Source organism: Drosophila subpulchrella, unplaced genomic scaffold, assembly GCF_014743375.2.
Source record: "Drosophila subpulchrella strain 33 F10 #4 breed RU33 unplaced genomic scaffold, RU_Dsub_v1.1 Primary Assembly Seq358, whole genome shotgun sequence".
NCBI classification, from domain to species: domain Eukaryota; kingdom Metazoa; phylum Arthropoda; class Insecta; order Diptera; family Drosophilidae; genus Drosophila; species Drosophila subpulchrella.
The window spans coordinates 480,457-552,545 of NW_023665580.1; positions in this window are offsets into that span (position 1 = coordinate 480,457).

Genomic DNA, 72,089 nt, shown 5'->3' on the forward strand with positions numbered 1-72,089 from the left:
TAAATATGACAGACACCCGGCCAAGCCGGAATTGCAATTAACCCCTATCCCTAATTACCCATGCGAAATCCTGCACATTGACCTTTTTACGATTGAGAGTCTCAAATTCCTGAGTTGTATAGATAAATTTTCAAAATTTGCCAAACTTTTTCCGATCGAATCAAAGTCGGCAGTCCATCTCCGCGAGAAGCTGACCGAAGTCCTGCACTATTTCACGGCACCGAAAACGATAGTTTCGGACAATGAAAGGGGCCTACTCTGCCCAATCTCTCGATATAACCGTTTATTACACACCTTCTCAGAAGAGTGAAGTAAACGGCCAGGTTGAGAGATTCCACTCAACATTTCTCGAGATATACCGGTGTCTGAAAAACGACAACCGTAACATGAAGGTAATCGAATTGGTTTTTATTGCCGTGGACAGATATAACAACTCTATCCATTCGGTGACGAACCGCAAACCAGTCGATATCTTCCTAAATAGGACTTCCAGGATAAATTATCAGGGACTCAACAATTTTAAAGAGCAGACGCAGGAAGACATAAGGGGGTTACTCCTACACAAGCAAAAAATGTCAACCGATAGGCTTAATAAACACAGAAATAGGCCGACACAGTACAACCAGGGGGACACTGTTTATGTCTCCAACAGGCAGATTAAGAGCAAGGATAAAAATCGATTCAAACCAGAGGAGGTGGAAGTTGACGGTAGGGTCACGGTCAAGACAAAATCAGGAAAAGTCTTCCATAAATCACATATAAAAAGTTAAAGACCGCTTCGCTGAAAATGTTTCACAGACCCTTTATAAGAACAAATATAGAAAAAAAAAATAAAAAAAAATACAATAATCAAGAATAAATAACAAAATTAGTAAAATATTAAAACTAAATAACTAAATAAATTAAAAATTAAATAGAAAAAAAAAATATATTAAAGGCAAAAAACGCCAGCCAATCTGAAATATATTAAAGGCAAAAAACCCTATACTTAGATTGAAAACAAAAAAATATACAACTAAAAATAATTAATTAAGTAATAACAATTAACAAAAATATAAACACTACGTTAAGATTAAATACTAAAAAACAAAATTGAGTAACGTCTCTCCCCCAAGTATGGCGATTATTCAAGTCGCGACTGCTCTCCATATTTTCAAATATGATGCACCGGTTGTCCCCTTGCAACAAGGTACCGTCTGGAGGACCAATGGCGTCTTCAAGCTGGCTCACGTCATCAATCTAGGCCGCATGCAGCAACTCATCAACCAGGTAGCAAACGAGGCTATGATAATCACCGATCAACATATTGGCGCCTTGGTTGGCCACTACCTGCAACACGCTTCGGAGGGAATCTCGCGCATGGATAGCGCGCCAACACGGAGACAACGCTCAATCGATTGGCTAGGATCAGCCTGGAAGTGGGTCGCGGGATCACCGGACAAATCGGATTGGAATGCCATCTTGAAAGAGGAGGACAGCTTGGCAAGGAACAACAACCAGCAGCTTCGAATCAATACTAAGCTGTTTGACTCAACGCACGAATCGCTCCAGAAGCTGAACGATGTTATCGGGAGAGTCAACGCAATAGACGGGGACTTCCACGTGACGACGGCCGTTCTCCACAAGGCGATTATAATAGCGGACCAGGTCAACGAGATACTGAGAGCCTGCCAACTAGGAAAGACTGGAGTGGTCAACACGAATCTCTTGGATCACGACGAAATCAACACGATATTGGCAGAGGTGGACAGCCTTCCTTATCAAAACGTCGTGGAGGCAGTCGAATTTTCCAGACCCACAATCCTTACAAACGGGACTACCCTTTTGTACATCCTAGCGATGCCCAAGGTAGTGGACATGAAGTACCGATTGATGAGGATCTACCCAACGACATCCGACGGTAAACAAGTTGTGCTAAAATATACCACACTGGCAATGGACAGCCTGGAAACATACGCCCTTCTCGGAAATTGTGTATCCATTGGTAACACAACAGTCTGCCGAGAAAAGGACCTGCTTAAATTGGAGGAGGACAGTTGCATACCCAGACTGTTGAAAGGAGGCCAAGCCGAATGCGACTTCTTGAGGACCAACCAGGAAACAGTGGAGCTTGTCGATGACGGCACAATTTTTTTGACAAACTTCAATGGAACAGTATTCACTCCGGTCAAGAATCACCACTTAGAAGGCTCATACGTCGTGCAGTTTGACAACGAAACGATCACAATCGGCGACCGGAACTACAGCAGCTATTCGTCAACACACCTGATGGCAATGCCAGCCGTGCTAACCCAGATAAAAACTACGGGTTATGAGCTATCACTGAAGTATGTCCACGAATTCAGCATGGAGAACCTGAAAAAATTATCAGTCATGTCCAATGAGATTTTGATATCTTCTTCAGTGGAACTAGTTATAGCTCTCTCCATCATGACAGCGGTGTACCTCGTGTGGAAGAAGATAACCTCGACCAAAGGAATCCCTGAGCTGCGGGATCCGCTTGCGAACCTGGAAACGCAGGGCACCCTGGAGCCCGCAACAAAGGCCTAATAATCTGTGGGACACAGATCTTGTGGGGGGGAGGAGTTAACACCGGCCAAACGCCCCCTTCCCTTCACCCTCTCTCGGCCACCCAGCAACATCAAAACATTCGAGTGGCTGCAGCCGCTAAGTTATGGTACCAGCAGCGATGGAGCAGCAGCGGGCTGGCCGGCCGGCTTCACCTTCCCCCCGCCGCGATGCCGACGCAGCGCGGAAACATGCGCCGGCCGGGCGCTGACCTAACTGCACCCCGCACCCCGTGCCAAGTCAGCACAACGACATCCGCTGGCCTGGCTCGGGAACGCTGACCGTTCGCCGTGCAAGTGGAGCACGGTGAGAACTGCAAGGTCGGCAAAACTTCAGCCGGCCGCTGACGCTGACGCCGACGTCGACGCCGGGACCGGACTCACCGGGCTCTAGCAGGTGTCGACGCAGAAGACTGGCGGGAGAGCCAATTGGACCGGCAGACCAAGACGACGTATCAAATTAGGTTTATCAAATAAAGAATTATAACGAACTCTAAAGGCCGACGCTTATCATTGGGAGGAGCACTGGGACACACAAAGGGCAACTCCACCGATCGCGAAGAGCGAACTATCATTGCGAGCTGCACGAGTAACCGGAATGGCTAGGTATTGAGTCGGTCCTTCCCGGGGACATCCGAGGCCCCTCGGGAAGGACTTAACTTATATATCCGTGCGACATGATTACATCAGAAGCTTTAGCAAAAACAATAGATACCGATCCACAACTTAACGTAAGAATTTTATACTTGTTATCCAAAGCCAAACTGCCAATAACAGTGAGTGAATTAGAATACTTATATATTGAGACCTTCCGTCTAGATTTTTCACCACTTGTCCACTGCAATAAGACACAAAAGGCTATCATTATCTCTACCGTTCCAACGGTCATTGTCCTTTCCCGTCTGGATAAGAATTTGTTTTTGGGCAATGTTAATACTTTCCTAGTTAAGACAAAGAATTAATCTGTTAGGAATACATGTAATAATATATAATATCCACATATAATAATTGTTTCATATATATAATCATTTAGATATACTTTTCTTTTTATACCTTTTTTATACATAATAATTAAATGTTAATTTTTCAGCGGCAAGTATCAGCCTTGTAATTGTATGACAATTGCAAGAGCCCTCTGAGCGACGTTTGTAGTCGTGAATAGTCAGCATTTTGCTGATGTGTGCACCTTCACAGGTGGTCAAATCGATACTCTCCGCTAAAACAATAATTGTCAATTAATTTAACCCCCATATGAATTAGCCAAAACTATGTTACTCAACACCGGCACACGCCGACCTAAATATTATCCAATAAATTTGTAATGTGAAAAAGTATTCGAAATCATGGTGTGCTAAAGCTTTATTAAGGGGGGTGTGCTGACGCGAAAAGTGGAGTAGGTCAAGAACAATGACATAACTTTTGACGGACAACCTTGACAATAGGGGATCGTATTGCGCGGCCTGCGACGATCCATTGGCACACGAATGTGTGAAGGGGAGGGAATATGGCCAAAACACAGCCCGATCGTAATGCGATCAAGCGACAGCTAAGCTTGTGGGGCAGTGTGGACTGACGACCGACGAACTTTATGAAGTAATATTATTTTCCAGGCACTTTTAATATTTATTCTCGTTATGTTGGAGAGGAGAGAGGCTTACCAAGATCCCACGACCCGAATACGACGTAGCTTATGCCGGCAAATGGTGCCAGAATATCGGACGCCCTCCGTCGGCCCAAGTCCTTGTCAGGACTCGGGCACTAATATGCCCACGTAACAGAATTGGCGCCCAACGTTAGGATTTTTCATATTCCTTAAGGAATATTATTAGGGTCAACCATCTCGATGCCTGCGGTATCGGAGTGGATGCACCTAAGTATGGCAAAGCTTCCATCATTATTTGCCATGAGTAATTTGACTATTTTATAGAGCAGGGAACTTAAATAATTTTAAATATGCACCTACTTATTTGTTTTTGTCTTTAAATTAATAACTGTAAAGTCCCCAACTTCTGTGACTGTCAGTGTTGAGTGGCCACTCAATCAGAACTTTGTCGCAGAATAGAGGCCTGACTTTTAAATGATTTTTAACCTTAAAAATTCTCTGTTATGTTCATGGACAATTTACCAGAACTTCCTTAAATCAAGAACTATGAATTATCCTTTTTTATAATACTATACCTATAACTAAGTGTCGACGACTACTTGTTAAAATTAACGTAAATACAATTTATAGGTGCTTTCTGGCCGACGCCACACGACGTACTACGCATTTGCCCGGTCGTTTGAATTGGTTCGAGTCCAGAAAGAGCAGGAGCGCAAGCATTACGGTAACGCCTTTAGCAGTTGCGGTGCGGGTCTACTGTTCGTTTGTCGATCCAGGACAGAATGGGGGTGGGGGAACTGACAGGAAACGCAAAGACGACGCCCTACAACGTACTAGGCATTGGTCCGGTCGTTTGCTTGGTTCGAGTCTTTGCTGTTCCCCTTGACATATTTGGACGGTGGACGATTTTTAGTTTCTCTGGCCGACGCCCCACAACGTATTAGGCTAGTTGGTCAGGTCGTTTGCTTGGTTCGAGTCCAGAGAAATAGGAGACGGTTGTGGAGCCCGAGAATGATCGGTCAAACAACTCGTTTTCCGACGACTGGCGGGAAAGGGCTTTTGGACAGATTCCTTATCTAGACACAGTCATTCCGTTTGGAACATTTGGGATGTCTAGAAAACGGGAAAGTATGGGCATGTTAGCTTAGCGGAACCGCGTTGTGTAGAAGCGGCTAACACCCCTAGTTAGGGAAATTTATTTTGTTTTTTGTTTTGGGCTTAAATATCGGACGGTTCTTGACCGAAGAGAAACTTGAGAAGCAGAGAGAAGCACCCCCAGTTTATAAGCATTGTTATTGTCGACTTATTCAGCGTATACGTCGCTGACCGGGTGTTTTGAAAATAATCACGTAAAGCTTTTATACCAATCGAAATAAAGTGAAGACAAATTTTAGTGCGTGTATTAATCCGCACAAAGTGACAATCTATAAAAAGAAAGCGGAGGCCTTTAAAGAAGGTCCAATCATATAAATGAAGGGGGCCAAGAAGAAGTTCCTATTCCAACCCAGCACCGGAAGAGTGACCCGAGCAACAACGCGCGGAGACAATCACCAACCCCGGAGTGCGAGCGCGCCAAGGCTAGGAGACTCATCTGAAAGAGAGCCGTGGGAGCTCGCACAGAATCAGCCAGGACAGGTAGATACCCTGTCCGAAGAAAACAATTTGGACCAATACACTGAAATGGAAGGAGCCGCCGGAGGGGAGAATCTACCCCTAGGACCGCCGAAAGGAAGATCAAGTATGCTTCCCCAATTTCAGAGGCACGAGGAGGACAACTTAGAGGCTGCCGAGCGACGTGAACAAAGGTTGATGGAGCTTTTGAGACAGAGCAACGAAATGCAGCGTGGAATGAGTGCCCAGATAGAAGCGCTGAAGGCACAGATAGCAGAATTGCAGTCTCCGACATCCAGCAGACCCGAACATAAGGGACTGCCTACGCCGCCCCGAACTGTTCCGAATCCAACGGACAGCTTCTTGATATACCAAGAGACCCCGCCTCTGGAACCAGTAACGCAGGACATGCTTAGTAGCCAGATGCACCGGTTAAGAACACCCAGGCGGATGGACACCCCGTCCCACAGGCAGTCCAGAACAAACGAGAGGGAGACGAGTCACCAACTGTATCCAGAGACCGATCGGAGCTTATCATTTCAGGGACCAAGACCAAAAGACGTCAGATTAGACAGATGGAACCTAAAGTTCGATGGAAGCAGTCGCGGCATGACAGTTGAAAGTTTCCTGTTCCGCGTAGACCGATTGCAAGAATTGTACGACCTCAGTCGCCAACAAGTCTTTCGTGAGTTCCATCTTCTGTTGGCAGGTGCAGCCACGAAATGGTATTGGCAGTTAATGGAGGACAAGGCCCTACTCATTGACCCAAGAAATGAGACGGGCATTTTCCACTACCGGGAGTGACCTTATGAAAGTCAAGGAACTGATGGAAAGGAAGCAAGGGCCACACGAAACCTTTAGCGATTATGTCTCGGATATGCATAACTTGCATTTCAAGCTCAAGCACAAAATCGCTGAAGATGAATTCGTTGAGCTCTTAAAGGACAACATGAACTCCCAGATGGGGGGATTGCTGCTAACATCCCCAATAACCTCATTAGCGGAGCTCAAAAGAGAAGGTCTCAGAGTAGATCGCTGGTTGAGAAGTACTGGAAGAAACCTGCGCAGCCGAGCTGCAGTCAACGAAATAGAGGAATTCCAGACACTGGAGGACTTGCTGGACGCGGTCACGGTGGAGGAATTCAACCGGCAGCGGAAAGATACGCGAGGGCGTTACGAGGATGGACAAGGATGCCGAGGCCCATTACACGAGCTGGTGTGTTATAACTGTGGCAAAGGAGCAGACTTCTACAGGAAGCATCCTTCGAAGGAAGAATCCTGCCCGATCAAATTCCACGATGCCACTTGCAGGTTCTGCGAGAAAGTCGGGACGGATGCAGATGCTAACCCAGCGGCTTTTGCGCGGAGTCCGTCAGGCAAGACCGGGGTAGCCAGGCGGACCAGGACCAACCCTTTCCGGTAAAAACACCAAAGCCCAAACAAATCTTCCCTAATAAGAGCCAGAACAACGAGAGAGGGAGTACGAACTCACTCGCGAACGTATCTTCACTGGCTCGGACGATGCGGATTGCGAGACACGAACAACACGGAAAATACTTAAATTATATGATGCCCGAGCAGACTATCGGCGGCTCAAGCAAAAAGTGGTGGACACGGTGGTGAGCGTGCAAAATGACAACCGTTTCTTTGCTAAAACGAAGGTCGATGGAGAAGAGATACTCGCATTACTGGACACAGGCGCCAGTGCGAACTGTATTGGCAGAGGAGCACACGCTTTCTTGGAAAACCGGACGCGGCCGATAAGGAAGCTAAGCGAAGAATGCGTACGCACAGCAAGCGGTGGCGAGACCCAAGTAACCGGAGCCATAACGTTACCTGTGGAATGGGAAGGAGAAACCAAGGACCTAGAGTTTTTGATAGTGCCAGGTCTGACACAACGATTTTATTTCGGAATTAATTTCTGGGATACATTCGGCCTCACCTTCCTCGGTAAAGGTAGACGCGAGGTTGCCGCGACCTAGACATGAACAATACGCTCAAGCCCGAGACCGCCTATACCCCACATCAGCTTACCCCACAACAACATTGTAAGCTGCAGCAAGTGATAGACACATATCCCTCTTGTCTAGAAAAAGGATTAGGAAAGACGAGCTTAGAGCAACATGTAATTGAAGTGACCAACGAGGACCTACCAATCAAGCAGCGACATTACCCGATATCCCCAGCTAAACAGAAGCTGGTGTACGCCGAACTAGATCGCATGTTAGGTCTAGGCGTGATCGAGGAGAGCAATAGCAGCTGGAGTTCACCAGTAACTCTGGTGCAAAAAGGGCCAAAAAATCGCCTATGCCTCGATGCGCGTAAAGTAAATTCCCGCACAATCAAAGATGCGTATCCACTACCACATAATGAGGGTCTGTTGAGCCGACTACAGGAAACGTATTACATTTCCGCAATTGACTTAAAAGACGCCTTTTGGCAAATACCTCTCGAAACCAAAAGTAGAGAGAAAACCGCGTTTACAGTGCCCGGCAGGCCACTGTATCAGTTTACAGTCATGCCGTTCGGCTTGTGCAATGCCGCGCAGCGAATGTGCCGACTAATGGATAAAGTTATACCAGCGGCGCTACGCAAGAATGTATTTGTGTATCTGGATGACTTACTGGTCTGTTCAACTACATTTGAAGCCCACATGGATATGTTGAGCCAGGTCAGTGCCTGCTTACAGCGGGCAGAGCTAACGATAAATGTAGACAAGAGCAAGTTTTGCTACAGCCAGGCAAGATATTTAGGATATGTAGTTGGGGGAGGATGCATCCGAACGGATGACACGAAAATACGATCGATACAGGAATTTCCCCAGCCTAGCTCCGCCAAACAGATGCGGAGGTTCCTGGGAAATACAGGCTGGTACAGGAGGTTCATCCAAAACTACGCCCAGACAGCGGCACCGCTTCACGACTGTTTGAAGAAAGACCGCATAAAGAAATTTGAGTTGTCAGAAGAGGCAATCAAGGCGTTTGAACTTTTAAAAACCAGCATGGCAACTGCACCTGTACTCGTCACCCCGGATTTTAAGAGACCATTTACCATCCAATGTGATGCCTCGACCACTGGAGTGGGGGGAGTTTTGTTCCAAACAGATGACGAGGGCGGAGAACATCCAATCGCCTATATATCAGTCAAATTGAACAAAGCACAGCGGAATTATAGCATAACCGAGTTGGAGTGCTATGCCGCTATCCTCAGCATTACCAAATTCCGTGCCTACGTAGATGGGATGCCCTTCAAAGTGATCACTGACCACGCTAGTCTGAAATGGCTGATGAGCCAGAAAGACTTATCAGGCAGGCTTGCGCGATGGAGTTTGAAGCTGAACACAGGAAAGGGTCACTAAATGTAGTCCCAGATGCGCTCTCACGAGTTCATATGGACGAGCTACGGAAGGCTGGGGCGGAAGAACTGGACATACACATCAACCTCGATTCGACAGCGTTCCAGTCATCGGATTATGTCAACCTAGTGCAGGCGGTGGACGAAAATGTAGGTAAAAGTCCAGACCTTCAAACATCAGAAGGCTATGTATATAAACGGATGGGATTCTGCCTAAATGACGCTGTGGATGAAGCCCGAGCATGGAAGCTCTGGGTTCCCGCCGAGCTGCGTCCTGATTTAGTCTGGAGAGCACATCATGCCATAACCGCAGGGCATGGGGGGTTGCACAAATCGCTAGCCAAATTGAGACAATTTTACTATTGGCCAGGCATGGCTGTAGATGTCCAAAAGGTAGTGAAGGAATGCGAGGTCTGTAAGATCACCAAGACCGCCAACAAAAATGACCGACCACCCATGGGAGAACAGCGGGTTACGGAGCGGGCTGGCCAAAGGTCGTTCATCGACTTTATGGGACCATACCCGAGGACCAAAGCTGGGAACTCGGTGATTTTTGTATGCCTAGACCATTTCTCCAAATTTGTCTGGCTACAGCCGATGAGACATGCAGTAGCTGCAGAAGTCATCAAATTCCTTGAGACCAAAATTTTCCATCAATTTGGAGTCCCCGAGTTTGTACACTCAGACAACGGCAAACAGTTTGTGTCTCAAATTTTTGGCGAGCTAATGACCCGCTACGGTATTCGACACGTAAAGACTGGACTTTACTCCCCGCAAGCGAACGCGGCTGAGAGGGTAAACCGATCTGTACTCCAAATTTTGCGAGCGACAATTGCCACCGATCAGCGAAATTGGGATACCCAACTAAGTCAAATAGAGTGTGCCCTTAGGAATATTACGCAATGTTCGGCACGCGGATGGTTACCCATGGAACAGCCTACCCGATCCTACGGAAACTAGGGGGAATACAGGCAGGAGATCCACAGATAAGTCTCCCAGACAAAATGGAACTTATCCGACAAAAGGTGACCCAAGGATTAAACCGAACTCATGAACGCGCAGAAAAGGCATATAACACCCGTAGCAAGCTCGTAGAGTTTTCCGTAGAACAAGTTGTCTATAGGAAAAACTACAAGCAGAGTAACAAAGCTGACGGATATAATGCCAAGCTGGGCCCGAATCGAATTCGCTGTGTTGTACTCCAGCGTAAGGGCAAAGCGCTATATGAGCTGGGCAATGCAGTAGGGAAAAGTGTCGGGGTATTCCATGCTAAAGACCTGTATGTCGCCTGAACCTCTGAACGTAATCTGACGACTCCAGAAGGCGACAAACTTAGAACTGTGGGATAGCACGGGTTGATAGAAGGTCCCGATCACCTGATGAGGTGAACACGTAATCAGAACTACCCTGATTCCGCTATAAAAGCCATAGCCGGGGACAGAAAATTACCCAGACATGATGAACACTTTCAGCGTATACGAACACGCCATCCAAGCTGCTCACCAGCTTAACAAGCTTAAAAAGGAGTACGAGAGCAGGGCCTCGTATCTAACCGTCCTTACGGAATGGATGAACGGGCTCTGCCACAGTATCAACATCGATGAGGAGTGCACCCAGCAGCACTGGATACAACTCCTTTCGGCGCCTCAAAACCGGGAGATGATAGAACAGGAGATCGGGCAAAGGACCCGAAACCAGGAGAACGAGCGTAGACAGTTGCTCCAAGTGCAGGAGCAACTTGTAAGGACACAAAAACAAATAGTCAAGATACAGGAGAGCCAACAGAGGGTGGGGCGGCGCATGAACCGCCTCGCCAGAGGATTGGCAAGAAGGAGCCCGCGCCTGGGAGTCCTAGCGCGGGAAGATATCCTGCTTATAATAAGAAAACCTTAACTTAATAACGATATCGAGTACTAAGATAATTATATAGTTAATAAGTAAAACAAAATAAAAAAATAATAATAATAAAAATAAAAAAAATAAAAAAAAGAAAAAAAAAACAGAACAAAAAAAAACAATTCTTATACTTTTTAATATATTTTTCTTCGGGAAACGGGAAAACTTTTCACTTTTCAGCTGAGTAGCCCCCGGTCAAAAACCGTGGTTACGGCACACTCAGCAATTTTATTCTCAACTTTTTAGCTTTTACTCATTTCTGATTTTTTATATATTATTTTTCATTAAAACTATATTATATATTTGATTATGAGCCATATTTTTATTTACAGGTATAAATATGTATGTATGTATGTTTCCGTGCGAGGCCGGAAAGCTTTTCTTTTTCAGCATATATAATAATAAAATAAACAAGTACAATATTAAAACAATAAAGTAATAAGCCCGACTAGCTCATCTGAGACTGGGTTGATGTAGTGGGTCGAAGCCACACGTAAATGGGCGCCTAAGAAAAGAATAAAGGAGAAGAAGGAGATCTAAAGAGATGGCCGTACGAAGATTTCTTTTGCGAAGTCATTCCATGCGAAGCCGCATCGATCACTTCGAGCCTGTTACGTACGCCCTCCCCCATACCAAGATTAACCCCGGCAAAACAACTGCCATTAGTTGAGGGTAGGGGCCGTAATGACTAACCACACTGCGATTGATAAAGGCAAAACAGCAAAAACAATTCGACAACTCATGGGTGTCGCGTGGCCAGAACAACGACCACGATCGACCTGCTCGTAACCGTACTCCAGTAAGGTGGCAAAGTGCACCAGCCGGCCATTGACTCCTAAAATAGGGGAAATGGAGAAACAGTACCACTAGGTGGGAACACCTAGTTAATTCATCCAATATGGGGGCTAGCGAAAGCTCTAGTCCGGTATAAAAGACCCCAGCCAAATGGAGAAGGGACAGAAATTGTTCTGATCTCTCCCTGACGGTGGTCTAGAAGTACAACTCCCATCGACACAGACCACGACTGGAAGAAAGCTGGTGTCCAGAAGGATGTCTTGACGTTTCCCTAGGATCAACTTCACCCAGGAGAAAGTCCCGATAACCGGTCCTGCGATCGACCACAATCTGGAGGAAGTCAACCAGCAAAATCCCGAAGGACGAAAATAACTAGTAAACCAAGTGAATGGCCTAAAGACCCCAAGATGGGTAGCAAAACGTCCAAAGTGACTGGCAGCACCGCCAATGTGATTAACACCGTAGAGATCGTTGACCACCAAGATGATATTCAAGATGTCAACAAAACCATGAAGCTCATCGTTGGACTACTACTGGTTATAGTGAACCTTAAAGTGGTCAAGATGTACAAGCGCTCTGTTCAGAGACGCCGCGACCAACATCATGCCCTGGAGAAAGTGGTGACCCACATTGGAGCATAAGCCGAGCCGATACAGTGAAGTGAAACCACAAAAAGACAATAAAAGCAGCAAAAAGACAATAGAAACAATACAAATAATAATAAATAAATTGCACTCCAATATTATAAACAAAAAAGTGAATCGCCAAAACAATCAAAACAATTTGCGAGCACATGCATTTCTGAATGCAAGTGTAAACAGAATCCCCAATTACATACGCTGAACAAGAAATTGGAGCTGCACCGACCAGCCCAGCCCGAGCATTGGAACTGACGTGTGCCTCAGTGGAACTCTCATACATTGCATATGTTCGTACCCAAAGGTACTCAACATGACTACACCCAACAAATCAAGCAGTAGCCAAATTGGGAACAGTACCAGGTGCTCAGTAGCACTCACTGCAGATGAGAATTGCTGGTCAGCATATCATATGTCTCACTAACTCACCATCTCACCATCTCACCGTCACAACGATACGCTGACCCGCCAATGCAGTCAGCACATTTGCGGTGTCAGCCGAGCCAACTACGCAACTGCTACCGTAATCATAATTCCCTGACCTACTTTAGAATATAGCTTCTTTCACTAACCATTACACTAAGCGTCCGTGTTCTAAGTAGAATATAAGCAGGTATCAAATGAAGAATAAATCAGTTATCAACACACCTCATAACTCCGCGGTTCTACTTCCTACCTCTGGGAATAGGGCTCGTAATACACTATCTCAACTAGCAGCTAACCACGTTAGCTCACCCTCAGCGCAGTTCAGCATCGCCTGTGGTCCGGCATTGCAGTAACCATCGTTACCATTGCCGCGACGCGATCGTCCTGCAGGTGTCTACTTCGGTTAGGCACAAACATTGGTGACCCCGACGTGATCCTTTAACAACAAAGGATCACACTCAAGCAACCCCCTTCCCACTAAAGGAACTTCAGCTTCATCCAGCTTCACAGGATACGCTTCGTCTTCCAGCGTCACAGGAACTTCAGCTTAATCCAGCTTCACAGGATACGCTTCGTCTTCCAGCGTCACAGGAACTTCAGCTTCATCCAGCTTCACAGGATACGCTTCTTCTTCCAGCGTCACAGGAACTTCAGCTTAAGCCAGCTTCACAGGATTCGCTTCTTCTTCCAGCGTCACAGGAACTTCAGCTTCATCCAGCTTCACAGGATACGCTTCTTCTTCCAGCGTCACAGGAACTTCAGCTTCATCCAGCTTAACAGGATACTCAGCTTCATCCAGCTTCACAGGATACTCAGCTTCATCCAGCTTCACAAGATTCTTTGTTTCCAAGACACACAATATGTCTACTTCATTCATTGAGGAAACAAGTCACACAAGAATCGATTTACACAATCGATTACTAGACACCCAAAACGAGCTGCAAGGGAAAATCCAACAGCTCATTAAGAATTATGGCAAGGATTCTGCCGACCGACGCCACCGAGACGGCTATTATTCCGGTAAGCTAACTCAGTTAAACGATCTCTGGCAGCAGTTTTGCGACCTAGATGAAGAAGTCCAGCAAGCGGCACTACCCACTGGAAGTGAGTACTCTTCACGACTAGTAGCACTTAAAGAGCTGGTCGAAAAATATCAGAATATCTTTCTGGACAACATGCCGACTGGAAGCGAGCTTCCGAAGGCCCCCAGACGAACTTCGACCAACATCAAGCTCGCAACAAGAGATCAAGTCAAAGGAGATTCCACAATTGACACGGTGATCCGACAGTTGCAGAGAAGATGCAACGAATTGGAGTCATCATTAACATTAGCCTCGAACGCCCCAACTGTCACCCCAGCCCTACAAAGGCACCTGGATCTCCATTGGGCGTTACTAAGGCAAGCCCACGACGAATTGGATAGCACACCTGGGGCCGCAGCTCTGGCAGAAGCAGAGCTAGCCCAATTCCACACATTATACGAGGAATACGAAATGAACCTGCTACGAGAAAACGACGCGCCAATGAGCCTAAACTTGGCACTTCCGCCAATTAGCATTCCGGAGTTCAACGGCGAGTATCTAGACTGGCCACGGTTCCATGATCTCTTTGTGGAATTGGTACATAACAAACCATATTCGGCCAGTCAAAAACTACATATTCTACAGAGTTCGCTTCGTGGTGAAGCGAGAAACGTCTTGACAGACACAGCCTTCTCACAGGGTGGCTATGACGACACCTGGTTGCGTTTAAAGGCCAGGTACCAGAACGGAAAAATACTAGTATTCGCCGCCATTGCAAAAATTATTGACCATAAGCCTCCTCGCGCCAACTAAGGGCCTTGCATGACACTATAAAAAATTCAATGAGTACTCTTAAAAACCTTGATATCAGCACAAAATCCTGGGATCCAATCCTATGTTTTCTTATCAGAAGAAAACTAGACCAGCAGTCTCTAGCTGCTCTTGAAAATTCAGCGGATGCACCAACGGAAATTCCAACGTTATGGAGTGTACTGACGTTTATTGAGCGGCGCGCTTGCATGCTGGAGACGATAAGCGCTCAACCCACAGCAACACTCCGCTATCAGTCAGTTCACACCGAAGAGAGCTGTAAGATTTGTCATCTAGGACCACATCATATTAGAGCATGCAGCCGTTTCCAGGAAATGGACCCCAAAACACGGCGCCAAGCCATTATTCAAGTAGGAGCATGCACAAATTGTTTGTCTACAGCTCATAAGGTTGAAAACTGTGGATCACCGACCACTTGTCGAGTCTGCCAGCAACGGCATCATTCACTGTTACACCAAGGACCGACTAGCAATCCAGTGGCCGGCGCAGTAACCGTTGCAGGCTACGACCACGAAGGAGGATATACTTTGCTCGCGACCGCCAAGGTCTCATTACAAGGGCCAAACGGTCAATTACAAACATGTCGCGCTGTAATAGATGGTGGATCACAGGTGAATCTTATTTCAAGGAGAATGGCAGATCTGCTATCTCTTAAACAAAGGTCACCGATTGAAATATCTGGAATCGGAGGAAAGATATCAACAGCAATTAGATCAACACTAAAGCTCTCATCCTGTACATCAGGGTTTGAAAAACTATTAGAGGTATTTATTATGCCCACAGTCATTACAGACCAACCGTCAGTACCGATTACAACCGATCTTAATATTCCCGAGGGACTGCCGTTAGCAGATCCTGACTTTCGGCAACCAGGACCCATTGACCTAACTTTAGGGGCTGAAGTATTTTCTCGTGTAATTACCGGTGAATGTCTTGAAACCTTTGGCACAAGGCACAAGGCTTGGTTATGTAATCACAGGTTATCTCAATAAAGAAACCTCATCTGATACGGAAATCAACCCCAATCTAATAGAAAACAGAGATGATTTTGCAGGACCGAACGCTGCTTATGAGCCAACGAAAGATAAAAATCCGATGAATATAGAACCGACGTCTCATCAATTCAAAACCTACAAGAAGGCTGACTTTGGTTCAACATTTCTAAACTTAACCAAGAAAGATCTTAGTTTTGTTGCAGAACGTCCACATACCATAGACGTGCCAAATGATCAAATTCTACGAGGGCACAATTTCAGTCCCCACGGTAATGTAAATTTTATCGCAAAGGGGAGTGTTCAGCAGCATCAAGAAGATATGAAGGACCTGAATCACAAACAGGAACCGCCGCAATTGAAGATGGTCAATGATTTGTTAGGTGCTTTCTATACAATTCGGCCAAGGGCTGACCGACATCATGCCTTTAATTGAGGGTACCCCTCAATGGGGGGAGAATGTTCGTACCCAAAGGTACTCAACATGACCACACCCAACAAATCAAGCAGTAGCCAAATTGGGAACAGTACCAGGTGCTCAGTAGCACTCACTGCAGATGAGAATTGCTGGTCAGCATATCATATGTCTCACTAACTCACCATCTCACCATCTCACCGTCACAACGATACGCTGACCCGCCAATGCAGTCAGCACATTTGCGGTGTCAGCCGAGCCAACTACGCAACTGCTACCGTAATCATAATTCCCTGACCTACTTTAGAATATAGCTTCTTTCACTAACCATTACACTAAGCGTCCGTGTTCTAAGTAGAATATAAGCAGGTATCAAATGAAGAATAAATCAGTTATCAACACACCTCATAACTCCGCGGTTCTACTTCCTACCTCTGGGAATAGGGCTCGTAATACACTATCTCAACTAGCAGCTAACCACGTTAGCTCACCCTCAGCGCAGTTCAGCATCGCCTGTGGTCCGGCATTGCAGTAACCATCGTTACCATTGCCGCGACGCGATCGTCCTGCAGGTGTCTACTTCGGTTAGGCACAAACAGCATACATACATACATATCTATACAGCGATAGTGTTATTTTTTTTGTGTAACGTAATTTTTGTGTTTTGTTTTTGTAAGCCACCATCAAGTCTTGTACGTATATATATGTATAACCCAATTCTAAAATCTCCCAAAGCTAAATACAAAGATGTTAATTTTATTACTTTAAACGTCGACGACGTTCCCATTGCGATAAGAAAGGAACTTAATTTAATGATCACTAAGAGGGCTGGGGCATTCGCTGACTCTAACCAAGCCCTGCCATACAATATAAATACGATTGCGACTATCCGCTCCGACGGGGAGCCTGTATTTTCTAAACTTTACCCTTACCCAATGGGAGTATCTGATTTTGTCAATGCAGAGGTTAAACAACTTCTAGCAGACGGTATTATCAGAAAGTCACGATCACCATACAACAATCCCGTATGGGTTGTTGATAAAAAAGGCCATGATGAAAGTGGCAACAAGAAAAAACGTCTCGTTACCGATTTTAGGAAACTAAATCAGAAAACGATTGACGATAAATACCCTATTCCAAGTATTTCTACGATACTTGCAAATATGGGAAAGGCCCAGTATTTTACAACATTGGACCTCAAATCGGGTTTCCACCAAATCGAGTTAGCAGAAATAGATAGGGAAAAAACCGCTTTCTCTGTTAACAACGGTAAATATGAGTTCTGTAGATTACCGTTCGGACTGAAGAATGCACCCAGCATTTTTCAAAGGGCAATCGACGATGTCCTACGGGAGCAAATATCAAAGACATGCTATGTGTATGTCGATGATGTTATCATCTTCTCTAAAACTAAAGAGGATCATATTAAGGATATAAACTGGGTTCTTAAAAGTTCATATGAAGCCGGCATGAGGGTATCTCAGGAAAAATCTAAGTTCTTCAAAAAGAGCGTAGAGTACCTGGGATTTATTGTATCATGCGCAGGACTAACAACGTCCCCTGATAAAATAAGGGCAATCGAAGCCTTCCAGCCACCTACGTCACTTTATAGCCTTAGATCATTTTTGGGTCTCTGCAGCTATTATAGGTGTTTTATAAAAGGCTTTGCCACAATCGCAAGACCCCTAACGGAGATCTTAAAAGGCGAAAATGGTAAAGTCAGCGCTAACCAATCAAGAAAAATTAAAATTGAGCTATCACCCAAACAATTAGAGGCATTTGAAAAACTTAAAAAAATTCTAGCATCAGAAGACGTGGTTTTAGCGTACCCCGATTTTAACAAACCTTTTGATCTAACGACGGACGCTTCCGCGCATGGTCTAGGGGCCGTGTTGTCGCAGGAAAATCGCCCAATAACCTGGACCTTTAGAACAATCCGGGACAACGAAACGCATTTCACTACCAATGAGCGAGAACTTTTAGCTATTGTATGGGCACTTAAAAACTTAAGAAATTATTTGTACGGGGTAAGGAAATTAAACATTTATACTGACCATCAACCTTTGACGTACGCAGTATCCGAAAAAAATACAAATGCCCTAATAAAACGCTGGAAATCTTTTATTGATGAACACAACCGACCGCGGAACTCTTCTAACAACACTACTAGACGTAGTAAAAGCAGATGTTGTCAATGCCATCCATTGCGAACTGAAAATTCTTGCTTTTTTTCAGCATAAACTAATCGAGGCATTCCCCTCGACGACATTCAAGCATTGCAAATCGCTAGTAACGGATATTCCTGATCAAACAGAACAAAAGGAAATAGTAACGTTGGAACATAATAGAGCCCATCGAGCGGCTCAAGAAAACGTAAAACAAATTCTGCGAGACTATTTTTTCCCAAAAATGCTTCGGCTAGCAACAGAGGTAACACTAAATTGTAAAGTCTGCTCTATGGCAAAGTACACCCGTCACCCTACAAGTCAAACAGTTGGCCAAACGCCAATCCCCTGTTATTCAAGAGAAATCCTCCATATAGACATATTTTCAACAGATGGAAAACTCTTCCTCACATGTATTGATAAATTTTCTAAGTTCGCTATTGTACAGCCGATCGCATCAAGAGCTATCGTGGATGTAAAATCCCCGATTTAAAATGTTGTAAATTTTTTCTCTAACACACAAACAATTTACTGTGACAATGAGAGATCATTAAACTCCGAGACTATTAAATCAATATTATTAAATAATTTCAACATTAACATTTCGAATGCACCCCCCTTACACAGTACCTCGAACGGACAGGTCGAAAGATTTCACAGCACACTTGCTGAAATAGCGCGTTGCCTAAAAATTGAAAAACAAATGAACGACACTGCGGAGGTTATTTTATTAGCCACAACTGAATACAATAAAACCATCCATTCAGTGACTAACAAAACGCCTATAGAAATAATACACTCTAGATCTACAGAATTTGAAACGGAGATTAGCACAAAAATTCAACAGGCCCAGGAGAAAAGCTTAGACCAGATAAACAAAGACAGAATTTATAAAAGTTATCAGGTCGGCGACAAAGTTTTCTTGAAATCAAATAAACGCCTGGGGAATAAACTGTCTCCCCTATGCTCTGAAGAAATAATTGAGGCAGACCTTGGGACTACAGTTCTTATTAAAGGAAGGGTGGTCCATAAGGACAATTTAAAATAAAGCACAAAAAATGATTTTTCTAGAGTTAATTTTAAATTAAGATTTTTGTTTTCTTCTTTCTTGTTTTAGGTTAATGCTTTGGACTTTTATTCTGACTATGACCTTTTCGAAGGCCACTGCTTTAAAAATAAATGACTATTCACATTCGGACTACGTACCGGTGATGGATGGAGACGTCACAATCTGGGACGAATTTGGGTATCTTGGACACTCCACAAATATTACTTCATATGAATCTTACGCACTCGAAACAAAGACTACAATCGATACTTTTACGCAAGTCCACATGAGACGGATATTGACCGTGGACGTAGGACAAATAGATTCCTTAGTGGGTACTTTAAAAGTTCATCATAGAAATGCACGGAGTATTAATATGTTAGGATCAGCGTTAAAAGCAATTGCAGGTAACCCAGACTTCGACGACTGGGAACAGGTCAAAATTTAAACAGAACCAGTTAATTGAATCAGAGAGTAATCAGGTAGAAATAAATTCTAGAGTACAAACACGTTTAAACGAATTAACCAAATCAATAAACGCAATTTACAAGTCAGACGAAATGGACAAAAGTCGCCTATTTGAAATAATCTTGGCCAAAAATAGAATTATAATAAATGATCTTGAAAACTTAATATTCTCAATAACATTAGCGAAGGTTAACTTAATAAATCCTGTAATTCTGGACGAAATTGATATCAAAGAAATTAATCACGAAAAGCTCACAAACTTTAGTATTACTGATCTTTTAGAAGTATCCCAGATAAAAGCATTTCAGAATAATGACATAATACACTTCCTCATAAAATACCCCCAACCTAACTTAGTATGTAAGAAAATTTCTATCTATCCAATACAACATAATAATAGGATTCTAGACTTTGGGGAAAACAACTTGGTCGCTGATTGCGGCAAAAAGTCGTTTGCCATCCACCAGTGTGACGCTTCAATTGGAACCACCTTCTGCAGAAAATCTTACTCCTCAACATGCGCTCAAGAATTGGTTTCCGGAACTGTCGCCCAGTGCAGCACCATTCCAGGCCACCTCAGTCCAATAACAACAATCGACGAAAGCATTCTCATCATCAACGATGCGGCTGCAAAACTTCAACACGATGGCAGCCCTAAAAACCTTCCTAGGGGCACATATTTGGTAACCTTCGACGACTACGTTACGGTGAACGAGACCCTCTTCCAAAACCACTATGGCTTACTAAAGAAGAAACCTGCAGTATCAATGGTAGCCCTCGTAAACATCACGGGCCACAAGGAACTAAGCCCGAAAAATCTCCAACACATCGAGCGCCTTAAAGAAGAAATTGTAACGAAGCCACTTTTGTCCAGCGGTATTACTTTAGTAATCGTTTCGGTGTGCCTCTTCATCACCTACCAACTCCACCGACGTTGCGTTCGTAACCGCCAAAGTAAATTGACAGCTGTACTAAAATCTACGCTGAAGAAGTCCGAGGACGGCCTTCACTTAAAGGAGGGAGGAGTTAGCATGGAACCCAAAGGTGTTGCAAGACCGGATGCAATTCTTCAAATCGGCAGTCTGAAAGATTGAAATCCGATATCCGAGTCGCCGAGTGGTCGGGGAATGCACCGGGCACGAGGCGCTAACTCAGAGGTCCCACGCTAGGGCCGATAGCCAAAGCGGCCAAGTAATGCAGCGGATGGGAACTACAAGGTCAGCATTCTGCCCATAGCCCCGCCGTCGATTCTGACCGTCGCTGCCGACGTCGGGCCTTCTGCCTGGCTTTCTTATAGAATACTTAAGTTAGCTTTAATTAGTTCTTAACAGACTCGCAAAGAATCCAAACGGATTCAGGTATAAATTCCAACAATAATTTCTAAATAATAATATTAAATATTAAATATTAAATAAACAGAATTAAACTAAAGATATCCAAACGGATTCCTAAATAAAGATTATAATCAAACGGAATATAGTCTTGTCTTTACTTATATATGTCATACTATGTCGTAAGCACACACGCAAGTATAATGGCTAAATAGGAATCGTAAATTAAATTAGAAACTTGTCGTACAAATATTTAGAATAAGAAAATTAAACTACAATCGCTTTAGCAATACAAAAAACAATTTGGCAGTCCCGGCCAAAATTAACTGGAAACCAGAATTGTAACTCAAATTCCAATTGGGATGCGGCATCTGCTTCCGCGGTCTTGCCCGAATTACGCCGAATCGGCGCCGGTGCGTTTTTCGCCCGAACTGTAACGTGATCCGATTGTAGATCGTGGAGCGGACTTGGTAAGGTCAAAGCCTCACGCGGTTGACGGCGGCGATCCTTCAAGCCGCTTATGGTTTGGCGATGATGAAATTAGTCCAGGTGTGGCAAGGATGAAAGATTCCTTTCACGCGGTGTGCGGTATGAGAATCTCAAATGGCGATTCTGGACTGGCGCTAGGGAAACGTATGGTTCCGCTAATGAATCGCTGCACGCGGCACCTGCTCCTTGCTGTGCGCAGAGGGAGGACTGTAAAACTTCCGTCAATTCCGAGAATTTGCACGTGTCTCTGGTCGTCCCCAATTCTCTTACCACCAATATTGGGATTGATAACCGGTCGTACTGGTCAAAATTCTAAGAATTTCACACGCGGATGTATGGATGCGGACGGGTTTGAAAATTGTAACACTTTACGCAGGGAACGTACCGATCTCGGGAGAAGCTTGCGACAAAGAGGAGGAAATCATGGCGTCAAGAGTGGACGTAGGATGCGCAAAATCCCCAAAATCCATCAAAATGGTATTTTTTGTATTCGGGCGAGGATCGGATCCTTGCTAAACTGAAGGGTTGCATCTGGGCTACTTATGTTAATTACCATGGGTAATGTCCTAACTAGGAATGCCAACTTAGCCGAATATACTGACTCCCACATGCTATGTACGTGAGAAAGAACGCACAACCAAAATATCTGGAGATTGATATATAAGTCTTAGAGGTACATGTCCGATTATGTTGGGGAAAGACGTATCCTGTGATTGTAAAACTAATTAAGAAATAAGTTGTTCACAAGCTGTCTAAAAGCTGTTTAGAAGCTGTTTTGATAAACAATTTTTATTCATAATGACAGATATTAAGAATATATATTAATATCATCCACTTTAACTAGTACATTGTAAAAAGAAAACATTTCCATTTTTCATAATCTTTCATCTTATGTAGGTATAATAAATGTATTCTTAACTACGATAGCTAGCCTTACATCCCATAACTTAGTTATAATTAGGAAAGTATTTTTTATTTGAGAACAATTGATAACTGTTACCAACAACACAAATAGTTGACTTACAAAGGATTGCTAAAATGCCTCGAAGCAGGCGCAAAGGTCAAGGTAATGGAAAAATTCATGGAATATTATCCCTTAACCATAGACGAAAATTTTATTTACCAAAAACAGTATTAGTCTTCTCTCATAAAATTGATATTTTGGATCCCTCTAATTCCCCACCGGTGAAATATATGTTGCTCATATTTAATAATGATAGTTTGTCAGCCCCGACCCACCTCCGCAACATAGATGGGTACTTGTAATTCATATTTAAGATATTTCCATCCTTCTCTAACTATTATCCCTTTATCAATTATGTAAATAGGTTTAGAATTGTATTGCATGCTTCAACCCCTGGCCACACCCACCACTGTAACAGATTTGACTTTTCCAATGGCTGCCCCAGCTACCTAAACTGTACATTTCTTTTGATTATCTTTTTTCCTTTCTAAGCAATGTACACAATTTTTAAACTGGTTCTGACCTCTCTCTTTAATGGCATCCTCTACTTTATTTTCGTTATATTTCTGATCTTTTCCTAACAGTAGGTTTATGGCATTGTTGAGCGACCGAAATCTCAGATATTAACTCATATCATGTAACTAACAGAATATAGTCAAAGATATCAGACTCTAAAAAGACAAGATTTACCTACAATTCAATTTACCATCTACAATCCCTGAAGAACAGTTTAGTATTTGCATTTAAATTTTCTAATTTATTGATTTCACAGATTTCCGCTGGTGAATACCAATTTTTAACAGTTGTCTGCCAACTCCATACCATTCAGAAACTGGTTTACAACCTCATAGAACTGACTCTCAAGGTATCTGTAATGCACAATATATTTCCGTCTCTTTCCTTCTAATCAATATTACAAAATTTCCAAACTTGGATTTGGAGTTCATTTTATTTATTAATTATTAAAAATTATTAAGCCAACAGAGATAATAATTTTTTTGTGATAATATCCCATGAATAATAGATAATTCTTATTTGCATATTTTAAAAATTAATCGCATTCAAATAGTTTTCATAATATATCTTAAAATTTTTTTGACTTATCAATAGAGTTTCCCAATTATTAATATTTAATGATATTGCATCATTATTCAATATTAAAAATAGATATGCTGCAATATCATTTAATATTAATAATTGGGAAACTCTATTGATTAATCTAAAAAATTTTAAGATATATTATGAAAATTATTCTTCTTACGCAGCGCAAGTTTGTTTCAGTAGAGAGCCACTCCCACTTTTACGCCCACAAACCGCCCAAAACTGTGGCTCCTACAGTTTTGATGCTAGAATAAAAATTTTAACTGAAATGTATTGTTCTTATCAATACCTATCGATTGACCCAAAAAAAAGTTTGCTACGCCCACTTTATCGCCCACAAACCGCCCCCAAACTTCAAAAAATCGTAAATATGAACGTGGATATCTCGGAAACTATCAAAGATAGAGAATCGGGATCTCAGATTTAGATTCCGTAGCCTTGTACGCAGTCCAATTTTGTTACGCGAATATGCCACGCCCACTCTAACGCCCACAAGCCGCCCAAACCTGTGGCGCCCACAATTTTCATGCTAGATACAAAATTTTAACTGAACTGTATTGGTCTCGTCAATACCTATAGATTGACCCAAAAAAAAATTTGCCACGCCCACCCTAACGCCCATAACGCTTAAATCTGTCTACCGCCGGTAGGTGGCGCATTTCAGTCTTGCTTTGCTGCTTGCTTATCTCCATTTCCCTTTGGTCCCTTTAGCTGAGTAACGGGTATCTGATAGTCGAGGCACTCGACTATAGCGTTCTTCCTTGTTTTATTATCCAAATAGAAGAAATTTTCGTTTTTGGTCAAGGGATAACATTCCACGAATTTTTCCAAAACCTTGACTATTGCCTGCGTCGAGGCATTTTAGCAATCCATTGTGTTGTTGGTAACAGTTATAAATGGTTGTGTGTTTATTGTAGGTAACTAACTTGACTCTGGGGTTATGGTACGGTTAGCAATGGGTGGTTTGCTTAATGGGATTTAAATTATCGGTGACAAATTTATAAGTGAAAGTCACAGACATTTTGGACAAATATACAATTGGTCATTTAGGTTTAGGTATACACATTTGTTATGGTGATAGAAAATGGGATAATCACAGTGTTTTTGTTTTTACTGTATTACGCCGGAGCGATTTCAATTACTTTCCCAGTTATAGTTAGTTTTAAATCGTTTTTTGACATTCATATATTTTGTTCTTTCTAGACATTTTATTGTAGCTAATAACTATAGTTATGGTATGTAAGTCTAGCTATCGTAGTTAAGAATACATTTATTATACCTACATAAGATGAAGGAATATGAAAAATGGAAATGTTTTATTTTTACAATGTACTAGTTAAAGTGGATGATATTATTATATATTCTAAATATCTGTCATTATGAATCAAAATTGTTTATCAAAACAGCTTCTAAACAGCTTTTAGACAGCTTGTGAACAACTTATTTCTTAATTAGTTTTACAATCACAGGATACATCTTTCCCCAACATAATCGGACATGTTCCTCTAAGATTTATATATCAACCTTCAGATATTTTGGTTGTGCGATCTTTCTCACGTATATAGCAAACACATTGAAAATCAGAGTGTAAGTTTTTACTTCACATCGAAAGCCGCATGGTTGCACACAGGTGTTCTAATGACCTAATTAGCATAATTAAGTCAAAAGGGGGGTGTTGCTGACCCTAGTTAGATGAGCATGGTTGCACACAGGTCACTTAATGAGGTTAGAAAGTGATGTGTAGGAGTAGGAGTTTTCTCACGCTAAAGGTGCGTGTGTGATAGGAGGTATTTTGTCATGCGTAGGATTTTGTGGAGTGCAATGGTTGCACACAGGTCACTATGTTGCTTCTAACTTGGGTTAGAACGCGTTATGCGTGGGCGTTTTGTTGATTCAATTAGGGTTGTAGGTGACACCTGTTAGTGTAACCTGCCTACGGTCTTGTGGTCAAAATGGTGACTGTGGTGGTGGTTCCTAACAGAACAAAACCAAATGAGATCAGTAGATAGGTAATACGGGAGCTGGCTCACTAGGTAATAAATCATGTCAAAAAAGGGGGCGGGGGTGACCCTAATTAGTCACGCATGGTTGCACGCAGGTGTTTTAATGACCTAATTAGCATAATTAAGTCAAAAAGGGGGGTGTTGGTGACCCTAGTTAGATGAGCATGGTTGCACACAGGTCACTTAATGAGGTTAGAAAGTGGTGTGTAGGAGTGTGAGAGAGGGGTGTTTTGATATGTCTTGTTTTGTCTTGTCTTTTTCTCACGCTAAAGGTGCGTGTGTGATAGGCGTGTTTTGTCATGCGTAGGATTTTGTGGTTGTTTAGAGTGATCTTTACCCGAATAGGGTGTGTAGGAGTGCAATGGTTGCACACAGGTCATTGCACACAGGTCACTATGTTGCTTCTAACTTGGGTTAGAATGCGTTATGCGTGGGCGTTTTGTTGATTCAATTAGGGTTGTAGATGACACCTGGCTTGCGTGTGTGATAGGAGGTGTCTTGTCATGCGTGGGATTTTGTGGAGTGCAATGGTTGCACACAGGTCACTATGTTGCTTCTAACTTTGGTTAGAACGCGTTATGCGTGGGCGATTTGTTGAGTCAATTAGGGTTGTAGGTGAGACCTGGCTACGGTCTTGTGGTCAAAAGGTGTTGGTTTGAGGGATATTAGAGCGCATACTTTTGTGGTGTGAAACAAGCGTGAGTTCGGTAACCTCCCCCTCTTTAGCGAGCATTAGATGGGAAAGTGAGCGTGGGAGTGTAACAAAAACGTTGTTTTGTTATGCGTGGGCGTTTTGTTGATTCAATTAGGGTTGTAGGTGACACCTGTTAGTGTAACCTGCCTACGGTCTTGTGGTCAAAATGGTAACGGTGGTGGTGGTTCCTAACAGAACAAAACCAAATGAGATCGTTTATTTAGTCAAATACGTTTTTCTTTAATCATATTTGAAAATTTTTTCTCATGCGCTTACATGAGAGAGAAAACGGTTACCTTCTATGTTTTGAAAAAATGTATGTGTTAAGGAAAAATGTGGAAAGTAGTTCAGTTTTAGAAAACTATTCGTTTTACAAGGGGTGTTTTGTCATGCGTGAGATTTTGTGGAGTGCAATGGTTGCACACAGGTCACTATGTTGCTTCTAACTTGGGTTAGAACGCGTTATGCGTGGGCGTTTTGTTGAATCAATTAGGGTTGTAGGTGACACCTGGCTACGGTCTTGTGGTCAAAAGGTGTTGGTTTGAGAGATATTAGACCGCATACTTTTGTTGTTGTGTGAAACAAGCGTGAGTTCGGTAACCTCTCCCCTCTTTAGCGAGCATTAGATGGGAAAGTAAGCGTAGGAGTGTAAGAGGGATGGTGGTGGTGGCGGTGTTTGTGGTGGTGGTTCCTAACAGAAAATACACAAAAACAAATGAGATCGTTTGTTTGGTCAAATACGTTTTTATTTCTATATATTCGTCTTAAATTAGTTTACATTGAGTCTTTTAAATAAATGAATGTATCTTTCCATCAATTTTAAGGCGTCTTCTTCTCTCTTTTCAACATGCATACACCTGCAAGTGTCAGGTCCAACTTTACAATCATCATATGCCCATGCACAGGATGATAGGTGTTCTCCATACTTTGAATGAATTAGTGGGGTGGCTTCTACATCTTTAAAAAATGTATGAAATGATTTCAATTTCGTAGCATGTTCCTTGAAGATCTCACTTCCATGCTCCCTTAAGAACTCTTCAATTTTTGAGGAAATCATTTTTTCTTTCAACGTAATAGTCTGAATGTTTATCTTAAACTAAAGTTTGGTAGAGATAACTCGTTGTATTATACTTAGAAAACAGATGTTAAAAAATGCAACAGCTGATGATAGACCCACCCTCGAAAACAAATTCAAAACAATAGAAATTTTTTTTTTGGTTTTCTCTTTATTTAAAATTTTCAATATATGATGAAATTAATTTTCTAACTCTATATTGTTGAATTACAAAATGAAAACAAGCACAAGTTTCTATATTATCATTAGAAAATGTACATAAATTTAAATGTTCTCCAAATGTTGTTTTTATAAACTCCTTTACGTCAGTACCCATGAACATGTTCCTTGTCTCCAGTAGTAATTTCAAGTCCTCTTTTGAAATCATATTTCCAAATGTATTAATAAAAAAATTAATTTTATTTATTAAAGATGAATAAGTCGGTATATTAAGATTGTTATTAGAATCAGTCATTTCGTAAACTTATTTTCCCGACTCTCAAAATGTGAATGAATGGTTAAAAGGTGTTTAGGAGTTTTCGTTTGTGTAAAAGTTTAAGATTTTATGAGCATTGTTCAGAGAGCAGACACCATCCCGAGCATGTAATGAACAATATGGAAAGTGATTTCCATCCATTATTTTTAGAGAGGGACAACCAATTTCATCAATGTTAATTACATTATCAATTTTTAAAAATTTTTGTAGGAATAACCTTTTTTGATATCCCTTACAAATTATTTCCTGTTTTCTAATTATTTCTCTTAAATACATTTGTGTTTCTTTGAAAAAGTATACTCCATCATTCCAATAAATTTTGTGATGTTTTTTTGTTAGCCAAGTAGCTGTTTTTCTACATTTCTTATTCAATTCAATAAAATCATGTGGAGAGTGTATGATAAAATTAGAATTCAAGATTGTCTCGTTTTTGAATACGACTCCAATTTCCTTTAGAATAAATTTATTGTTGTTCCCAAGAAATCCTTGAACATCAATTGCAACAATATCTTCACTCATGATTGATTGATTAATTGTTAGACAATCCGCTGAACTAGACCATTCAACGGGTTATATTCAACTAAACGATCATGTATGAGCACGCAATATACTTTAACATTTTCGATAGTGGGCTTGGTAAGTTCAATTGAAATCCTAACATCAATGGGTCCCGATTTAACCATTTCATTTTGATATGATAAGTCAATTACGATAATAGGAGCTTTAGTTTTAAACTCTGTAGGTGATAGTAAAGGAGATTCACTTCGGTTATAGTAGCTAGATTGAAACTTGCAATACATTTCATATAGGTGTGCAAATCGATCTTTTTCAAAGTCCAAGTTTAAGTCATCGTAGGGATATGTTTCAGAGTTTAAGTAGACCTTTAGATTTCTTAAATTGTTTGTAATCAGATGGTGGTTATCTTTAAATCCAATTAAAGCAAATCGTGGACGTTCTCGGTTAGCAGCTAATTTAACATTCCAAACATGATTTGTTCCATTACTTAGTTTAGGATTAATGTATGTATCCCAACTACGGAATGCAATCGGTAGATTGGTTCCACTTTTTATAATATCATACATTTTAATTTTCGTTGAATCGCTGGGTGTTATATGAGGAATTTTCCATGTAATATTAGTCATATTGAGATGATACTTTCCGACTAATTGTGCACTCTCAAATTTATCTTGCTCAAGTACATCATTAAAATTTTTTGATATTAATAGTACTAGTTCATGTTTACAATTTAATAATACTTTTTTGAAATCTTCAGCAAATCCAAGTAGATTTTTAAGGGGTATTGAAAAGTTGAAGTGGGGGGTTAAATTGAAATCGGGTCCTCCGCTCCATCCAGAATTGTAAAGTCTCTTGCTTTCAAATTGATTTAAAGAAACAAAGTTTTTTATTGTAGAAGTAATACCACTAAATCTTGTTCTATCTATTTCAACACCATTGATTTCATAGCGTATTTCATCTAAAAAGTATGCCATACAATTATTTCTCATTCTCGCAATTACATTTTGAGTTTCTACCGCTCCCCCTTCCTTAATTAGGGTAATATCTCCTTGAAAATTTAGAAGACTCTCATGGGGGAGTACATATAAATCTTGATTTTGGATTGTAATTCTTATCTCATCATTTGGTTTAAATGATTGTTGATAGGGTTGATAGCTGTGATATTCCTTCTTTGATATACTTTCATCAGAGAAAGGTTTTTCCCGTACTGCCAATATTTCATTCAACCCCATGACTTTAGTTAAACTCGCACTTTGAAGCCCAATGATTTAAGAATTAACTTATTTTTTAATGTAAGTGTGTGTTTTTTTGGTTTCGATCCTCTTCCTATAACTTTATGTTTTAAAGTGTGCTGATGATGGTAGGTATCACCTCTTTTATTGTATATAATCATTGTATTAATCTTAAGTGTAAACGAATTGTATAGTTTTCACCGCGTAAATTTATTAATTCACCGTTCTGATCAGTTATGTGTATAGAGAGTGTACTTATTTCTCTAGTGTTGACTGGTAAGTAAATAAGATTGTGTGGTGTGATATTCATTTTATAGCCTGGTGGAACATTAATTCCAAATTCGTATAATGAATGATCTTGTCTACTATCAATATATGACCCGCTTACAATATTACATACTAAGCGTATTGTGTTTATTTTTAAAATGTTGACAGGTTGATCAGATATATATGTTTTTTTCAAGTCGGGGTAAATTATTTTTTTATTGAAACCAAGCAATTGTCCAATGGAGTTGTTTCTATCAAAATAAATAGGTTCCTTGGTAGTTGTAATATGAACTTGAAGTGTGTTATTATTACTCTCCATTTGAAATGTTTTCTCAAGATCATAATCTTTTAGTTTATTTTTTAGAAAATCATAAATATCATTGAGTTCATATGACCCGATTGGAAGTTGAATTACTTTATCACCAATATGAAATAGATTATTATTTATATCAACATTGGGTATAGAGTTGTACATATGAAAGTCAATGAGTGCACACTCATATTCACCATTTGTCAGTTCAATGGGTGGGAAATAAGAAATGTTTGTAATGGGTTCATTGCCATTTAATGTAAGAGTGAATGATCTACTCATTTTGGGGTCTAATAATGTACTGTGAAAATATAGCTTACAGAATGAAACTTATATTCTCAAATAATTATAAATTCATTAAAACCCTTCCTGTATCTTCCCTTTTCCATATCGTTATCTTTACTTATTATGAGGAATCCGTATTTATCACTCCAACACTTTTGACAAATTTTCATAAATGAATCATAGGACATATCAGTATTTACATGATCACGATATATATGACGCATATTTAAATCATCTTGTTTAAACATTATAATCATATTCGCGTTATCACGTATTAGATGTTTTGGAATATGAGTATATGTTTGGCATAGGTAAAAAGAATCTATATTTTTATGACGCCCCATACAGAAATATGAACGAATGTTGTTTTGTTTTTCACAAGCAACATCATCAAAAATCATAATAGAGTTTTCTTTAGCCTTAGCGGGTGGTAAAACTTCATCATTTTGTGAGAACGTATAATATCCCATTCCCTTTATCGGTTTAATTAGTTTCTCTAAATACTCATACTTTGGTTGATATAAACTCTTTGAGAATACATATATATTCTCAAATTTAAGCCCGTTTGGACTTTCAATAAGGCTGAGCATAACATTTGTTTTTCCACAGTTTGAGGGACCGACAACCAATGCTCTTATTGTATTGGGTAATAAAGAACTATGTCGTGGAACTGAATTTGTTAATGAATGATCACCACCCTCGATATTTCTAACACAGATTTCTTGTTTTTGACGTATTAAACGCATATTCACGTGTGTAATGTACTTCATTCGATGAGAAATGCTCCTTGATTAAACATTATATAAAATGGGTAAAAGTTTTTATAATTGTTGCAGTCAGAGTTCAAACTTGAAACGAGGTAGTGGTATTATCAACAAAATAATTAACACACTTCCATTTGAAGTACATATTCCTGGTTATAATTTTTGTGGACCTGGAACAAAGCTAAAACAAAGGTTGGAGCGCGGTGATCGTGGGATAAATCAATTGGATGAAGCTTGTAGAGTACATGATATTGCATATTCACAATATAAGGATCTAGCTGATCGACATAAGGCTGACGCAGTACTAATAAATAAAGCGTGGGAACGTGTTGGTTCAAAAGATAGTAGTATTGCAGAGAAAACAGCAGCATACTTGATTACTAATATTATGAAAACAAAAAAGAAATTCGGAATGGGTGTGAAAAAGGGGGCAAAGAGAAAGTGTAAGAAAAGGAAATCAAAGGTAAAGAGTTTTTCAAATGTTATCCAAACAGGAATGCGGGCATTGAAAACTCAGAAGCCACTAGATCTAATGAGTGCGATTAAGGTTGCACGTAAAGCAGTCAATAAATCAATTGGTAGAAATAAAAAAAAAATTAAGATTCCTCGTATTATTAATGTGCCGAAAATTGGTGGTTTTTTACCTATTGTACCCATTTTGACTGCACTAAGTGCATTAGGTAGTCTCGCCTCTGGTAGTGCAGCTATTGCTAAAACTATTAATAATGCAAATATGGGGAAAAAACAATTAGAAGAGAGTAAGCAACATAATAAGAAAATGGAAAGTATTAAGGTGGGTGAAGGTATGTTTCTTAAACCTTATAGAAAAGGTTATGGATTATATCTTAATCCATTTAGAGGAAATCCAAAAAACTAATTACTAAGCTACCTAAAAAACCTCTGTCAAATTTCGAAATTTTGAACTTTGCTCAAAAGTACATTCCACATTTCCGAGGTGTGTTTATGAGAGACTCACTCCCCAAATCTCCTTGGAGAGAAGAGTCAGGAATTATAAACCTAGATGATAGTTCATCAAATGGTACACATTGGGTAGCTTATAACAAAAATAAAAAAAGTATACATTACTTTGATAGTTTTGGGAATTTACAACCCCCAAAAGAAATTGTGAAATACTTGGGGAATAACATTAACTATAACTATGAGAGAAAACAAGACTTTAATAGTACCAACTGTGGACACCTGTCCCTCCAATTCTTACTCTCTCTATCCCACCCTAACTTTTACACTATGATCAAGTAATTTCTCTATGATTCTTGAAACCCACCCTATTTACATGCTATTCACTGTTGTGATTGGTCGATGCTAAATCAAGAATGAGAGAGAACAGGGAGGGTTAGTTTACCTCAAGGTATAAAAACTCGATCAAAAGTTATTCTAACACACATTTAAAAACCACCTGCAAACAGTCTCAACCTAAAAGTTTCAAGCTAAAACGTTCTCAGCCTAAAGTTTCAACCTAAAAAATCTTGCAATCATCAAAATCAACAACAACAATAAGAACAACATAAAAAAACAGTTAAAACAGTAAGACAACAACAACAACAATTAAAACAGCTGAAAACAACAACAAAACAGCTACATCTGCTAAAAAACAACTAAAATTAACAACAAAAACAGGTAAATTCAACAACAAAAACAGCTACAACTGCTAAAATAACAACTAAAATCAACAACAAAAACAGGTAAAAGCAACAAAAACAACGAAAACAACTACAAGAAGAAACAACTACAAATGGTCAATCCGGGAATAATGAAAGTACTCAAGGAGTTTAATGGTAACGCACCAAAACCTCTCTTAACAAAGACGAAGATGGAATCGGAGGTGTGTTACCCTATCCGACGTGCTCAACGTAAGAAAACCAGCTTTGGGATGGCCCTCACTCTTGAACTTGAAGAGTATATGCTGTACTTGCCGGAACGATACTCAACTTTAGAGGATTCAACAATTGATTATATAAAAGATAATCTTTTTTGTATTATTAAAAAGAATGATAACAATATCTATTTAGAATTAAATAAAGCTTAAAATGTTTTCATTTTTAATATTATTAATGTATCTATTTTGATAAATAAAAATAAAAATAAAGTTTTATAAAACTCAAACTCAAACCCTTTGTTATAAATATTTAAATTATACTACATTTTTCCCAGTATCACATGAGTATCAGAGAAAACGACAACAATGAAGCGTAAACTTTTAGAACAGTTGACGAAAAGTAGAAATTCATTAAAAAGAAAATTTGATGAATTGAAACAAATAAAAAATGAGAACGTATCAAATTTGGAGGAAACTTTTAAACCTATTACAGAACCTTTACATGAATTACTCACTGAAAATAAAAAATTGAATAAAAAAGAATATATTAATGATACACATGATATTAAGACTAAGTTCAAGAAAGAAAAAATAAAAGTACCTAAAAGTAAAAAAGAAAAAAGGGTACACGAGAGAGTAATCGAAAGTGATAGTGAGAGTGATGCTTATGTTGATGCTTTTTCACGACAGTCTCTTATAGATGAATCTGATGTTTCACAACAGTCTCTTATAGATGAATCCGATGTTTCACAACAGCCTCACACAGATGATTTAAATGAAAGTGTGTATGAAGAAACCGGGGTGAAGTACAATCTCAACATTAATCAGTTAAAGCAAGAAAAGATTTTAGACAATAGTTATGGGCCAAGAGAAGAAAATAATATTTTAATGTTGGGTAATACAACACTTAAAATTAAAAAAAATTTAATGAAATTAGGAAGTGGAAATTTATGGACTCTATCACCAGGTCTATACTCTTTAATTTTTCATAATAGTCCTAAGGATTATACTAAGAATGATTTAGAATCATATAAAAACATTTTAATTGAAACAAGTGCTCACAAAAGAAACTATCAACCAGATGGTCAAGTTAAGGGGAATCGTTCTAAAAAATATTCTTCAATTATTAAACCATTAATATCATCTTCAGTAAATGAAGAATTTACTGGTTCTGGGTATATGAGACTACAAAAAATACCACCAAACTATGTATATTGGGATAATGTTAATGAACTTGTTGAAAGATTGCAACTCTTAATGGCATCGAGAGCTGCTGGTAATAATAACCATACTAATGAAATTCTTTCAATAATAGAAGAATTGCGGGAAGCAAAAATAATATATTAATAAAATAGAAAACATTTTCTCATTTTGTTTAATAGTAAAATGTCTATTGACAAGTTTGGTCACTTTTCAAATGATAGAGATTTTTCCTCGCTTTTCAAAAGGGAAGTTGAGAGTCTTACAGGTATATATCTAGACACTGATGGTCACATAAATGTTCAGAAAAAAAGAATTAAAAACTCTTCAAAACCAATAAATGGAAATGATTTGGCTATTAAATTTTATGTTGATGATAAAATTAATGAAGCGAAATCACATCAAATGGAAACTATAACTAAATCATTTCAACTACGAAATAAAAGAGTATCAGAGCTGGAAAGTAAAGTAATAAAAATGATAACTCAAATGGAGTATATACATAATTCAATAAAAGAGCTTCTAGATAAATTGGAAAATCTTAACAAATTCATAAACCAACATTTAAAAAAACCTCCACCAATCATTCGTTCTGATCAGACACAAATAGATGGAATAATACTTCGGAAAAGTCCATTTGCACATCGTGTAAACGAAGAAGAAGAAGTTTTAACAATTAATGTGGATCATACATAAATATACCACTCTTTCATTATTTATTTTATAATTAAAATGTCAGTTGATAAGTTTGGTTGTTTTTTAAATGAGAAAGAGTACTCAAGAGATATAACAAAAGGTCTAGAAAAATTTCAAAGTATACTTAATGATTATGATGGACATTTAAATGTTCAGAGGAAACGATTTAAAAATTCCCTACCCCCCATTCATGAAAATGATATTGCAACAAAGATTTATATTGATGATGAAATAAGTAAAGTAGTACAGAATACATCTAATGAAATTTCTAAGCAACCGCAGAAACAACAAATCTTTAGATTAAGACCTCGAATCAATAATATTGAGGGAAAAGTGAGTGAAATTTCTAAAAAATTGGAATTTCTCATGAAAACTTTTAATAAGGTAGTGGAGGATATAAATGAAATAGAAAGTAACATTTTCAATTATATAATTGCACCAACCTCAGTTTTAAAAGGTCAAACTGAATCTTTAGAGAAGAAACCATTTATACCAGATAAAATAAAGCTATGAGTAAACGAGATATTGTAAATGAGTTACATCGCCCATCATTCAAGAATTTCCCAAGACGTAGAGTTATAGTAAAGGGTATTAATGATTTATGGCAGGCTGATTTGGTTGAAATGGGGGCATATGCATCATCAAATAAGGGGTATAGGTATTTGTTAACAGTAATAGATACATTTTCTAAATATGGATGGGGTGAAGCAATAAAATCAAAAAATGCAGATGAAGTTACAAAAGCAATGGAAAAAATAATGAAATCTGGTCGTGGAGTACCAAAGAATTTACAAACAGATAATGGAAATGAATTCTATAATAAACAATTTAGAGAATTGATGAAAAGATATGAAATTAATCATTACTCAACATTTAGTACTCTTAAAGCATCTATTGTGGAACGTTTTAATAGAACAATAAAAGAACTTATGTGGCGTGAGTTTAGTTTTAATGGAAAATATACTTGGCTTCAAATATACAAAGAGTTGATTAATAATTATAATAACAGGAAGCATAGAACGATTAAAATGAAGCCTATTGACGTCAGTGCTAAAAATGAAAAACAGATTTTGATGAGATCATACAATCATCTAAAAATATTTACAAATGGGGACTTTAAAGAGGGGGATCATGTACGAATAAGTAAATATAAACATGTCTTTGAAAAAGGCTATACCCCAAACTGGACAACGGAAATTTTTCGAATTCGGAAAGTACAAAATACATCCCCCACCACATATTTACTTGAGGACTTGAAGGGTGATCCAGTACAAGGTGGTTTCTATAAACAAGAAATTAAAAAAACAAAATTCCCTAATACTTATCTTGTTGAAAAGATTGTGAAACAAAAAGGTGATTATGTGCTTGTGCGTTGGCTAGGCTTTTCAAAATCAGAAGATAGTTGGATTCATAAAAACGAAATTCTATAAAGAACAAGTGGAAGCATAGAACAATTAAAATGTAGGCATTGACGTCAATGCGTGAAAATAAATTATGTTTCTTCTTCACAAGCACGCAATTCCTATTTATAAACGGAATGGAACTTGATTATGAGCTTGTGCGTTGGCTAGACTAAAAGAGTATATACAGATAAGAATTTTGGGTGGAACTTGATTATGAGCTTGTGCGTTGGGTAGGCCTTTCAAAATCAGAAGATAGTTGGATTCATAAAAACAAAATTCTATAAAGAACAATAAAAATGTAGACATTGACGTCAATGCGTGAAATAAATTATGTTTCTTCACAATCACGCAATTCCTATTTATAAAGTGTGAAGAAAAGTATGTACAGATAAGAATTTGAACAGAACGTTACATATTTATATATACAAATCTGGAGGGTATAAAGGCGGAAGAATTTCAAAAAGTGTTCAGTTTCCATCTATTCGTTCACGCAACTCAATTTCGAATCGTTTGCTTATTCATTCGTTCGTTCGTTTGTTCGATTGTTAAAAAAAAAAAACAAAATCAAAATTAAAATGACGGTTTTTATAATATTTTTTGTGATACTTTCCCTCTTTAATCCGATGGTGAAAATGGTACCACTCCCCAATGAAATGACTTTAATTGAAAACCGATCGACTTCCAATAATTCGATTGGGTTATTTATCAATGTTCCAAAACTAAAAAAAATCATTAAAATTGACTTAAAATTTGAGATCCTAGAGGACAGTCATATTTTTATGGATCTCATAAACAAGACAAGTGATGAAAGTGAGAAACCAATCTTAAAAAGTGAACTCGATACAAAAATATTTAATGCTATTAATGGTAGCATTAATGAAAAAGACTTAACAACAAGTACAAGTGCAAGTACAGTTGAAGAAGAAGAAATATCTACATCAACATCTAGTACAACTACATCTACCTCAACTACAACAAGTGCCACTACACCTACAATGAGAAGGGGAATTCTGGAGGAGGAGGAGGAGAAGGAAGAAACAACAACTACAACAGCAGCAACTACATTAAAAAAAGAACTCCTGGAAGAAGATACAACAAAAACAGCTACATCAACAACTACAACCCCAACCAATCTTTTTGATTTTAATAGCGAAAATGAAAGTGTTGATCACATAGAAAATAAAACCATAGGAGAAGAAAAATCAGAAAAAATTGATATGGGTATAATTGATAGTGAGAGAGAATTTGAAAACGTAAGTCGAGCACCAACATTTAGTAATACGTCACAAGAATTAGTGTTGGGGATCAGTGATAGTGATACAGAATTTGAAAGTGTAAGTCGGGTCCCAATAAAAAGGAACACTACTCATAAACTAAAAAGCACTGAAAACATACACAACTCTCAAATCGAATTCACAAAGAGAGGTATAATTGAGAATTTTAAGCAAAAATTAGTTGAAAATGAAAGGAGAATAGGAGGGCATATGGATTTGGGAAGAAGGGGTCTAAACAGATTCTTTACCATCCAATACAAAACTGCTACAGTAGGAGTTAAATGTCATTACAATAATATATATAGAAGAGCACATTCTAGGCGAAGTCTAAGTAAATCTAAGCGTATGAATTTAAAATATTTATCTAATCGCCACCGCCACCAAAAATCTAAACGCAATACTAATACCCCCTTAGCAACTTTAAGAATAAATTGTTTTGAATTTGCAGAAGTTTTATCCCAAACAGTAATTAATGCGGAGAGACGAAAAGATAGGATTGTCTATGAAAAAATATCAAAGGATGCTGATCTTCTATCCAAACAAGAGAGTAAAAGAGAAGAGATAGAAGAAGAAGAAACAGGTTATCTTAGTGATGGTCCGCAAATCCATGAAATTGAAATAGATGAAGCAGAAAGAATTAATGGGTTATATTTAAGAAAGAGAAATTTAGCAGCTCAAATGATGGTTGAATATTTAAATAAAAAAGAAAGTCAGATAAGCACAGATAAAATACCAATTAACGATATTAACGATTTCAAAATAACTAATAGTGATATTATATCATAATCTGATTGAGTAGGGAAATATGTTTGTTTTTACAGAATATAAAAATAGAAGATGAAAATAATAATTCGAGTAAATTAAAAAAAGGTGAGTTTAATATATATATATATATATATATAATTTTATTTATATACTAATATATATATATATATATTTTCAGAACTCCAAAACATAAATAAAAAAGTTGAAAATAATATTTCGGATGGAGCTCAAAAAGGTTGGTTAAATACATATAAAATAATATTTGTATATATATATAGTAAAATATTTATATTTTCAGAACTCCAAAACATTAATAAAAAAGAGGATGGTAAATTTTCTCATAATTTGTATGGTGATGATGATGATGATGATGATGACCATGATACAATCCTTTATGATGATGAAAATCCGGAACCATGTATTCCAAGATCATCTAGTGAGGATGAAACTATTCTTGTTGAGGGTGGTATAGATAACTATATTCAAACTATACCGTTTAATTTAGATGAAGATAATGATAAATACATTAAATCAATTCCTTTAAGTAATGATGAGAATAAAGTATATAGATTACAGGGTGGTATAGATAACTATAAACAAACTGTACCACTAAATATAGAAGAAAGTAAGCAAATTGAATGTAATTCAAAGAAAATATTGTAATTCTTCTGTTAAATTCAAATTTTCATGTTCTGTTAATTCTCATAAATTTTTTAACATTACCCTGTAAGTAAAAGCGATGTTTGTTCTGTTCAATAAAAAATTTTATAATAATAATAATATTGTGAATTGTAATATTTGGTTTATACATTACCTTACATTTTACCCTTTAAATAAAAAAGCGTTGTTTGTTCTGTCTTATTTACAATTATAGAGTACATTTATTCATTTTTTTTATCATTTAGTAAACTTAATTCTAATTCTGTACAAAACATTTCAAATTCACATTCATATATATTTTTGTGATATTTTTCTATTTCATTCTCTTGATAATTATTTCTATTAGGACAATTCTCTATTTCTTTTATTCTTTGTTCATAAACATAAATATTTGAATCCATTTCATTAAGTTTATTTTCTAATCTTTTTTCATCTATTTTATAATGGCCATATTGTAGTGTATTAATTTTATTGTCTTGTATAAGAACCTTTGTGTCTTTATGACTGAGAACTACTTTTTTACATTTAATTGTTGATAAAAGATGATTTTTAGATCTAATCATTGACATAGAGCCTACCACTTCCTCTTCCGAAAACAAACATTTTTTAAAACTATTAAAAGTTAATTGATCTATTGCACTTCTTTTAACACCCTTTGATTTTTTCACTGTTTTTTCAGAGCTGTCATTACTATTAGATGTTTTAAAGGCATACATTTTTGATCTCAAACCAACAAATTCAGTCATAGGTCTTCCATTGAGTTCATCTTTAAAAAAACCCAACCTTTTTTTATTAGCTTTAGGAAAATTATAGAGATTAAGTAATTCATCAGAATAATCTGATGTATCAAACTTCATCTCAACATCATTCTGAATATCTTTATAAAAATCTTCAGTGTTAATGGTATATATAAAAGAATCTGTATCCATATAATTTAATTGAACATTTTCATTGTATTTAGGTTTGATATAATTATAATGAAAATCATACATTTTCCATTTCGATAAATCTAATACAGCAAAACCTAAATATAAAGGTTTGTTGTACAACACATTTAATTTTTTCATTTGAAAGGCAAAGAAGTTTTCTGAAAACTGTTTGACACTATGGAAGTTTGACTTTGAAATAAGAGATCTACCACAATGCCTTTTTGGACCAGCAGAATCGGATGATGAAGCACTTTCCCATTCAGTAATTAATTTAATATTAACGCGCTTATCGACATTTTCCATCGTTTTACCGTAGACAGCATTATTTAAAAGTTTAAAAAAATCTTTTTCAAATGTATTTTTTGCATTAGTTCTATGGAATGTATTCAAATCAATATATGTTTTTAACCAAGGCTTCTGAAAGAAGCGAAGACCTCTATGAATTTTTGTTAGAATTAACCCATTTTCTATACACTGTTGAAGATTTTTATAATGAATTATATATTTTTCTTTATCCCTTAAATCAGCAATTAATTTTTTTATTTTGTCTGACTTTGTTGGTAACTGATTATTACAACAAAATGGAAGGTCATTATGTTTATCGTGCAATTTTAAAGGATATTTTAAATCTACCTCAAAAATGTATCCATATTCACTATCATCTGCAATCTCAGCAATGTTTATACTATCAAGTTCCCCCCTTGAAATCCATTCAAAACCTCCATATGGTAAAGATTGTGACATAGCCCAACCATATAAATTATTTGCATCCAAATAAATCAAATATGATGATTTTTGAGTACTATCAAAATTCTCAACATATTTATTATTTGCTTTAGCATATCTACATGTACATTGAACTAAGCCACCACGAATACCACTTTGAATAAATTTATACTGATCTATGTCAGTTAATAAATCTAATTCAATTTTAGTACATTTTAACATAGCTTCCCATGATAATCCTGGTGTAGTGAAAAAATGTGCTGGATCAAGTGAATAAATTTTAGTACAAAGTCTTCGAAAGTTTTCAAAGACATCAGACATTAATAAAACATCTGTTTTCAAATATAATTCTAAATAATCTTTAAGATTATTACAAGAAAACTCATTCCATACATTTTGTGCGTGAGTATAATTTTCAACTGAACATTCATTTTCGGTTAAGGAACTATAGAAAGCTTCTCTAGGAGGTAATTTAGTTTCTTTTAATTTCTCAACTGAATCTAAATATTCATATGGAAATACACCCTTTCGTCGCATTAAGTTGAAATGATTTTCATTAGGGAAAAATGATCTTGTTATACACATTTGTTCACTATCTAGATTTGAAGCTAATGTATCTAAAGCAGAAGGCATAAATCGAAACGAGTCTAGAAAACGGATTTCAAAGTTATCACCATTACTTAAAGTTATAATTTTTGAAATTGATATATATTGTTCCTTATTTAACGGAATTACCTTTATTTCACCAGGTATGACTGCCAAATCTTTAATAAATAGATGGCAATCATACCTGGTGAAATTGTGGAAGAAAACAGGAATAAATTTTGGAACTGTATATTTTAAATTACACTCATTATGTGCTGCCCCCCTAAATTTTCCTGTGAAGTGACAGTGATCCCTAACTCTGTCTAATAAAAGAGGAGTGTTGCATATATGACAATTCTTAGATTTTTGGAAATCATCTTCTTCAACATCTGACATTATTAAAGAAACAGATTTTGAAATATAGTTTTCATAGATAAAAGTTAAATTTTCTATTAGTGATAACAGGAAATTCATTCCCGAGTTAAGTACAGTTTCTAAAACAAACTTATCTAAACTGTTATCATGTGCACACTTTATATAGTATGCATATGAAACAGGTCTATGTATATTTATAATACTTAAATTTAATGTTTCGTTTTTATTAATTGGTTGAAGGATGCATTCAAAGTCAGCGTAAACTGTGAATGGGACCATCACTTCCTTTTGAACATTTGTATACCGTAAAGTGGCATCCTTCATGTTGGGTAAACGTGAGACTTTCTTCCCACAGACTTCTGAATGCCGGTTGGCAGCATCTTCACTTAATGAATAATTTAAGCAAATTTGGCAGAACCATTTTTTAGATTTGTCTCTCGAAACTTGAGAGGAAACCAAACTAAAAAAAGATAAACACAAGAAAAAAAAAAATTTTTTTTAAGTATGAAAGCTAATAAATATTATGAAATTTAAAAACAAAAACAGGTAAAAGATATAATAATGATAAAATGATAAAACAACTTACTTTGAGAGATTTTTTATCCAAGTATAGTGTGCTTTGCATCCTTCCTCCAGTATCAACATATTTATATGATTTCTCCTCACTTCAGGAGAGTAAAATATGGGCCCGAATATAACTCCATCATCGAATCCAAAAAGTGTAATATTTATGTCTTTATTTATTTCCATAAATTTCGATATATCCGCAGGCTTTAGTGGAAATTGTAATCCAGTAAAATTTAGTGTGATCCCATTGACTTGAATTACTTCATCATTTATATTGACTTTATAGGTTGTGCATCTGTTTGCATTCTTATTTAGATTACTTAATGCTGCGATTAAGCTCCATTTAAAACAATATTCATCATTTGTGTTTTTCACATTTATAATTGCTTTTTTTCCTTCTAAACACGAGGGTAGTTTTATGTAAGATGATCCTCTTAAGGGTGAATATTGATTAATATTCATCTCCAATCGAGTGAGATGAAGCAAAGTCCATCCACTATCCCTTTCTTGGAATTCTTCCATCCTCGCCAAAATTTTTTCCATGTGCTCCTTATATTCATTTTCAATATTCGAATATGCACTAATTATTGTCATCTTACTTTGAAATGACTTTATTTCAATACATTCCTTTTCTTCCTTCAAAAGTCCGTACTCTCCAAAAAGTTCAAAATTTATTTTCACCGATGCATAACTCTCCAACAATGGATACAAGTGAGGTAGAAAAGCTTCTCCTGCTTCCTCCATAAATTGTGTTGGATAAATTACATCATTGTTGGTGTTTTCATATAAGTAGTGAACAATCCTTCCTTGAAATCCAGAACTGATTTTTTTTATCCTTGAATCCACTGGTTCAACAACATTCTTCTTGTGTTGCTCCGTTCGCAGATGATGAGCCCACGAAATGTTACCCGATAGGGTAATGTTGCACTTTCCACAATACTTATTCATTTTTTTTTGTTTTGATTTTTTTCTTTTTTTGGAAGTATTGTATTGTTACTTGTACTTTTCACTTTGTTATACTTTACTTTTACTGTAAAGTATTTTATGTTTTATCAATTTGATAAGTTTAAACAACACAAATCTGGGTAGTTCACAGTTCACACAACTTTACTTTACACTTGGTAAAGTATTTTAATTATTATCAATTTGATAATCTCGCACAAATCGAATTCGGATGAAACGTAAGTTAACACAACTTTACTTTAGCTTTGAATTACCGGAGGGTTCACACGACGATTCTAGATGGTTCGCTCAACTCAAATAGTTTTCTAAAACTGAACTACTTTCCACATTTCTCCTTAACACATACATTTTTTGAAAACTTAGAAGGTAACCGTTTTCTCTTTCTATAAGCGCATGAGAATAAATTTTCAAATATGATTAAAGAAAAACGTATTTGACCAAACAAACGATCTCATTTGTTTTTGTGTATTTTCTGTTAGGAACCACCACCACAAACACCGCCACCACCACCATCCCTCTTACACTCCTACGCTTACTTTCCCATCTAATGCTCGCTAAAGAGGGGAGAGGTTACCGAACTCACGCTTGTTTCACACAACAACAAAAGTATGCGGTCTAATATCTCTCAAACCAACACCTTTTGACCACAAGACCGTAGCCAGGTGTCACCTACAACCCTAATTGATTCAACAAAACGCCCACGCATAACGCGTTCTAACCCAAGTTAGAAGCAACATAGTGACCTGTGTGCAACCATTGCACTCCACAAAATCTCACGCATGACAAAACACCCCTTGTAAAACGAATTGTTTTCTAAAACTGAACTACTTTCCACATTTCTCCTTAACACATACATTTTTTCAAAACATAGAAGGTAACCGTTTTCTCTCTCATGTAAGCGCATGAGAAAAAATTTTCAAATATGATTAAAGAAAAACGTATTTGACTAAATAAACGATCTCATTTGGTTTTGTTCTGTTAGGAACCACCACCACCACCGTTACCATTTTGACCACAAGACCGTAGGCAGGTTACACTAACAGGTGTCACCTACAACCCTAATTGAATCAACAAAACGCCCACGCATAACAAAACAACGTTTTTGTTACACTCCCACGCTCACTTTCCCATCTAATGCTCACTAAAGAGGGGGAGGTTACCGAACTCACGCTCTAATATCCCTCAAACCAACACCTTTTGACCACAAGACCGTAGCCAGGTCTCACCTACAACCCTAATTGACTCAACAAATCGCCCACGCATAACGCGTTCTAACCAAAGTTAGAAGCAACATAGTGACCTGTGTGCAACCATTGCACTCCACAAAATCCCACGCATGACAAGACACCTCCTATCACACACGCAAGCCAGGTGTCATCTACAACCCTAATTGAATCAACAAAACGCCCACGCATAACGCATTCTAACCCAAGTTAGAAGCAACATAGTGACCTGTGTGCAACCACTGCACTCCACAAAATCCCACGCATGACAAAACACCCCTATCACACACGCACCTTTAACGTGAGAAAAAGACAAGACAAAACAAGACATATCAAAACACCACTCTCCCACACTCCTACACACCACTTTCTAACCCCATTAAGTGACCTGTGTGCAGCCATGCTCATCTGACTAGGGTCAGCAACACCCCCCCTTTTTGACTTAATTATGCTAATTAGGTCATTGGAACACCTGTGTGCAACCATGCGTGACTAATTAGGGTCACCCCCACCTCCTTTTTTGACATGATTTATTACCTAGTGAGCCAGCTCCCGTATTACCTATCTACTGAGATCGTTTATTTAGTCAAATACGTTTTTCTTTAATCATATTTGAACATTTTTTCTCACGCGCTTATAGAAAGAGAAAACGGTTACCTTCTAAGTTTTGAAAAAATGTATGTGTTAAGGAGAAATGTGGAAAGTAGTTCAGTTTTAGAAAACAATTCGTTTTACAAGGGGTGTTTTGTCATGCGTATGAATTTGTAAAACTATATTTCCGCGGAGGAGGAGGAGGAAGGGAAGTTGTTTTGTTATGCGTGGGCGTTTTGTTGATTCAATTAGGGTTGTAGGTGACACCTGGCTACGGTCTTGTGGTCAAAAGGTGTTGGTTTGAGAGATATTAGACCGCATACTTTTGTTGTGTGAAACAAGCGTGAGTTCGGTAACCTCTCCCCTCTTTAGCGAGCACTAGATGGGAAAGTAAGCGTAGGAGTGTAAGAGGGATGTTGGTGGTGGCGGTGCTTGTGGTGGTGGTTCCTAACAGAAAATACACAAAAACAAATGAGATCGTTTGTTTAGTCAAATACGTTTTTATTTCTATATATTCGTCTTAAATTAGTTTACATTGAGTCTTTTAAATAAATGAATGTATCTTTCCATCAATTTTAAGGCGTCTTCTTCTCTCTTTTCAACATGCATACACCTGCAAGTGTCAGGTCCAACTTTACAATCATCATATGCCCATGCACAGGATGATAGGTGTTCTCCATACTTTGAATGAATTAGTGGGGTGGCTTCTACATCTTTAAAAAATGTATGAAATGATTTCAATTTCGAAGCATGTTCCTTGAAGATCTCACTTCCATGCTTCCTTAAGAACTCTTTAATTTTTGAGGAAATCATTTTTTCTTTCAACGTAATAGTCTGAATGTTTATCTTAAACTAAAGTTTAATAGAGATAACTCGTTGTATTATACTTAGAAAACAGATGTTAAAAAATGCAACAGCTGATGATAGACCCACCATCGAAAACAAATTCAAAACAATAGAAAATTTTTTTTGGTTTTCTCTTTATTTTAAAATTTCAATATATGATGAAATTAATTTTCTAACTCTATATTGTTGAATTACAAAATGAAAACAAGCACAAGTTTCTATATTATCATTAGAAAATGTACATAAATTTAAATTTTCTCCAAATGTTGTTTTTATAAACTCCTTTACGTCAGTACCCATGAACATGTTCCTTGTCTCCAGTAGTAATTTCAAGTCCTCTTTTGAAATCATATTTCCAAATGTATTAATAAAAAAATTAATTTTAAAGATGAATAACTCGGTATATTAAGATTGTTATTAGAATCAGTCATTTCGTAAACTTATTTTCCCGACTCTCAAAATGTGAATGAATGGTAAAAAGGTGTTTTGGAGTTTTCGTTTGTGTAAAAGTTTAAGATTTTATGAGCATTGTTCAGAGAGCAGACACCATCCCGAGCATGTAATGAACAATATGGAAAGTGGTTTCCATCCATTATTTTTAGAGAGGGACAACCAATTTCATCAATGTTAATTACATTATCAATTTTTAAAAATTTTTGTAGGAATAACCTTTTTTGATATCCCTTACAAATTATTTCCTGTTTTCTAATTATTTCTCTTAAATACATTTGTGTTTCTTTGAAAAAGTATACTCCATCATTCCAATAAATTTTGTGATGTTCTTTTTTGTTAGCCAAATAGCTGTTTTTCTACATTTCTTATTCAATTCAATAAAATCATGTGGAGAGTGTATGATAAAACAAGGGAGAACGCTATAGTCGAGTACCTCGACTATCAGATACCCGTTACTCAGCTTAAGCGACCAAAGGGAAATGGAGATATGCAAGCAGCAAAGCGAGATTTAAATGCGCCACCTACCGGCGGAAGACAGATTTAAGCGTTGTGTGCGTTAGGGTAGGCGTGACAAATTTATTGTTCAATAGAATAAGTTAGCCGCGCACTTTGCTCTCTCTGAGCGCCGGCAGTAATTTTCTCTTTGCCGCTAAGTTCGGCCGGCAACTATTTACATACACACACATACACGCGTAAAAACATTTCGCACTGTCTGGCTCTGACGTCATAGCTTTTTTTCTTGGGAGGTTTGTGGGCGTTAGAGTGGGCGTAGAAAAATTTTTTTTGGGTCAATCGATAGGTATGGACAAGACTAATACATTTCAGTTAAAATTTTCTATCTAACATCAAAACTGTAGGAGCCACAGTTTTGGGCGGTTTGTGGGCGTTAGAGTGGGCGTGGCACTCTACTGAAACAAACTTGCGCTGCGTAAGAAGCTCAGGAATCTGCTCGCCAAATCTCAATAGCCTAGCTCTCATAGTTTCCGAGATCTCAGCGTTCATCCGGACAGACGGACAGACGGACAGACGGACAGACGGACAGACGGACAGACGGACATGGCTAGATCGACTCGGCTAGTGATCCTGATCAAGAATATATATACTTTATGGGGTCGGAAACGCTTCCTTCTGCCTGTTACATACTTTCCGACGAATCTAGTATACCCTTTTACTCTACGAGTAACGGGTATAATTAGAATTCAAGATTGTCTTGTTTTTGAATACGACTCCAATTTCTTTTAGAATAAATTTATTGTTGTTCCCAAGAAATCCTTGAACATCAATTGCAACAATATCTTCACTCATGATTGATTAATTGTTAGACAATCCGCTGAACTAGACCATTCAACGGGTTATATTCAACTAAACGATCATGTATAAGCACGCAATATACTTGAACATTTTCGATAGTGGGCTTGGTAAGTTCAATTGAAATCCTAACATCAATGGGTCCCGATTTAACCATTTCATTTTGATATGATAAGTCAATTACGATAATAGGAGCTTTAGTTTTAAACTCTGTAGGTGATAGTAAAGGAGATTCACTTCGGTTATAGTACTTGGTTTAAACTTGCAATACATTTCATATAGGTGTGCAAATCGATCTTTTTCAAAGTCCAAGTTTAAGTCATCGTAGGGATATGTTTCAGAGTTTAAGTAGACCTTTAGATTTCTTAAATTGTTTGTAATCAGATGGTGGTTATCTTTAAATCCAATTAAAGCAAATCGTGGACGTTCTCGGTTAGCAGCTAATTTAACATTCCAAACATGATTTGTTCCATTACTTAGTTTAGGATTAATGTATGTATCCCAACTACGAAATGCAATCGGTAGATTGGTTCCACTTTTTATGATATCATACATTTTAATTTTCGTTGAATCGCTGGGTGTTATATGAGGAATTTTCCATGTAATATTAATCATATTGAGATGATACTTTCCGACTAATTGTGCACTCTCAAATTTATCTTGCTCAAGTACATCATTAACATTTTTTGATATTAATAGTACTAGTTCATGTTTACAATTTAATAATACTTTTTTGAAATCTTCAGCAAATCCAAGTAGATTTTTAAGGGGTATTGAAAAGTTGAAGTGGGGGATTAAATTGAAATCGGGTCCTCCGCTCCATCCAGAATTGTAAAGTCTCTTGCTTTCAAATTGATTTAAAGAAACAAAGTTTTTTATTGTAGAAGTAATACCACTAAATCTTGTTCTATCTATTTCAACACCATTGATTTCATAGCGTATTTCATCTAAAAAGTATGCCATACAATTATTTCTCATTCTCGCAATAACATTTTGAGTTTCTACCGCTCCCCCTTCCTTAATTAGGGTAATATCTCCTTGAAAATTTAGAAGACTCTCATGGGGGAGAGCATATAAGTCTTGATTTTGGATTGTAATTCTTATCTCATCATTTGGTTTAAATGCTTGTTGATAGGGTTGATAGCTGTGATATTCCTTCTTTGATATACTTTCATCAGAGAAAGGTTTTTCCCGTACTGCCAATATTTCATTCAACCCCATGACTTTAGTTAAACTCGCACTTTGAAGCCCAATGATTTAAGAATTAACTTATTTTTTAATGTAAGTGTGTGTCTTTTTGGTTTCGATCCTCTTCCTATAACTTTATGTTTTAAAGTGTGCTGATGATGGTAAGTATCACCTCTTTTATTGTATATAATCATTGTATTAATCTTAAGTGTAAACGAATTGTATAGTTTTCACCGCGTAAATTTATTAATTCACCGTTCTGATCAGTTATGTGTATAGAGAGTGTACTTATTTCTCTAGTGTTGACTGGTAAGTAAATAAGATTGTGTGGTGTGATATTCATTTTATACCCTGGTGGAACATTAATTCCAAATTCGTATAATGAATGATCTTGTTTACTATCAATATATGACCCGCTTACAATATTACATACTAAGCGTATTGTGTTTATTTTTAAAATGTTGACAGGTTGATCAGATATATATATTTTTTTCAAGTCGGGGTAAATTATTTTTTTATTGAAACCAAGCAATTGTCCAATGGAGTTGTTTCTATTAAAATAAATAGGTTCCTTGGTAGTTGTAATATGAACTTGAAGTGTGTTATTATTACTCTCCATTTGAAATGTTTTCTCAAGATCATAATATTTTAGTTTATTTTTTAGAAAATCATAAATATCATTGAGTTCATATGATCCAATTGGAAGTTGAATTACTTTATCACCAATATGAAATAGATTATAATTTATATCAACATTGGGTATAGAGTTGTACATATGAAAGTCAATGAGTGCACACTCATATTCACCATTTGTCAGTTCAATGGGTGGGAAATTAAAATGTTTGTAATGGGTTCATTGCCATTTAATGTAAGAGTGAATGATCTACTCATTTTGGGGTCTAATAATGTACTGTGAAAATATAGCTTACAGAATGAAACTTATATTCTCAAATAATTATAAATTCATTAAAACCCTTCCTGTATCTTCCCTTTTCCATATCGTTATCTTTACTTATTATGAGGAATCCGTATTTATCACTCCAACACTTTTGACAAATTTTCATAAGTGAATCATAGGACATATCAGTATTTACATGATCACGATATATATGACGCATATTTAAATCATCTTGTTTAAACATTATAATCATATTCGCGTTATCACGTATTAGATGTTTTGGAATATGAGTATATGTTTGGCATAGGTAAAAAGAATCTATATTTTTATGACGCCCCATATAGAAATATGAACGAATGTTGTTTTGTTTTTCACAAGCAACATCATCAAAAATCATAATAGAGTTTTCTTTAGCCTTAGCGGGTGGTAAAACTTCATCATTTTGTGAGAACGTATAATATCCCATTCCCTTTATCGGTTTAATTAGTTTCTCTAAATACTCATACTTTGGTTGATATAAACTCTTTGAGAATACATATATATTCTCAATTTTTAGCCCGTTTGGACTTTCAATAAGGCTGAGCATAACATTTGTTTTTCCACAGTTTGAGGGACCGACAACCAATGCTCTTATTGTATTGGGTAATAAAGAACTATGTCGTGGAACGGAATTTGTTAATGTATGATCACCACCCTCGATATTTCTAACACAGATTTCTTGTTTTTGACGTATTAAACGCATATTCACGTGTGTAATGTACTTCATTCGATGAGAAATGCTTCTTGATTAAACATTATATAAAATGGGTAAAAGTTTTTATAATTGTTGCAGTCAGAGTTCAAACTTGAAACGAGGTAGTGGTATTATCAACAAAATAATTAACACACTTCCATTTGAAGTACATATTCCTGGTTATAATTTTTGTGTACTAATAAATAAAGCGTGGGAACGTGTTGGTTCAAAAGATAGTAGTATTGCAGAGAAAACAGCAGCATACTTGATTACAAATATTATGAAAACAAAAAAGAAATTCGGAATGGGTGTGAAAAAGGGAACAAAGAGAAAGTGTAAGAAAAGGAAATCAAAGGTAAAGAGTTTTTCAAATGTTATCCAAACAGGAATGCGGGCATTGAAAACTCAGAAGCCACTAGATCTAATGAGTGCGATTAAGGTTGCACGTAAAGCAGTCAATAAATCAATTGGTAGAAATAAAAAAAAAATTAAGATTCCTCGTATTATTAATGTACCGAAAATTGGTGGTTTTTTATCTATTGTACCCATTTTGACTGCACTAAGTGCATTAGGTAGTCTCGCCTCTGGTAGTGCAGCTATTGCTAAAACTATCAATAATGCAAATATGGGGAAAAAACAATTAGAAGAGAGTAAACAACATAATAAGAAAATGGAAAGTATTAAGGTGGATGAAGGTATGTTTCTTAAACCTTATAGAAAAGGTTATGGATTATATCTTAATCCATTTAGAGGAAATCCAAAAAACTAATTACTAAGCTACCTAAAAAACCTCTTTCAAATTTCGAAATTTTGAATTTTGCTCAAAAGTACATTCCACATTTCCGAAGTGTGTTTATGAGAGACTCTGCCCAAATCTCCTTGGAGAGAAGAGTCAGGAATTATAAACCTAGATGATAGTTCATCAAATGGTACACATTGGGTAGCTTATAACAAAAATAAAAAAAGTATACATTACTTTGATAGTTTTGGAAATTTACAACCCCCAAAAGAAATTGTGAAATACTTGGGGAATAACATTAACTATAACTATGAGAGAAAACAAGACTTTAATAGTACCAACTGTGGACACCTGTCCCTCCAATTTTTACTCTCTATCCCACCCTAACTTTTACACTATGATCAAGTAATTTCTCTATGATTCTTGAAACCCACCCTATTTACATGCTATTCACTGCTGTGATTGGTCGATGCTAAATCAAGAATGAGAAAGAATAGGGAGGGTTAGTTTACCTCAAGGTATAAAAACTCGATCAAAAGTTATTCTAACACACATTTAAAAACCACCTGCAAACAGTCTCAACCTAAAAGTTTCAAGCTAAAACGTTCTCAGCCTAAAGTTTCAACCTAAAAATCTTGCAATCATCAAAATCAACAACAACAAGAACAACATAAAAAAACAGTTAAAACAGTAAGACAACAACAACAATTAAAACAGATACAACTGCTAAAAACAGCTGAAAACAACAACAAAACAGCTACATCTGCTAAAAAACAACTAAAATTAACAACAAAAACAGCTACAACTGCTAAAAACAGGTAAATTCAACAACAAAAACAGCTACAACTGCTTAAATAACAACTAAAATCAACAACAAAAACAGGTAAAAGCAACAAAAACAACGAAAACAACTACAAGAAGAAACAACTACAAATGGTCAATCCGGGAATGATGAAAGTACTCAAGGATTTTAATGGTAACGCACCAAAACCTCTTTTAACAAAGACGAAGATGGAATCGGAGGTGTGCTACCCTATTCGACGTGCTCAACGTAAGAAAACCAGCTTTGGGATGGCCCTCACTCTTGAACTTGAAGAGTATATGCTGTACTTGCCGGAACGATACTCAACTTTAGAGGATTCAACAATTGAATATATAAAAGATAATCTTTTTTGTATTATTAAAAAGAATGATAACAATCTCTATTTAGAATTAAATAAAGCTTAAAATGTTTTCATTTTTAATATTATTAATGTATCTATTTTGATAAATAAAAATAAAAATAAAGTTTTATAAAACTCAAACTCAAACCCTTTGTTATAAATATTTAAATTATACTACATTTTTCCCAGTAGCACATGAGTATCAGAGAAAACGACAACAATGAAGCGTAAACTTTTAGAACAGTTGACGAAAAGTAGAAATTCATTAAAAAGAAAATTTGATGAAGTGAAACAAATAAAAAATGAGAACGTATCAAATTTGGAAGAAACTTTTAAACCTATTACAGAACCTTTACATGAATTACTCACTGAAAATAAAAAATTGAATAAAAAAGAATATATTAATGATACACATGATATTAAGACTAAGTTCAAGAAAGAGAAAATAAGAGTACCTAAAAGTAAAAAAGAAAAAAGGGTACACGAGAGAGTAATCGAAAGTGATAGTGAGAGTGATGCTTATGTTGATGCTTTTTCACGACAGTCTCTTATAGATGAATCTGATGTTTCACAACAGTCTCTTATAGATGAATCCGATGTTTCACAACAGCCTCACACAGATGATTTCAATGAAAGTGTATATGAAGAAACCGGGGTGAAGTACAATCTCAACATTAATCAGTTAAAGCAAGAAAAGATTTTAGACAATAGTTATGGACCAAGAGAAGAAAATAATATTTTAATGTTGGGTAATACAACACTTAAAATTAAAAAAAATTTAATGGAATTAGGAAGTGGAAATTTATGGACTCTATCACCAGGTCTATACTCTTTAATTTTTCATAATAGTCCTAAGGATTATACTAAGAATGATTTAGAATCATATAAAAACATTTTAATTGAAACAAGTGCTCACAAAAGAAACTATCAACCAGATGGTCAAGTTAAGGGGAATCGTTCTAAAAAATATTCTTCAATTATTAAACCATTAATATCATCTTCAGTAAATGAAGAATTTACTGGTTCTGGGTATATGAGACTACAAAAAATACCACCAAACTATGTATATTGGGATAATGTTAATGAACTTGTTGAAAGATTGCAACTCTTAATGGCATCGAGAGCTGCTGGTAATAATAACCATACTAATGAAATTCTTTCAATAATAGAAGAATTGCGGGAAGCAAAAATAATATATTAATAAAATAGAAAACATTTTCTCATTTTGTTTAATAGTAAAATGTCTATTGACAAGTTTGGTCACTTTTCAAATGATAGAGATCTTTCCTCGCTTTTCAAAAGGGAAGTTGAGAGTCTTACAGGTATATATCTAGACACTGATGGTCACATAAATGTTCAGAAAAAAAGAATTAAAAACTCTTCAAAACCAATAAATGCAAATGATTTGGCTATTAAATTTTATGTTGATGATAAAATTAATGAAGCGAAATCACATCAAATGGAAACTGTAACTAAATCATTTCAACTACGAAATAAAAGAGTATCAGAGCTGGAAAGTAAAGAAATAAAAATGATAACTCAAATGGAGTATATACATAATTCAATAAAAGAGCTTCTAGATAAATTGGAAAATCTTAACAAATTCATAAACCAACATTTGAAAAAACCTCCACCAATCATTCGTTCTGATCAGACACAAATAGATGGAATAATACTTCGGAAAAGTCCATTTGCACATCGTGTAAACGAAGAAGAAGTTTTAACAATTAATGTGGATCATACATAAATATACCACTCTTTCATTATTTATTTTATAATTAAAATGTCAGTTGATAAGTTTGGTTGTTTTTTAAATGAGAAAGAGTACTCAAGAGATATAACAAAAGGTCTAGAAAAATTTCAAAGTATACTTAATGATTATGATGGACATTTAAATGTTCAGAGGAAACGATTTAAAAATTCCCTACCCCCCATTCATGAAAATGATACTGCAACAAAGATTTATATTTATGATGAAATAAGTAAACTAGTACAGAATACATCTAATGAAATTTCTAAGCAACCGCAGAAACAACAAATCTTTAGATTAAGACCTCGAATCAATAATATTGAGGGAAAAGTGAGTGAAATTTCTAAAAAATTGGAATTTCTCATGAAAACTTTTAATAAGGTAGTGGAGGATATAAATGAAATAGAAAGTAACATTTTCAATTATATAATTGCACCAACCTCAGTTTTAAAAGGTGAAACTGAATCTTTAGAGAAGAAACCATTTATACCAGATAAAATAAAGCTATGAGTAAACGAGATATTGTAAATGAGTTACATCGCCCATCATTCAAGAATTTCCCAAGACGTAGAGTTATAGTAAAGGGTATTAATGATTTATGGCAGGCTGATTTGGTTGAAATGGGGGCATATGCATCATCAAATAAGGGGTATAGGTATTTGTTAACAGTAATAGATACATTTTCTAAATATGGATGGGGTGAAGCAATAAAATCAAAAAATGCAGAAGAAGTTACAAAAGCAATGGAAAAAATAATGAAATCTGGTCGTGGAGTACCAAAGAATTTACAAACAGATAATGGAAATGAATTCTATAATAAACAATTTAGAGAATTGATGAAAAGATATGAAATTAATCATTACTCAACATTTAGTACTCTTAAAGCATCTATTGTGGAACGTTTTAATAGAACAATAAAATAACTTATGTGGCGTGAGTTTAGTTTTAATGGAAAATATACTTGGCTTCAAATATACAAAGAGTTGATAATAACAGGAAGCATAGAACGATTAAAATGAAGCCTATTGACGTCAATGCTAAAAATGAAAAACAGATTTTGATGAGATCATACAATCATCTAAAAATATTTACAAATGGGGACTTTAAAGAGGGGGATCATGTACGAATAAGTAAATATAAACATGTCTTTGAAAAAGGCTATACCCCAAACTGGACAACGGAAATTTTTCGAATTCGGAAAGTACAAAATACATCCCCCACCACATATTTACTTGAGGACTTGAAGGGTGATCCAGTACAAGGTGGTTTCTATAAACAAGAAATTAAAAAAACAAAATTCCCTAATACTTATCTTGTTGAAAAGATTGTGAAACAAAAAGATGATTATGTGCTTGTGCGTTGGCTAGGCTTTTCAAAATCAGAAGATAGTTGGATTCATAAAAACGAAATTCTATAAAGAACAAGTGGAAGCATAGAACAATTAAAATGTAGGCATTGACGTCAATGCGTGAAAATAAATTATGTTTCTTCTTCACAAGCACGCAATTCCTATTTATAAACGGAACGGAACTTGATTATGAGCTTGTGCGTTGGCTAGACTAAAAGAGTATATACAGATAAGAATTTTGGGGTGGAACTTGATTATGTGCTTGTGCGTTGGGTAGGCCTTTCAAAATCAGAAGATAGTTGGATTCATAAAAACGAAATTCTATAAAGAACAATTAAAATGTAGACATTGACGTCAATGCGTGAAAATAAATCAATCACGCAATTCCTATTTATAAAGTGTGAAGAAAAGCATGTACAGATAAGAATTTGAACAGAACGTTATATATTTATATATACAAATCTGGAGGGTATAAAGGCGGAAGAATTTCAAAAAGTATTCAATTTCCATCTATTCGTTCACGCAACTCAATTTCGGATCGTTTGCTTATTCATTCATTCGTTCGTTTGTTCGATTGTCAAAAAAAAAACAAAATCAAAATTAAAATGACGGCTTTTATAATATTTTTTGTGATACTTTCCCTCTTTAATCCGATGGTGAAAATGGTACCACTCCCCAATGAAATGACTTTAATTGAAAACCCATCGACTTCCAATAATTCGATTGGGTTATTTATCAATGTTCCAAAACTAAAAAAAATCATTAAAATTGACTTAAAATTTGAGATCCTAGAAGGACAGTCATATTTTTATGGATCTCATAAACAAGACAAGTGATGAAAGTGAGATATCAAACTTAAAAAGTGATTTCGATACTAAAATATTTAATGCTATTAATGGTAGCATTAATGAAAAAGACTTAACAACAAGTACAAGTGCAAGTACAGTTGAAGAAGAAACAACTATATCATCATCTACTACAACTACATCTACCTCAACTACAACAAGTACAACTACACCTACAATGAGAAGGGGAATTCTGGAGGAGGAGGAGAAGGAAGAAACAACAACTACAACAGCAGCAACTACATTAAAAAAAGAACTTCTGGAAGAAGATACAACAAAAACAGCTACATCAACAACTACAACCCCAACCAATCTTTTTGATTTTAATAGCGAAAATAAAGGCGTTGATCACGTAGAAAATAAAAACATAGGAGATGAAAAATCAGAAAAAATTGATATGGGTATAAATGTTAGTGAGAGAGAATTTGAAAACGTAAGTCGAGCACCAACATTTAGTAATACGTCACAAGAATTAGTGTTGGGGATCAGTGATAGTGATACAGAATTTGAAAGTGTAAGTCGGGTTCCAATAAAAAGGAACACTACTCATAAATTAAAAAGCACTGAAAACATACACAACTCTCAAATCGAATTCACAAAGAGAGGTGTAATTGAGAATTTTAAGCAAAAATTAGTTGAAAATGAAAGGAGAATAGGAGGGCATATGGATTTAGGAAGAAGGGGTCTAAACAGATTCTTTACCATCCAATACAAAACTGCTACAGTAGGAGTTAAATGTCATTACAATAATATATATAGAAGAACACATTCTAGGCGAAGTCTAAGTAAATCTAAGCGTATGAATTTAAAATATTTATCTAATCGCCACCGCCGCCAAAAATCTAAACGCAATACTAATACCCCCTTAGCAACTTTAAGAATAAATTGCTTTGAATTTGCAGAAGTTTTATCCCAAACAGTAATTAATGCAGAGAGACGAAAAGATAGGGTTGTCTATGAAAAAATATCAAAGGATGCTGATCTTCTCTCCAAACAAGAGAGTAAAAGAGAAGAGATAGAAGAAGAAGAAACAGGTTATCTTAGTGATGGTCCACAAATCCATGAAATTGAAATCGATGAAGCAGAAAGAATTAATGGGTTATATTTAAGAAAGAGAAATTTAGCAGCTCAAATGATGGTTGAATATTTAAATAAAAAAGAAAGTCAGATTAGCTCAGATAAAATACCAATTAACGATATTAACGATTTCAAAATAACTAATGGTGATATTATATCATAATCTGATTGAGTAGGGAAATATGTTTGTTTTTGCAGAATATAAAAATAGAAGATGAAAATAATAATTCGAGTAAATTAAAAAAAGGTGAGTTTAATATATATATATATACACTGGTCGGCATATGTATTTTGACAAAATAAAAGTTAAGTATACTCATAACTTGAATTTACTTCTTGTAAACTATAGGCATCAATGGAAAGGTAATTTCAATGCCGTTTGAATGATACAATACATTTCTTTACCCATTCAGTACTTATTGAAAAGGACGAATTTGTGTAAATCAACTTTTAAATTTTTTTTAAAAACTTTTTTCCTCGTCTTGAAAACTTAAATTTTTTGATGCAAAAAGTTTCTTCAAACAAAAACAATAGTAACTGCAAAAAGAATTTTTCAAAAATCATTTTGCTTATATTTTTTATGATTTTTTGAAAATGCTTAAAAACAGGCATTTGAGCCATATTTTTGTCTTTTTCATACAAATTTTTTCCGACATTGTCACCTTCAAAAAATCATAAAAAATATAAGAAAAATGATTTTTGAAAAATTCTTTTTGCAGTTACTATTGTTTTTGTTTGAAGAAACTTTTTGCATCAAAAAAATTAAGTTTTCAAGACGAGGAAAAAAGTTTTTAAAAAAAATTTAAAAGTTGATTTACACAAATTCGTCCTTTTCAATAAGTACTGAATGGGTAAAGAAATGTATTGTATCATTCAAACGGCATTGAAATTACCTTTCCATTGATGCCTATAGTTTACAAGAAGTAAATTCAAGTTATGAGTATACTTAACTTTTATTTTGTCAAAATACATATGCCGACCACTGTATATATATATATATATAATTTTATGTACTAATAATATATTTATATATATTTTCAAAACTCCAAAGCATTAATAAAAATGTTGAAAATAATATTTCGGATGGAGCTCAAAAAGGTTGGTTGAATACATATAAAATAATATATGTATATATATATAGTAAAATATTTATATTTTCAGAACTCCAAAACATTAATAAAAAAGAGGTTGGCAAATTTTCTCATAATTTGTATGGTGATGACGATGATGATGATGATGACCATGATACAATCCTTTATGATGATGAAAATCCGGAACCATGTATTCCAAGATCATCTAGTGAGGATGAAACTATTCTTGTTGAGGGTGGTATAGATAACTATGTTCAAACTATACCGTTTAATTTAGATGAAGATAATGATAAATACATCAATTCCTTTAAGTAATGATGACAATAAAGTATATAGATTACAGGGTGGTATAGATAACTATAAACAAACTGTGCCACTAAATATAGAAGAAAGTAAGCAAATTGAATGTAATTCAAAGAAAATATTGTAATTCTTCTGTTAAATTCAAATTTTCATGTTCTGTTAATTCTCATAAATTTTAACATTACCCTGTAAGTAAAAGCGATGTTTTTTCTGTTAAATAAAAATTTTATAATAATAATATTGTGAATTGTAATATTTGGTTTATACATTACCTTACATTTTACCCTTTAAATAAAAAAGCGTTGTTTGTTCTGTCTTATTTACAATAATAGAGTACTTTTATTCATTTTTTTATCATTTAGTAAATTTAATTCTAATTCTGTACAAAACATTTAAAATTCACATTCATCTATATTTTTGTGAAATTTTTCTATTTCATTCTCTTGATAATTATTTCTATTAGGACAATTCTCTATTTCTTTTATTCTTTGTTCATAAACATAAATATTTGAATCTATTTCATTAAGTTTATTTTCTAATCTTTTTTCATCTATTTTATAATGGCCATATTGTAGTGTATTAATTTTATTGTCTTGTATAAGAACCTTTGTGTCTTTATGACTGAGAACTACTTTTTTACATTTAATTGTTGATAAAATATGATTTTTAGATCTAATCATTGACATAGAGCCTACCACTTCCTCTTCCGAAAACAAACATTTTTTAAAACTATTAAAAGTTAATTGATCTATTGCACTTCTTTTAACACCCTTTGATTTTTTCACTGTTTTTTCAGAGCTGTCATTACTATTAGATGTTTTAAAGGCATACATTTTTGATCTCAAACCAACAAATTCAGTCATAGGTCTTCCATTGAGTTCATCTTTAAAAAAACCCAACCTTTTTTTATTAGCTTTAGGAAAATTATAGAGATTAAGTAATTCATCAGAATAATCTGATGTATCAAACTTCATCTCAACATCATTCTGAATATCTTTATAAAAATCTTCAGTGTTAATGGTATATATAAAAGAATCTGTATCCATATAATTTAATTGAACATTTTCATTGTATTTAGGTTTGATATAATTATAATGAAAATCATACATTTTCCATTTCGATAAATCTAATACAGCAAAACCTAAATATAAAGGTTTGTTGTACAACACATTTAATCTTTTCATTTGAAAGGCGAAGAAGTTTTCTGAAAACTGTTTGACACTATGGACTATGACTTTGAAATAAGAGATCTACCCCAATGCCTTTTTGGACCAGAAGAATCGGATGGTGAAGCACTTTCCCATTCAGTAATTATTTTAATATTAACGCGCTTATCGACATTTTCCATCGTTTTTCCGTAGACAGCATTATTTAAAAGTTTAAAAAAATCTTTTTCAAATGTATTTTTTGCATTAGTTCTATGGAATGTATTGAAATCAATATATGTTTTTAGCCAAGGCTTCTGAAAGAAGCGAAGACCTCTATGAATTTTTGTTAGAATTAATCCATTTTCTTTACACTGTTGAAGATTTTTATAATGAATTATATATTTTTCTTTATCCCTTAAATCAGCAATTAATTTTTTTATTTTGTCTGACTTTGTTGGTAACTGATTATTACAACAAAATGGGATATTTAAAGGATATTTTAAATCTACCTCAAAAATGTATCCATATTCACTATCATCTGCAATCTCAGTAATGTTTATACTATCAAGTTCCCCCCCTTGAAATCCATTCAAAACCTCCATATGGTAAAGATTGTGACATATCCCAACCATATAAATTATTTGCATCCAAATAAATCAAATATGATGATTTTTGAGTACTATCAAAGCTCTCAACATATTTATTATTTGCTTTAGCATATCTACATGTACATTGAACTAAGCCACCACGAATAAATTTATACTGATCTATATCAGTTAATAAATCTAATTCAATACAAGAAAACTCATTCCATACCTTTTGTGCATGAGTATAATTTTCAACTGAACATTCATTTTCGGTTAAGGAACTATAGAAAGCTTCTCTAGGAGGTAATTTACTTTCTTTTAATTTCTCAACTGAATCTAAATATTCATATGGAAATACACCCTTTCGTCGCATTAAGTTGAAATGATTTTCATTAGGGAAAAATGATCTTGTTATACACATTTGTTCACTATCTAGATTTGAAGCTAATGTATCTAATGCAGAAGGCATAAATCGAAATGAGTCTAGAAAACGGATTTCAAAGTTATCACCATTACTTAAAGTTATTATTTTTTAAATTGATATATATTGTTCCTTATTTAATGGAATTACCTTTATTTCACCAGGTATGACTGCCAAATCTTTAATAAATAGATGGCAATCATACCTGGTGAAATTGTGGAAGAAAACAGGAATAAATTTTGGAGCTGTATATTTTAAATTACACTCATTATGTGCTGCCCCTCTAAATTTTCCTGTGAAGTGACAGTGATCCCTAACTCTGTCCAATAAAAGAGGAGTGTTGCATATATGACAATTATGAGATTTTTGGAAATCATCTTCTTCAACATCTGACATTATTAAAGAAACAGGTTTTGAAATATAGTTTTCATATATAAAAGTTAAATTTTCTATTAGTGATAACAGGAAATTCATTCCCGAGTTAAATACAGTTTCTAAGACAAACTTATCTAAACTGTTATCATGTGCACACTTTATATAGTATGCATATGAAACAGGTCTATGTATATTTATAATATTTAAATTTAATGTTTCGTTTTTATTAATTGGTTGAAGGATGCATTCAAAGTCAGCGTAAACTGTGAATGGGACCATCACTTCCTTTTGAACATTTGTGTACCGTAAAGTGGCATCCTTCATGTTGGGTAAGCGCGAGACTTTTTTCCCACAGACTTCTGAATGCCGGTTGGCAGCATCTTCACTCAATGAGTAATTTAAGCAAATTTGACAGAACCATTTTTTTGATTTGTCTCTCGAAACTTGAGAGGAAACCAAACTAAAAAAAGATAAACACAAGAAAAAAAAATTTTTTTTAAGTATGAAAGCTAATAAATATTATGAAATTTAAAAACAAAAACAAAAACCAGATATAATAATGATAAAATGATAAAACAACTAACTATGAGAGATTTTTAATCCAAGTATATTGTGCTTTACATCCAGTATCAACATATTTATATAATTTCTCCTCACTTCATCGTCGAATCCGAAAAGAGTAATATTTATATCTTTATTTATTTCCATAAATTTCGATATATCCGCTGGCTTAAGTGGAAATTGCAATCCAGTGAAATTTAGTGTAATTCCATTTACTTGAATGACTTCATCATTTATATTCACTTTATAGCTTGTGCATCTGTTCACATTCTTATTTAGTTTACTTAATGCTGCGATTAAGCTCCATTTAAAACAATATTCATCATTTGTGTTTTTCACATTTATAATTGCTTTTTTAGCTTCTAAACAAGAGGGTAGTTTTATATAAGATGATCCTCTTAAAGGTGAATATTGATTAATATTCATCACCAATCGAGTGAGATGAAGCAAAGTCCATCCACTATCCCTTTCTTGGAATTCTTCCATCCTCGACAAAATTTTTTCCATGTGTTCCTTATATTCATTTTCAATATTCGAATAGGCACTAATTATTGTCATCTTACTTTGAAATGACTTTATTTCAATATATTCCTTTTCTTCCTTCAAAAGTCCGTACTCTCCAAAAAGTTCAAAATTTATTTTCACCGATGCATAACTTTCCAACAATGGATACAAGTGAGGTAGAAAAGCTTCTCCTGCTTCCTCCATAAATTGTGTTGGATAAATTACATCATTGTTGGTGTTTTCATATAGGTAGTGAACAATTCTTCCTTGGAATCCAGAACTGATTTTTTTTATCCTTGAATCCACTGGTTCAACCACATTCTTCTTGTGTTGCTCCGTTCGCAGATGATGAGCCCACGAAATGTTACCCGATAGGGTAATGTTGCACTTTCCACAATACTTATTCATTTTTTTTTTGGTTTTGATTTTTTTTCGTTTTTGAAAGTATTGTATTGATAGGTGTACTTTTCACTTTGTTATACTTTACTTTTACTGTAAAGTATTTTACGTTTTATCAATTTGATAAGTTTACACAACACAAATCGGGGTAGTTCACAATTCACACAACCTTACTTTACACTTGGTAAAGTATTTTAATTTTTATCAATTTGATAATCTCGCACAAATCGAATTCGGATGGAACGTAAGTAAACACAACTTTACTTTAGCTCTGAATTACCGGAGGGTTCACACGACGATTCTAGATGGTTCGCTCAACTCAAATAGTTTTCTAAAACTGAACTACTTTCCAAATTAAAGAAAACGTATTGATTGATTAAAGAAAAACGTATTTGACTATACAAAGGATCTCATTGGTTTTGTGTATTTTCTGTTAGGAACCACCACCACAAGCACCGCCACCACCAACATCCCTCTTACACTCCTACGCTTACTTTCCTATCTAATGCTCGCTAAAGAGGGGAGAGGTTACCGAACTCACGCTTGTTTCACACAACAAAAGTATGCGGTCTAATATCTCTCAAACCAATACCTTTTGACCACAAGACCGTAGCCAGGTGTCACCTACAACCCTAATTGAATCAACAAAACGCCCACGCATAACAAAACAACTTCCCTTCCTCCTCCTCCTCCGCCTAAATATAGTTTTACAAATTCATACGCATGACAAAACACCCCTTGTAAAACGAATAGTTTTCTAAAACTGAACTACTTTCCACATTTCTCCTTAACACATACATTTTTAAGCGCGTGAGAAAAAATTTTCAAATATGATTAAAGAAAAACGTATTTGACTAAATAAACGATCTCATTTGGTTTTGTTCTGTTAGGAACCACCACCACAGTCACCATTTTGACCACAAGACCGTAGGCAGGTTACACTAACAGGTGTCACCTACAACCCTAATTGAATCAACAAAACGCCCACGCATAACAAAACAACGTTTTTGTTAGAAACCAACAAGCACCAACACCCCTCTTACACTCCCACGCTCACTTTCCCATCTAATGCTCGCTAAAGAGGGGGAGGCTACCGAACTCACGCTTGTTTCACACCACAAAAGTATGCGGTCTAATATCCCTCAAACCAACACCTTTTGACCACAAGACCGTAGCCAGGTGTCACCTACAACCCTAATTGACTCAACAAAACGCCCACACATATCGCGTTCTAACCCAAGTTAGAAGCAACATAGTGACCTGTGTGCAACCATTGCACTCCACAAAATCCTACGCATGACAAAACACCTCCTATCACACACGCACCTTTAGCGTGAGAAAAAGACAAAACAAAACAAGACATATCAAAACACCCCTCTCTCACTCTCCTACACACCACTTTCTAACCTCATTAAGTGACCTGTGTGCAACCATGCTCATCTAACTAGGGTCAGCAACACCCCCCTTTTTGACTTAATTATGCTAATTAGGTCATTAGAACACCTGTGTGCAACCATGCGTGACTAATTAGGGTCACCCCCACCTCCTTTTTTGACATGATTAATTACCTAGTGAGCCAGCACCCGTATTAATCTACTTCTTGTTTACATCTACTAAACATATAAAATCCAGATACTACACAGCTAGTAACCAGCTAATAACATCTAGTAAACAACTTGTATACATCTACTAAGCATATAGAAACCAGATACTAAACAGCTAGTAAACAATTTGTATACATCTACTAAACATATAGTAACCAGCTAATAATAACTAGTAAGCAACTAATAGACATCTACTAAGCAGATAGTAACCATCTAATAATAGCTCATAACAGTTAACAACAGCTAGTAATCAAAGTCCAAGCAGCTCAACCGCCATCATGAATCACGAAAACCATATGAGTATTCTAATTAAAGAGTTTATTCAACTTATTCAAAATCTTAGACAATGATGCCTTACTCATACAAATAGTATACAAATACAATAGAACGAAGATTAATAACCGGCATGTTTCTTACAGAGGGATGGAGTCAGAAAATGAATTATATAAATATTTGTATATAATTACAAATATACATAAAATATAATTAATTATGAATTTAATGAAATATGCTTACAATAAAAGAATATATAAAAAAATATTGAATGATCCTACAAAATTAGTTTCTGACTGTAATTAAAACTACAAGTACAAATGAAGGGAAAGTATTTTATTCAATGTCCTTGGGTCTTGGGCATGCGACTTTGATGACGGTCAGGTAATGATAGTTCACTGCAAGTGTGTTTGGCTAACACATCTGAGAAACTTTAACTTGTGTGCTTTGATAATTCTTAATAAGAGACTATAGCAACTCATTATATCGATTAAGAGTCGCTTGGGACCGGTTGTGTTTATCTTGTGCTCTGTAATTTTTGTCAATTTGTCATTAATGTCTGTGATACTGGTGCCTTGCTTTGTGACTTAGTCCAACATAACCAGCCGTGCTTGTGTTTTAAATCGTCTGTTTATGTTTAATTGTCTATTTTATCCTAGCAATTTTAACAAAACCTATCTTTGTTTTTAGCCTGTGCATTTTGTTATTGTAACTTCTGTACGCTGTGGTGCATTTGTTTCAATAGCTTTTGTTGTTGTTTTCCATAACTTTCGCAAGCCACGCTCAGTCGACCGCCACTTTGTCGCGCTCTCTCGCTCTCGCAGTCTCTAGGCGCTCTTATACTTTTGTGTTTCTTGTGTGTCTACATTTTTATTGTTTGATCCAAGTCTCAATTTAAGTGAGGTATTTATAATTCTTTTGATTTTTGGTTTTATAAACAACTATTTTTTTTCTTAAATTAAAATACTAAAAAATGGCTCTTTTTTGTTGCAAAAAGGATTGTCAGTTTGGATCGTCACCTTATGACGTTTTATTTACTGTCCCCTCTGCAACATAGTCATACATCCGAAATGTACTGGACTTGTTGGCAGAGTAAAAGACTATATTGATCTGCGTGTTGGTTTTTCGTGGACTTGTGCCTCATGCGTTGAAATAGACCGTGATTTGGATGGCTATGTGGCGCTGACCAATGATCGTTTTATGAAACTGTTTGATAAACTTATGATCGTAGTTGCTGATTTCAAATTTGGATGGCTATGTGGCGCTGACCAATGATCGTTTTATGAAACTGTTTGATAAACTTATGATCGTAGTTGCTGATTTCAAACAGTTTAAGGCGGACCTTGATAATAAAAAAATGTCAGTAAACGCAAAAAGACCGCTCTTTCAAAATCTGTTGAAGTAAAGGCATCAGTTACCAATCCCAACTTAGCATCGAATATTTTTACCCGATCGGTAACGGCAGCTATGTCGGCATCCACTGACGCTGGGAGACCTAAAGCTTCACTGCCAGCAGTACCCATAGGTACCAAAAGCTCTGGAGATGTCCCTGTTTCTGCTACTCAGCCTAAGGGGTCAAACACTACGCAGCTTTCAGTACCTACAGGTGAAGTTAGCTCTATGTTCAGATTGCTGGTGGTGGAAGAAAGAGCCTCTCGGTAATTCCTTACAGGAGGCAATTATTTGTGTCTCGTTTAACACCTGAAACCACATCTGCAGATGTTTTGGAATTTATACACCAGGAATTCCTATCTCAAAGCATCACAGTGGAAGGGTTTAAGTTTCCATATGTTCGTAGGATATCCTCATTTAAAATATCTGCTGTATTTAATGTACTAATGTATTTAATGTACTAAATTCTAAAAGTTTTTGTCTTAATAATGAATTGGTCATTAAAGAATTTGTTCCAAACAGACGGAGAACTAATAACAGGCCTTCCACGACAGTACCTGCGCCAAAAAACTGAGCAGTTTATTTTTGGCCTATCAAAACGTTAGGGGAATTAAAATGAAGCTACCTAAGTTTTATGCTGACTCCTCTGCCTTTTTTGAAGACATTCTGGCCTTTACTGAGACTTGGCTGAAACCGGAGATATCAGACTCTGATCTCTCCTCGTAGGGGGGGTGGGGTGCTGATTGCCGTTACCTCTACTTTTACATCGGAGAGAATATACTTTCGTAATTCCAATGACATAGAATTCGTTGGTGTTAAAGTCTCTTTGAAATCTATTTCTATTTATGTAACTTAACAATTTATGAGCAACATTTGGCTGCAATAAAAACGGTTCTATCTCATCTTTCCGAAAGGGATCTTTTGATTGTTTTGGGTGATTTCAATCTCCCTGACATTTCTTGGTCCCATTCCACTGACTCACTTGTCTCTACCCCTTTATCTGACCATGACTTCGTTGACGGTCTGTTAGAATTATCATTACAGCAAGTTAGCGTTGTACGTAATTCACTAAACAGACAATTAGATCTTGTATTTGTTTTAGATCCGTCTGAAGTCACGGTATCTAGAATTGACCCACTAGTTGTGTCAAAAGACCGGTATCATCCCACATTGGAACTTACAATTTGTCTTCCCTGTGTTGATACCCTCTTTCCTTTACTTTCTCCAACTAAAAGTAGATGCTTTCGTAAATGCGACTTTAATAAACTCAACAACATGATTTCATAATATAACTGGACAAATTTATATAATTGCTTGGATATTGAAATTGCTACGGAACTATTTTATAGTGTCCGAAACTCTTTTTTCTGTGAATGTGTTCCTGATAGTTTTCCTCCTAAGTTAGACAGGCCTCCTTGGTTTACCAATGAGTTGCAAAGACTTAGAAACCTTAAAACGAACTTATATAAAAAGTACAAAAAGTCGGGTAGGCCATCCGTTTTTTCAAGATATGTGGTGGCATGTACTAATTTTAATGTACTTAACAGTCATTTCTATTCCATGTATTTGAACCGATGTAAATTTTAATTTTCAAAGGATCCGAGGCAATTTTATAACTTTGTGCTAATGCTAAGCGAAAGTTTTCAGCATTGCCATCATCAGTACGATTAAACTCTATTGAGACATCTACGGATCCCGAAATTGCAGATTTATTTGCTGAATTCTTTCAATCTACTTATAGTTCTGTTTCTTGGTCTAATACTAGCTACCCGAATCACTTAAAATGGCAAATTTATTTTTTTCTCCTGTAATCACCGAAAGTTCTCTCTTAGGTGATTTAGAAACTATAACGCCAACCTATTCTCCGGGCCAGATGGACTCCCTGGGTGTGTGCTTAGGTTTTGTGCCCGAACTATTTTCAAACCCATTCTTAAACTTTTTAATTTGTCTATCTTATCATCTGTTTTTCCTACTATCTGGAAAGATTCTTTTATTATTCCATTCCACAAAAAGGGTGCGAAGGTGAATGTTCAGAACTATAAAGGAATCTTCAAATTGTCTGCAATTCCTAAAACATTTGAACGCATTATTATCTCTCATTTGCAACATTTGTGCTCCTCTTTGATATCTCCGTGTCAACATGGTTTTTTAAGCGAAAATCGACCACCACTAACCTGCTCGAATTGACATCTTTTGTTATATATGGATTTAACAAAAAATTGCAGACAGCCGTTATATATACACTCTCCTCTTTTATTCAAATTAGATAAGCTCGGATTTCCGAATAATCTGTTAACTTGGATTTCAAGTTATTTGAATGGTAGATCTAAGAGGGTTTTACTCAAAAACTATGTTTCCAAGATGATCAATGTGACATCTGGAGTGCCCCAGGGCAGTCATTTAGGCCCTTTGCTGTTTACTCTGTTTATAAATGATCTTCCCTTTATCATAACTAACTTTCGTGTATTAATGTATGCTGATGATGTTAAGCTTTGTTTATCATATAATAATATTGAGTCTGGTTTCTGCTTGCAGTCAGACATTAATAGATTCCAGGAATGGTGTCATTACAACCTTTTGAATTTTAACTATCTTAAATGCAACGTTATGACTTTTTATAGGGGTTACGCCAACGTTCATGAGTTACTCTCTTCAGAACATGTCCCTGGACCGAATATACTCTGTAAATTATTTAGGTGTTCTCCTAGATCCTAAACTTAAGTTTGACTCCCATATAACCTCTACTGTAAATAAAGCTATGAGTGTTCTTGGGTTTATAAAGCGTTGGTCTAAAGAATTTGATGATCCATACACTTCCAAATTATTATTTACCTCACTTGTTCGTCCTAATTTAGAATACTGTTCTTCCGTTTGGAGTCCTCAGTATCAAGTGCACATTGACCGTATATACAGAAACAATTTCTACTTCTTTATGCATTACGTGGTTTGAACTGGGATCAAAACGTCAGGTTGCCTTCTTACTCGAGTAGATTGCTATTAATTAATATTTGGTAAGCCGTTTTACTTTCAATGTTCCTGTTAGAATAATGCGAAACTACTATCCTATGAACTTGCCACGATGTCCATCTAATTTTAGTCAGCACGAGCCCTTTCGCGTTCTTTCTAATAATTATAACAACCTATATAATTTAATTTGTTCCTAAACTTCTATCCCTGTATTAAAAACTAAATTCTTAGCTCATTTGCTTTAGTCTTGTTCATCTATGTTTTTTCCTGTCTTTATTTGTTCTATGTACGTTCCTCGCGAACCGTAATTGCCCGAAATAAAAATGGGCCCGCGCGTAACAAGCACGTGCTTGGTGTCGTTTGGGCCACTTGTTTGTACTGCTCTTAGTGCATCAACGTTCAACAACATATAATACTTGTTAGCATTTAGTTACCATCTAAAACCAAGTAGTTTACAGATACTATACAGATAGTAACCATCCAAAACCAAGTACTGTACAGGTACTATACAAAAAGTAACCATCCAAAAACAAGACTAAACAGAAAGTAACCATCAAAATACAACTAAATACAACGTGTCCAACGTGTCAAGTCTATGTCGGTATGACTACTACCCTACAAAAATTGTATATCTCTGGATAATCTTCAAAGTCAATATCTATTAAGTTCTGGAAGGAGCAGTGGAGACGAAATTTCTACGGGACCCCACTTCAACTTTTCTGTACCATTAAACAATTTGTTGGGATTTGCTGAGGATTATAAAAAAGTTTTGTTAAATTGTAAACATGAAGTAGTGTTGATGTTAACTAAGAATCTTGGTGATGTGTTTGAATAAAACAGAAATGAACAAACTTTTAAACTGGTAATTACGAATAAAACCTGGAAAATTCTCCATGTAACTCTGAGCGATTTTGCAAAAATTAAGATGAACGATATTAACAAAAGTGGTGTAAACCTACCAATCGCATTCCAGAGTTGGGATTCATATGTTAACCCCAAATTGGTGTACGGGAGTCAACACAGCTGAAATGTAAAATTGTCGGCAAACCGCGAAAAAACAAGATTTGCCATAATTTAAATACCACTTAATGGAGAACTTATCACAAATAACTTATCAAACTTGAAAGTTCACTTGAATTCTGAGTCATATCCATATGATAATCTGAATGTTGATTTTAATAAGAATTAGTATGCTCACCTATATGAAATGTATACAAGATTTCAATCTAGTTACTATAATCGTGAATCACAACAATTTTTGACCCCAAATGAATTGAAATTGAAGACCACAATTATTGTGGTTGATCTTTCATATCAAAACGAATCAGTGAAAACTGGTCCTATTGAAAAATATACTATTTGTCCTTTTTTCCCTCTGTCCTCTAACCACTTTACTTATAGCTGCAGTTACAGCGCTGCCAACGCTAAGAGAGAGCAGGTCAAAAAAAAGAGAATGAAAAGCGCTGCCAACGATAAGATCGTACAGTGCGCAGCTAACTTATTCTATTGAATATTTAACAACTTACTCCTGTTCTCTACCCTAACACCAATTCATTGGTCTACCAATTTCAATTACCTATTTCTAATTATTGTTAGATTTAAATTACTGAAAAGCAACAGCATGGGCGCGGGAGGGAGGGCTTTTGCTCTTTGAAATTTTTCCCTTCTTAGTGCATTTTTATGCGCCAAAAGAGAGGTATATTTGGGGGAAAAGGACCGAAATCCGTGCGCGTTAAATTGGCGGGCTAAAACTTTACAGGAGGGAGGGCTTTTTGCTCCTATAATTTTCTCTCTTAGTGCATTTTTATGCGCCAAAAGAGAAGGGAAATTGGAGTAAAAGGACCGAAAATCCGTGCACGTAAAATTGGCGGGCAAAACTTTACAGCGCTGTAAATCGTCTGTTATGTCTTTAGTCTACGACTAACCATCGTAAGCGAATCTACTGCCCGTGTGCCGAATGCGATTTTTGCGAATTTTTCAAGTGTCTTCCAATTTAAAAGCGATATTCCTAACGTAAATTAACCTTTGCAAGCAATTTAACGTAAACTCAATAAATTAATTTTCCTTTGCTAAGAAATTAAATTTGTGTTTTTCCTTTGCTAAAAAGTTAACGTAAATTTGTGTTTTTGCGCGCACGCGAGTTGTTGCTGCTTCTGCCGACGTCGCTGCCGCGATTTGCTGATGACTGGTTTCTGCGCACTTTACTAAGTACCCTTTTTAAAGTAATTTTATTAACAATAACAAACATTTCTATTTTCATATTATAAATTTTTTTCTGGTAAATTTCCGATTTTAAATTTTTTTCATTTGTTCATTTTTTATTTTAAAGTAATTTCATTGACAATTATAAATATTGATATTTTCATATTTAAAATTTTTTCCGATTAAATTTTTGATCTAAAATTTTTCTAATCGCTTCGCACTTTTTTCTTACTTATAGAAATATAAGAAAATTGCCTTTTTAAAGGCTTTTTTAATATTTTTTTTAAAGACTAACACTTATAATTCTATTTATAAATTAAGGTATTTACTTATTCACTTAATTAAGGGTTTTAATATTTTAATAATATTTGTTAGGTATCAACCTTAAAGTAGACATTATAATAATATTTGAAGACTAGGTCATTTTAAAGACTTTTTCTTTGATTATTAATATTTCATATTTTCAATATACGTATTTAACTAATAAAATAGTTCTATTAATTTAGCTTAACTAATCATTTCTTATAAAATTATATTTATTATTTATATTTTAAAGATATATTTTCCATTGGGGAAATTAATAAAATTGTATAAAAATGCCTCGTTTAAATAGACCTACTGCATCTCAACGGGCTAGGAATCAATTATTAAGAAATAGGGCAAATGGGGAAAAGTATGCTGAGATGGAAAGGATAGAAAATGTAGAAGCTCATGGTAGGCGAAGGGAAAATATTTTAGTCAGGGATGCAGAGCAGGGCGTTAATACGGCGTCTCGTAGGTCAA